Source organism: Acipenser ruthenus, chromosome 33 (assembly GCF_902713425.1).
Source record: "Acipenser ruthenus chromosome 33, fAciRut3.2 maternal haplotype, whole genome shotgun sequence".
Classification (NCBI taxonomy): Eukaryota; Metazoa; Chordata; class Actinopteri; order Acipenseriformes; family Acipenseridae; genus Acipenser; species Acipenser ruthenus.
In genome coordinates, this window is record NC_081221.1 from 4,293,175 (window position 1) to 4,359,092 (window position 65,918).

General features: G+C 36.5%; 2 protein-coding genes across 2 annotated transcripts; one reads left to right on the plus strand and one right to left on the minus strand.

Annotated features, from left to right (window-relative positions):
- The first annotated feature begins 12,824 nt into the window (after positions 1-12,824).
- LOC117433366 (homeobox protein Dlx3b-like) lies at positions 12,825-17,215 on the plus strand. Its single transcript, XM_034055547.3, has 3 exons — positions 12,825-13,332; positions 14,518-14,702; positions 15,912-17,215. The coding sequence occupies exons 1-3, from the start codon at positions 12,996-12,998 to the stop codon at positions 16,221-16,223; spliced, it is 834 nt and encodes a 277-aa protein (XP_033911438.1). The 5' UTR covers positions 12,825-12,995; the 3' UTR covers positions 16,224-17,215.
- Positions 17,216-46,283: 29,068 nt separating this feature from the next.
- LOC117433370 (homeobox protein Dlx4b-like) lies at positions 46,284-53,947 on the minus strand. The gene is made up of 3 exons (XM_034055551.3): positions 53,428-53,947; positions 49,189-49,382; positions 46,284-47,077 (listed from the first exon to the last, which is right to left on the minus strand). The coding sequence occupies exons 1-3, from the start codon at positions 53,744-53,746 to the stop codon at positions 46,826-46,828; spliced, it is 765 nt and encodes a 254-aa protein (XP_033911442.1). The 5' UTR covers positions 53,747-53,947; the 3' UTR covers positions 46,284-46,825.
- Between the last annotated feature and the right edge of the window lie 11,971 nt (positions 53,948-65,918).

Below are 65,918 nucleotides of genomic sequence, written 5' to 3' on the forward strand. Positions count from 1 at the left end.
AGTAGAGAAGCTGGAAGCTTTAATCAGTTCATACATCAGGAAATGGTTGGGAGTTCCACGCTGCCTCAGCAGAGTGGGACTTTATGGTAAAGGAATACTGCAGCTACCAGTCTCTGCTCTAACCGAGGAGTTTAAGTGCGCCAAGGTCAGACTGGAAATGACATTAGTAGAGTCACGCGATAAATGCGTAAGGGAGGCAGCACCTGTGTTGAAAACTGGAAGAAAGTGGGCGGCAAAGAAAGCTGTGGAAGATGCAAAGGCTGCCCTTCGAATTGGTGATATCATGGGGCAAGTTCAGCATGGAAGAGGGGGTCTTGGTTTCAGTTCAACTCCTCCTACATGGCACAAGGCGGCCCCAGCTCAAAGAAGGAAGCTGGTAGTCAACGAGGTGCAAAAGCAGGAGGAGAGGATGAGGTGTATAAAGGCCATTTCCCAGGCCAAACAGGGAGAATGGATGAGATGGGAGAATGTGGAACAACGCAAGATTGGCTGGCAAGACCTATGGTCAATGGAACAGAGCAGGATCAGTTTCCTCATCAGGTCAACATATGATGTTCTCCCATCACCACAGAACCTAAAACTATGGGTAGGAGAGGATCCCTCATGTCCTTTGTGTTCATCACCTGCAACATTAAGGCACATTTTGACAGGATGTAAGGTGGCTCTTAGCCAAGGACGGTTTACTTGGCGCCATGACCAGGTGCTGCGATGTTTGGCCTTAGCATTGGAAGACAAGCGTAACATGACCAATAAGTTGCCACCTGTTCCATCAAAACATTACACACAAAAGACAACATTCCTCCGCCCAGGAGAGCAACCACCAAGAAAAGGTGTTAAAACCAATCCTCGCCCAGGACAACTGGAAGCTGCTAGAGACTGGAATATGCTGGCAGATGTTGGTCAACGGCTTATTTTTCCACCTGAGATTGCCACCACTAACCTTCGACCAGATATTGTCTTGTGGTCTGGATCAGCACGCCTTGTTCACCTGGTAGAGTTAACAGTGCCATGGGAGGACGCTGTAGATGAGGCGTATGAGAGGAAGAAACTGCGGTATGCTCAACTAGCCACTGAAGCGGAACAGCGAGGATGGAGAGTTCGGGTTTACCCAGTGGAAGTGGGTTGTCGAGGATTTGTGGCACATTCTACAACCCGGTTTCTCAGAGACGTCGGATTCAGTGGCCAAGAGTTGCGTCGCACAGTGAAGAACTTATCTGAAGCAGCAGAGAGGAGCAGCAACTGGCTGTGGTTGAGACGGAAAGATTCTGGCTGGGGACAGGTAAGTAAGCTGGGCTGAGTTGAGTGGGGGACGGAGGGGGGTGATGCTGGGACGCCAGAATCACCGTCGAGCCCTCTTGAGGTGTCGTGGGCTAGTCGACGAAACACTGAGGATGGAAGGTGCCCACTTGAAAACCCCAGAGATGTACCCTACTTAGCTCAATCCAGACGGTTGTCATGCTGATGCGCTGGGGAGGCCGCACTTTGGTTGATCCCCGGAGCCAGCATCGCAGCCGTTGTGTGTGCTGATGCGCCAGGGAGGCAAAATAAGCTGATCCCTGGAGCCAGCATTACACTTCAGCCATTAACACCAGACAGAAGGATATCTACATCATCATATGGAAGGAAACGTAAATGGATGGAGACGCATATGGATCACATTAGTTTACTGTAAAGCTACGTCTTAGTTGGTGCTTATCTTGGCGAGAGCCGAGTTCAAATCAGCATGAAGTTTTAACATCTACTCTCGTGTAATGGAAATCAAAATGAAGTCAAGTGGACTAATGTTTGGGCTAACGCCTATAGCAGCATTTCCTCTTAATAGGGACACTCTGTCCAGCACAGAAACAGCAGGGCACCTTGGTACCCTAATAATCTGATCCCAGTAAACACAATAGATCCACTGAATGCATGCACTGGTGCTATGCAGAGGAATCCCTGGATTCCAGTCACTAACTAATGCTGTGCACACACAGACAGTACACAAACACCAATTAACACAGACACACAAGCACAGAACCTTAAAGTACAGCTGCATCATAAAGAATATTAGGTCTATTACCTGCCTAACATAAAATAAGCCTTGCTTTACCCAATAGTCCTGTAATGAGTTCTGTTCAGGAGCAGCTGAAATGGTTCTACCATTGGAAATATATTTTGACATACCCAATGGTATAAACTAATACACTCTACTGGTAATCCATTGCAGTACAACTGTAACACATACGTACCAATGTGTACCTCCCCTTTAAGGTTAAACTAGTAACCCCAGCATTTGTGATCTACTAAACATACCATGCTATCTGAAGAAGGCGGAAGCCAAAACAATAATCCGTTGCACATCTGACTGCGGTGGGACCAGAGTAAGGGCGGATATGTAAAAATGCGGATAAATTAATCCTGTTTTAAATACCATTTTACACAGCTGTAACAATTACTATATTCACACAATTATTGTTTTGAGATTCAGCTTTTATTAGGGTGCTCCCCTAAATCCCTTGTTTAGAAAGATACAGGGTATTAATGCTTGTGACAGAGTAGCCGTCTGCCATGTGGGTGTGTGCATTCGCTGCTGAGTGACAGGCAGGGGATTGAGACGGAGGTTGAAGTTGATACACCCCGCAGGCAAACAGGATTTATTTACATATCAACACACTGAACAGCTCACGTGACACTACCAGCAATGGTTGCACACGGAGCACATACAACACAGTGAACGAAAACTTTGGTAGGATCTACAATCTCTGAACTAATCTTCTTGTCCAAAATATCAAGACGTCAGGTTTAAAAAGGTACAAATAAATTTCACACACACACATATTTATAAATAACTGAAACTGCTAAAAAAAACATGTTAAATTAAAACTAAATGATTTTAGCACACAAAACAGATCATGGTGCTGCGTTAACACGTTATGATACTATACAATACCTTACATATACTGCACACACTTTACAGAAATAAATAATTTTTAAATGTGCATGGAAAACTGTGTAGCGTACGGGTGGCTACAAGTACCTACTACTTCTGTATTCTTTTGGCATGAGTGAAACTTTCTATTCTTTGCAAAAAGCAATTAAAGACTTAAAATTCAGAATATTGTAGTCCACATCTTGCATTTCAAACCAGTGGAGTCCAGCAGTATTTCTAAAAGATTCTTGCCCTTTTCCAACTGATCGATCGCAGTTTGTTTAAACTCTGTAGGACAGTATTGTATTAGTGTAGTGGTGGGGTGGCTATTAAAGACTCTGTTCTTTCTGTCCGCTTGTGCTATGATTGGTGTGTGAGTGTAAATTATAGTTTACAGACGCTACATGTGGAACATTGGCTAGAGAAGTAGTTTTGGGTCTCCCAACCTTCACAGCGCACAAAAATAATAAGCTTCTTGTCAATAATTACCCCAATGTACAAGCTATCATACCCTTGTGGGGTGTATAATAATATCCTGGATCCTTGCAGAGAGGTGCTGTCACCTGGGGATATAGAAAACCCTCATCATCCCTCTCCACCCCTGGAGCGACGGCCTCGTGGAGCACTTCAATAGGACCCTCTCGGTGCAGTTGGCCATCGCTACCAGTCAGCACCAATGAGACTGGGACCTCCAGCTGCCCCTAATCATGTTGGCCTACCGCACAGAGGTGCAGGAATTGACGAGCTGCACTCCTGTATTACTGCTCCTCCCGACACCGCACCGGAATACGCCCGATGCCTCCAAAACCAGATTGATGCTGTGCACCGGTTCGCCCGGGATCGTCTGCTGGCTGCCGGCATCCGACAAAAGAGAAATTATGACCTTTAGGAGAAGGGGCGACACTTCAGTCATTTTAACAGTCATTTTTTTTCAGTGGGTCAGTTTGCATAATGCAATTCCTAGCGTCAAACTTTCTTGATTATAATCAGGGACATATCATGCATATAAGACTGTACAGCATAACGGTGTCTGTATAGCAAGGTACTCCTGTACTAAAAGTGCTGGACGGGAGTAAGAGGTTAAGAAAACCTGCATTCACTCCCCAGTAACTCGCAGTATTAAAAGAAGACGTAACGCAGATCAGCTGTTGTGGAAATACAAGGTTCTGTGGCTGAAAAAATATGTCAGGAGATAGCTGATGGGGTTATTGCAGTTGGTGCTGTAAAAAGGGAGATGATAGAGTGCCAGAAGCGCTGGCAAGATGAACGTCAGATTGTAAACAAAACTGTGGGGTCTTCTCACTGTTCTGGATCATGTTCCAAGATATCTCCCTCCTCTTGTTGTACAGTCCACACAAGCACACCAAAGCTTGGCATTTTCTTAGAGCAATTAAAGGGTATATAAGGATATATTTATTTTATTGTGTTACGTGTTCCCATGTGTTTCTACAACTGTTTATGTAAGGGGTGTGTATTGTTTTATTTATTTATTTTTTATTTTTTTATTTTGACCACTTTTTTAAAACTTTTAAATTGCATTCCCTGCCTTAAGATGGTTTCCCATGTACCCGTATGGACCTCTCAGAACTACATTTCCCATAATCCTCCTTCTCACTGGTAAATCCATCCGTTATATATGTGAGCATATTTGTTTGGTGGAAGGAGTTTGGGGATCTGTGTTGGCTGTGTTGTCTGTGTTGTCTGTGTTGTCGGTGTTGTCTGTGTTGCCTGTGTTGTCTGTGTTGCCTGTGTTGTCTGTGTTGTCCAGTGAAGGTGAATGCCCAGCCTGACGGCAGTTTTTTTCCCCCCCACTGTTACCAGCAATAAGTAGTCTCAGAGACAGAAGCTGCAGTGAAGCGCTGTTGCACATTTATTAAACAAAAAAACACAAACTCCTCCCTCCACAAAAAACTGTTGTTAGGCTGGGCATTCACCAAACACTATTACTGGCACGATAGGGTGAAGTTTTATGCATGGGCCTGTGACTATAATGGCATCCCAGTGGTATTTATTTAAGCTTTTTGTCACAGTTCCTCCAGACAGCTCTGCAGAGCGACTGACAGGAGGAAGGAGAGATCCAGTCCATTTATTCCAATTCTTCTGAGAAATCCTCTCCAGTTACAGTAAAGAAAAAAATAAATCGATAGTCCCAGGTTTTCAGAAGTCATTTCCACTCAGCGCCATCACTTAATCACTGTTGAAAAGCTGCTAGGCTAATTCAAATGGCTCAATACTGCTCAAAAAAGCAAACACATGCTATGTATAGCACACACTTGTTTACATGTGCTGTCCATGACAAATATGATACATTTGCTGTACAACAGTCATCCTGGCTTCTGTGATATACAGAAGAGACTAGGGGGTGAACTATGCATCAACAACTGCTGCAGCGTCACAATAAGACCTTGGTTTTACATCTCATCCGAAGGACGGAGCACAGGGAGGTTAAGTGGCTTGCTCAGGGTCACACACAGTGAGTCAGTGGCTGGGATTGAACCTGGAAATTCCAGGAAGCCCCTTTCTTTAACCACTGGACCACCAAGCCTCCTGGAATTAGAGGCAACAATCACTGAGAAATGGTAACCCACCTCATTACCAACTCCTGTATATGATACATTGATGTGTTTCTACATGGGATGTTCTCATACAGTACTGTCAATTATTTAACTATACATACAGATCTTTCAGCCACAATGCAGTACACTCCAGAAATTAATTTCCAAAGGTGATTTCATTTCCTTAGTTAAAAAAGAAAGTCTGGAAGGCATGAATACATGTGCTTGGTTCCAACATGCTTTAGGGTTTGGTAACGATTTACGGAGTGCTGCAATTACAGTGGCCTAAGCAAGCAGAAGGATATCTGTAGGACTGTATGTGATAAGCGCCACCTTGTGGCTGAAGCAAGTAACTGCAGCCAACTTGTGTGTATAGGGAATTGTTCAGTAAAGTGGGCCCAAATTAATTTCACAGAAAGGTCCCAGAGATAAAAAGTGAGTGTGCCTCTAGAATACTGTATTTAAACAGCAAGTACTTTAAAAAATGAATATTCTTTGTAACCCCGGTTAGATTAGCCAAAGTGTCTTTAAGAAGAAAGAGCCAGAGCATTCTAGTGAAATGCTACTTTGCAATCAAGTTTTCTTTAATGTTGCTGGCAATACACTGTTGTACACTAGATGGTGCCAGTTCTTTCTAATACAAAGGCACTTTAGCTGCATTACACATATATATGGCAGGCAACTAGAACAGAACAGTATCTCCTGAATCCATAACAAACGATCTTTAACACAGACTTATCAAAACTGCAATAAGAATCACTACGAGTGATTGAAAATATAATTGTAAAAATTAAACAGTAAAACGTTTTTTAAACTATGCACAGTTGTTACACATTCAAAACCCAGACCCTTGCTACTATATATAACATCATCAATGTCTACTATATATAACATCATCAATGTCGTTTGTGTTAACTTCAACAAGATAAATTTAATTATGCTCTGGTCTTAAAGGCACTTATCACAGAGAAATAAGACTGAATTCTCATATCAAATTACTGTCTGAGCTTAATGCAGTAAGACTTCACCGGCAAGTTAATGAGCTTTGCTTTTTAATGTTACCACCACAGGCAATATTCAAATCATGTGCCGAAGGACAGCTAATGTTCCCTAACAACTGACTGATCTCATTTTCCATTTTTTTTTTTTTTTTTTTTTTTACTGGCCCCTTAACTGTTTATAATTTTTGCAATCAGGGATTTTTATTGCAATTACACCAACTTTTTTTTAATATATATAATTTTGTGTTCATGTGCTTTCACCTAAGATCACTTGAGTTGCCTGCCAAAGATGTACAGTATGCAAAAGTGTCTTCATAGAAGCAAGATCTGGCTCAAGTTTACCACTGGTTTTGCACTTTGGCTGATTTAAACTATAGAGAAACAGCTACCCCTTGTGTCTAAAAGGTACATTGGCAAGTACACACTGAAAATCCCTTTTGCATCGCTGATAAAAAAAAAAAAAAGCAATTTTCAAGAAACTTAGATGCTATAAACTTTAGCGAAGAATGACAAACTACAAAAGTTCTGAGTTGCATAGTAAAAAGTAGATTGTGCCCTTCAAGTTAGCCACCCGTCCGCTCCAGCTCATCCAGAACTCTGCTGCCCGCCTGGTGTTCTCTCTGCCTCGCTTCGCCCATGCTACTCCACTACTCCGCTCGCTCCACTGGCTCCCGATCACCGCTCGCATCCAGTTCAAGACTCTTGTACTAGCCTACAGATGCCTTGACCAGACTGCACCCAGCTACCTCCAGACCCTCATCTCTCCCTACACCCCCACTCGACCTCTCCGCTCCTCCTGCACTAGAAGACTAGCTCTACCTCCGCTACGCTCCCCTGCCTCCAGAGCCCGCTCCTTCTCCACCCTTGCTCTGCAGTAATGGAATGACCTTCCTACAGATGTCAGGACTGCCCAGTCCCTGACCACATTCCGGCGCCTCCTTAAGACTCACCTCTTCAAACAGCACCTGTAGAACTCCTCTGTTTGTATCCTGGGATACTATCACCCTTCATGTAAATGTGCTTTATTTTGCTCTTATCTGCCCCCTATTTTACTGCATTTAATCCTGTACTTCAGAATACTGTAATCTGCCAAGTGTTTAACCTGTAGTACTTTGTATTTAATCATATCCTGATGTAACTATCACTATTATCTGCTGTATTATTGAATTGTGGTTTGTCACACTTGTACTTTGCTTGAACAAAAGTTATTGTATTTCTTGCTCTTATTGTATTACTTGTATTGTAACACTTGAAATGTATTTGCTTACGATTGTAAGTCGCCCTGGATAAGGGCGTCTGCTAAGAAATAAATAATAATAATAATAATAATTACAAAATGAGCTGAAACTAATGGCACACAAATGAAAATGAGTTTATCACAGCCCCTACATATTATAACAGATCACATTTTTTAGAAGGTCCTAATAATTAGCAGAACTTATAATAAGCTACACAGTCTATGACATGTTTACAAGACAAACATTGCACACAGAGTTCCAACAATACTAAAAAGAAACCTATTACATGTACAAAAAAGAAACACACAAGTACAATTGTGCTAATCAGAACTATTATGGACCCTGTTAATGTTAAATGTTTCTATGATCTTATTGGTTTGATGACGAAATTGAGTTTACAGATGGAAAATGTGCCGTTACTGATTTGTTCAGCACAGAAACCAAGACCAGAGGACACCGTTAGAAACAGTGTGGAAACAGGCAAGGGTAGGAGACACTTCTTCACACAGAGAGTGGTGAGGGTATAGAATGGGTTACCTAGTCATGTTGATGATAAATAGCTGGTATCCTTACGTTTAACCCATTAAGTGCCATTGTCATCAATTGAGGACAGGGTACTTTGCAATTTTTTTGAGCATTTTTAACATGCTGTTTTAATTTTCTCTTTAGCTATATTGCTATGATAACTTACTTTACTTTTGTTAACCACAAAAGTTAAGCCTACATGTAACTATTAATTCTGCAAATACAGCCCTGCAGATGCTTTTATGGTGCCTCGATATAAAATAGGAAACTGAAGCCTATCAGTTTCTTGGTGTTTTCCTACCCACAGTGATGATAAAGCTCCATTTTCTATGCATTAAGATTCATAGCCGGCATGAAATTTCACTGGTCTGATTACAGACACGCCTAACTTGTCTGTCCTCAAAATAGGACGCAGCAGTTTGTAGCCAAAACAAAGGATTTAAACTTTTTTCTTTGAAGAAATATTGAATTAGAATGTATCAAATGACATAAATACAGCTCGCGTTCTGATTTTTTCAACGAAAAATGTATTTGGTACTTAATGGGTTCTGACTCTACAGAGGTCAAAGATAGCTGATGGTGGTTCACATTTTGACCGCAAGGTGTAGCTGTTTCTTACTTTTATTAAACCAGGTATATTTATAGTAGTGCCAGTGTCGTAAAACAAAGGGCAAGTAGCTTCAAACTTGTACTGTCCCCGGTCTTGCTCAAGAATTCCTGATCAGTCAACATGTCTCCAAATATTTCCATGCTTTCACCTGAGTTCAGGAGCTCCTTATTAGTTTTAGTTGCCTGTCAGACATATGCAACACAGGGTAAATCAACTAAAGTGTCTTTATAATAGTAAGAGCCAGCTTGGAAACAAGTTTCCTTTTGTTTTGCAAGCAATACACTGTTTTGCAGTAGACTGTGTACCTACTTTGCATAAATGCTGCAGGCAATTGATCTCGGTCAAAGCACCTTGAAACTGATATTTTTTTAATAGAAAATGTAATTTCCTCTAATATTGAAATTTAGAAATGCCAACAAACTAATACTGTCTGCAAACTTAATGTACCAAACTCTATTTATAAAGTCTCCAGTCCCTTTGGACTTCCTGCCCCAATAAAGTTTTCCTCATACCTGCATCCGCTTGTTGAACAAAATAATACATTTTACTTGCATCTAGTACATTGTGGCAGCAGTTTTTAGAGCACAGCCTAAAAACAATTTCATGATTTGGCAAGCTAGCAGAAAGATTTTCCACTGGCAGGACATACGGAGCTCAGCTATTCAAAGACACTCTAGTCTCTATATGGAAAGTGATACCTGGCAGTTGGAATCCCTATACAATATGCAAGAGCTGGAGATTCCATTGCTTTACATTAATTATTCAAAATCACCGCTAGGTGTTAGGCTTTGCATAAGTAAAGTAAATGCAATTTTTGATGTAACCAGTTCAGGGTAGATGAGAGGCTCAATGTGTGTAGCTGCATTAGGACAGAGATTTGCATATATCCAAGATAGATAGGGTAAGAGGCAGTCCCCCAGCCGACAGAGATAGACACACACACAAGAAAATTGAGATGCTGTAGACAAAAGAAGTCAGGCAGACGGAGCCTCATTCATCCTCAGGTTAATCCCCCAAGCCCCCCTCCCCGCCTCGAGGTTCTGCGCGCTGCCACTCGCACAGCACAAGCATATTTTTACTCTTTGATTACGTCTCAGTCAACATGTAATTTCAAACCCTGCAAAACCACCTGTCTCTCAAATATTTCCATCTGCCTATGTCTGTCTCTATACACAACCACATACCGCCCGCCATGCAACGGCTCAAAGGGCGGATTAATCTGCCATTCAAAAGATCAGAGGGGATTTTATTTGACATTCATTGATGTGGATTTTTGTTTTCTTAAATCTTAGAAAACTTGCCGCCTAGAGAAGGTAGGAATCTTTAAAATACTACCTATTCAATATTCTATTATTATTATTATTATTATTATTATTATTATTATTATTATTATTATTATTATTAATAATACTATTGTTATTATTCCAGTCAAAACATAGACTTATAAAACATCATGGTATCCAACTCTAATTCAACGACAGTAGGCTTATAGGCCTATTGATTGGTTGAATTAAAAGGTTATTTTTTTCAATTAAAAAAAACGCAAATAATAAAAGGGTGTTTTCGAGATCTGTGGACATCATTTTTTCTCTGCGGTAAGGGTCAAATATTTTGTAAATATATCTTATTTTGGATTGTAGTAAATGTCATATATCAGGGATTTTCAACCTTTTTTTGAAACTGTACACCTTCTGTCGAGAGGTTTCAGCTAAAATACCCTTTACAATTTCCGCTCGCTGAATGGTACCACCGCTTCAATAAAAGGCAGAATAAACTGACAAATTGCTGAGACAGAAAACCAAGCAGTAGGCTTCATTCTTAAAACTTAATGATATGTCTTTGGATGCACTGTAAATGTTTATCACGTTACTATTTATTTCCCACCACAGCATAATTGTGTGTCCCGTTTAAATGTTTACAGTATCAAAAACATTAACCTCAAGATAAAACTATAATTAATTACTCACAGTTTTTTGTATTTATTAAAGCCAGCATAAAATGATCCAAAGGGACTCTGTATAACTTTCTGACTCTTGTGTTTTCCTTCGATTTTCTTTTGCAAATAAGAGATATATCAAACACCGAAAACATATTCAACCAGCCGCTATTGCTGTTAATAAAATGCAGCGCCGGTAATAAACAAAACCGTTGTTTATGATGACTATTTATATTTACCGAAGCATTTATACTTCTAAAAAAATGCAGATACACTGATACGGCAAATTGAAAACAGCAGAGATCATGAGCAGCACAGAGCGCTCTCCTCAGTCGCCAGACACCTGCTTCACCTATATATCTGTTGAAATCCATGCAATCGAAATCGTGCATGCCTACAGGTTAGCGGTTCACTTTGAGCTGCTAAACAAATATTGCATAAGCATACACCGTGGTTTAGAGAATATGTAATTCAAGATCACTGTTTTCTCTTACTTTCACTTTATTTATGCAATTCTGAGTCGTCCTGCGCATCCCCTATGACCCTTAGAAGTACCCCCGGTTGAAAACCCGTCATATATGATCACGTAGCAATAAGACTAAAAGTGTTTCTATTTATTTCACCACCATGCGTCGCTGTTGTACTGCAATATATATCGCAGCTCATAAATCAGACTTTAAAACTCAATTTTAAATAGTACATACATTTTAAATACAAAACAAGAGTATATAATTTGCATTCCGTATTTGAATAATTTTCCGTTTTTGTGAGCCAAGCAAGATTCCAAAGCCTTTAAACAAAACATTGTGTGTCGTGTGCATCTCAAGTTTGAATCTACAGCACTTCCAGTGGCTTTTCAGAACTGTATCATCAGTAATATGACAAACTGCTGAAAGACAATAGTGTAAGAAACACACATACAGAAACTGACATATTAAAAATACTGGCTCTTCCCGGCTGAAAGTGTCAAATTAAATCCTGAATGAAGAATTTATCAAAGCGACACGATCACTGAACACAAATAGGTGTAATTAATTTTTTGCAATTATTCACTCACTTAACTAGTTAGCAGATAATGGTCATTTGAAAATCTCAATAATGCATATAGGCAAATTGTTTTAAATACACTTTTATTTCGTAATTGTGTTAAACAAAAATATTTGACAAACTGGCAATCTGAGACATTTTTTTCACAACCGCACTGCCCTTGTTGTTTCAATACACTGTACAACATCTAAAACACAGCTCAATGTGGCCCATTCTGGCATAATGTTCAACATTTTCGTGTCCCAATGACTTTTAAAAACTGTTGTTGGAAAAAAAAACCTATAGCTCAGGTTGTACCACGCCTAACTGCTGTAAAGCTAAAATACAGAAGGACCCCCCAAGGCAAGCTTTGAAATGATGTTCTTATCAATTCACCCCACTCCCCCCCCCCCCCCCCCCCCCCGTGAATTGGATTTTGCAGATAAGAAATGAAAATAAATGAACAGAAAAATAACAAAATATGCAGCGGTATTAAGGGTTCATATTGCTATTGATAGGAAGTTATTATATTTATTAATTATATAATATAATTATATATTATTATTATTATTAATAATAATAATAATAATAATAATAATAATAATAATAATAATAATAATAATAATAATAATATACTTCTTAAAAAAATCATGAGAAGTTTATTTTATTTTTTAAAATTTTATTTTAAATTATTATTAAAAAGGATTGCACTAGACGCTAAACTGGAAATCAGATGTAATGTTTCCACACACAGACTGTGGCTTAAACTTTTGACAAGTATTTTTTTTTAAAGTAAATGATTATTTATTTATTTTTATTTTTTACAGTCTCAACACTGTACTTAAAAAGTGAGGCACCAGGGAGTTTAGGGTGGAACGTCTTCGGGGGGGACGGGGGGGTGGGGAGGGGGGACACCACGACTTTGTTTAGCCTTCTGGGCAAAAAAACAAGAAAAAAAGATCTCTGGGAGCCAATAGGAATTGCGCATCCACCCAACTCTCCATAATTAAGGGTTTAACTAGGCTGGGCCCTGGTACAGAGCAACCAGTTTAGCTTGGAGATCTTGAGGTGAGGAGACACCCTGCGGATTTATGCACATGCTTGTTTAGACTTCAGCTACTAAAGAACATTTCGGTCGTTCTTACCACTCCAACTATATTTTGGACCTTTTATTTCTGGGGGGTTGGCGACGCAACATGAGCTTGACGACGTTTGACAAGAAGGTACCCAGCATTTTAACTGACTTGCCGGTTTCTATGAGCTGTGACCCCTCTTCCAAAGACTCTCCGACTCTCCCCGAGTCTTCCGCGACCGACATGGGCTACTACAATGGACAGACATCGCACAGCCAGCACGAGTACTACCAAAGCCAGTCTTACTCACAACCCCTGAATCCTTACACCTATCATCAGTTCAACCTCAACGGGATGGGTGCAGGGGCTTACCCCACAAAAACTGAATACCCATATCACAATTCATACAGACAGTATGGACAGTACAACAGAGACCAACAGACGCCACCACAAGACACAGGTAAGTGTAATCAGGACACACAAGGTTAAATTTAATTTAGGCGAAACCAAGCTTTTAAAAACACTATACAATTTTGCGTCGTTGGACAGGTTCTGACATTTACCTGGCGCGTTATAGGTGCATTTTTTTGGTTTGTTTTCTGTAGCTGCCCAGTATCCAAATTAATTTCTAGTGACGAAAGCCAGAAGTTCCGCAGCAGCCGTCTGTAAACTTAATCTTGACTCACCATAACATAAACTACGCAGAGCAAAAACGTTTCTGTGCCGTTAACTGCAATGTATTCATATTTTTACGAATTGAATACATAGGCTACATTACATTAAAAAACAACAAACAAACAAACAAAAAAAACATATTAAGATCAGTGGTCCAATATTTGACTGCATGTAAATATTATAGCAGATTTATGAACGGACTACACTGGTATACAATATGTAAATATATACAAAGCGGTTTATTATAAAAATAAGAGGAATACTGTTTAGGATTTTGTTTTTGTTTTGTTGCCAAACATCTTAAGAACCCATGACTTAATGTTGGGGTATGAATCACAATGTCTTAACCTGTCAGCAAGCGGGGTTAAATCATAATCCTAATCCTAACCCTAACCCTAACCCTAACCCTAACCCTAACCCTAACCCGCAAATCGAGAAATGGCACCCTGTATATAACGCAATCTAGTATGTAAAACCGAGCAATCTGACAATAAAACCCATATTCTGTAAAACGTGCGTGGAATAGTCAAAATACTGCTGTAAGTTATTGATTTGGCTGTGGATGGGTGGCACTGTGTTAACGCAGTATGCTAGAAGCACCAAAAAAAAAAAAAAAAAGCCTCCGGAATGAATAGAAAGTCTCATGCAATCATCAAGCAATACCAGCAGCCGTAAATTATAAAAGACCCCTAGGAAAAGTAACCAAACGCATTTAATACAATAACTACTTTGAAATGACTCATTGCGCTTAATAATTACATTTATCCCAGAGATAATTAATACATGAATTATCTTAAACCTTCAAAAAGTCAAGTTAAATAATAATACTGTAATGAAAAGTTATGCTGTAGGCTGTGTCAGATAGGGTTTTCACACAAAAATATATGCAAATGTAATGGTTCTAAACAAATTTCGATCTCTTTTTAAAGATATATATATATTTCCCCCACCCCCATTTTCTTTTTTTCAGTGAAAGAGGAGCCAGAGACTGAAGTCAGGATGGTCAATGGAAAACCCAAGAAAATACGCAAGCCCCGAACCATTTACTCCAGTTACCAGCTTGCTGCACTGCAACGGCGGTTCCAGAAAGCACAATACCTCGCTCTGCCTGAGAGAGCTGAGCTGGCTGCGCAGCTCGGACTGACCCAGACACAGGTAAACTATGTGGCAAATACACTTGTATAGAAAAAATCAACGCAGTCTAAAATAAAAATACAATAGTAGCCTACTAAATGCAACTACAGCTATAAGTAAATAAAATAGCCACGCCAACATAAACCTATTATTATAACAGTATAAAGAGGCCTATGCCATTGACGTTTACAAAAAGTAAATAATGAATGATAAATCAAACTATTTTTTTTTTACATATCGAAAAACAAAAAACCAAAACGCACAGGTTTCTAGGCCCACGCAAGCTACGTATTGCTGTAAGCAGGCTAATTGTTGCCACTATAGCAAGACACTGTAACAGTCTCCTTAAAAAAAAAAGAAATAAATTAAATATTATTAAATATATTTCAATACGTTGTGGTTTAGTTACTGAGTTTTAACAATGGCGTTCTTTTTCGACTATAACCACAGACTCATCTATATAATAGTTATAAATACATATACGGGGCAGCAGTGTGGAGTAGCGGTTAGGGCTCTGGGCTCTTGACCGGAGGGTCGTGGGTTCAATCCCCGGTGGGGACACTGCTGCTGTACCCTTGAGTAAGGTACTTTACCTAGATTGCTTTAGTAAAAACCCAACTGTATAAATGGGCAATTGTATATAAAAATAATGTAATTGTATGTAAAAATAATGTGATATCTTGTAACAATCGTAAGTCGCCCTGGATAAGGGCGTCTGCTAAGAAATTAATAATAATAATATACCAAATTTTTAGCTCAATAGAATTGGATTTTTTCTTATTAGGGGTAATTACAGGGCACATTGGAAAACGGCGGCAAGAATAAAATAAAGTCATTAAAGACGTGTGCCCAAAATTACTTTTCAGGACTAACTGCAATTTGGTAGGCAATGCGATCGTATTATTTAATTGGATGACGTGTTAAATTGATCTAATTGTATCTCCTGCAAAGTTGTAAGAGGATATCAGGTTTTACACGTATGAATAATAAAGTAATCAGATGAGTACAACGAAAAATAAAATGTAATCCTTTACAGGAATGATGGCTACTCATAAGCATTAATTATACACCCAAACAGTTCTAAAGGAATATAAATATATGTGTACTTTAATTCTCATTAATACAGTAGTTTGATGCAGCTTATACTATTTTAGAAATATTTAATAACACAAAAATACATACAAAAAATGAATTTACCTTATAAATCATGAAGTTTCGTTCATTTTTTAGGTAAAGATTTGGTTTCAGAACCGGAGATCCAAGTTTAAGAAGCTGTACAAGAACGGCGAAGTCCCACTGGATCACAGTCCCAATGCCAGCGACTCCATGGCGTGCAACTCCCCTTCTTCCCCCTCTGCTTGGGACAATGCCTCACACAACCCTACCAGTAGGGGGCAGCTCCAGCAACCTCCCCTCAGTTCATCTCCGACCTACCTGGAGGACTACAGCAATCACTGGTACCAGCAAGGGTCACATTTACAGCATCCGGGTTCTGTGCTTCACACTCCGGCTCCACAGCATACAGGAGGAGCGGTGTACTGAGAAAGACTATTTTTGATTTTTTAAAGACTTTTTTTTTTTTTTTTTAACAACCGCAGTAATAAGCTTACTTCATCAAAAAGATCCATAGTGCAAAATTAATAATAATAATAATAATAATAATAATAATAATAATAATAATAATAATAATAATAATAATAATAATAATAATAAATAAAAGCATGTAGATTATGCTCACACTAATCTTTGGTATTCGTTTATTTACTGCAAAAAGCAACAACATATGCTTGTTTTCCTGCTTATTAGTTTTGAAAAGAGTTTGTGGCAGGGAAAACTTTGTGAAGTTATTTTAAGCAAATGTTAAGTAATTTAAAAAAAGGTCACATTTTAAATATATTTAATGCAGTGTGTTCTACATTGTAAAATTAATTTTGTTTTAAATAAATGTAAATATTGTTCACTCTCCCTAAAACAACTCAAACCCCCATGTTGAATTATTTATACTGATTAAAATTAACTCTTTTTTTTTTTTTTTTAAGACAAAACTCAGCGTTTATGTAGGTTCACTCTTAATTTTGTCAAAGTTTGGTTGTATATTATTATTTAAAATACACTTGTGGAGTGGTGTTTTGAAATTATTGTTTATAGTTTACGTTTTTTGTTAGCTTGTTAAATAAAATACAACACCTACCATTCCCGTTTTATTTGAGAGCAGTAGAGGTAAAAATAAATAAATGTCATGAGATTTCACGGTAAAAATAAGAAGAAAAGAGCTAAAGTACATTTTTAAAGTCTCAGGTTATTATTTATAACATTTTGTACAAAAGTAAATGTTTAAAGCTGTACATAAAATGCCATTTTTTTGTATAAAAAATAAACCACTACGACCGTAATGTTTTTCACAATAGGAATTCTGATTGCATTATGGTGCCCAACGCCTTAAACGATTCTGTAATTATCTGTAATTGTTTTCATTGTTTTTATTCTAGTATGTGTGTCTGAACCAGGTAAATAAATGTGATTTAGAATGAAAACATACTTGTATCTGTTATTAATTAATAAATATTACACTTTATAGGAAACACTATACAACGCAATACAACTAAATATCTGTGGCTGAAAAGGGAAACTTGAAAAGGGACTGGCTGGTAAGAGCAGGTGTCGGTTTAGATTATTATTATTATTATTATTATTATTATTATTATTATTATTATTATTATTATTATCCATGTTTCTAGAATCACAGGAGAATCCTACAGTGATGTAATATAGTGATTGCTTGTTGCTACAGCAAAGACTGAGTTCCCAAGAACACACAAACACACAGAGTGAAATTATTAATTCTACAAGCCCCTGAACAGACTTGGTAATGAATTGGATCCATTTTTTATGGCACGGATGTAATGCAATTCCCTGGTCATATAAATTGCCTTTTTCACTTGTAGATTTCTTCCGATAGCCAATGAGAAGAAACAGACCTCATTAAAAGAGAATAAGAAACTTTTTTTAACAGCAACAGCTTAACCCTTCAGCTCCTAACAAATATATTTTTGACAAACCAAAAGAGTAAAATATGACAGCAGAGATAAACATATAAAAAAAGTATTGCGCATGATATATTAGTGTTGTATGTTAAAAAGGCGATGGGTAAATTCTTGGTGCTAAATAGGCAAGAGAATCCCCAGCTCATCCAAAGGGTCCAAGTTGTATCATTGTGGTTTGTGAAGCTACAACACCGAGCTCACCGTCAGCATCTGTTGGAGATTTGATGTTTTGTTGCATACCGTAACAGTCACTGGAGACAAATTGAACTCAGTATTTTTATTCAGTTCTTTTAGTTTTCCAGTTTTTACCCAACTGAGGAGTTGAAAATCAGTTATGTGGTAATTTCCTGTTGAATGTTATCACTATTAGTTTTTTCCCCCACAGAGCTATAACAGAGCTTAAATAGTATAATATTAATATTTTAGTAGCAGGAGCATGCCTGTGTTGCATAATGCAACATACTGGTAAGCAGTTCTGGTAAGGGGGTGTCCCTACCACCGAAACTATGTTTGAGCAATGTAAACAAACCAGACAATCAAGAAGGCTTGCTTCCCCTTGTATCTGATTTTACTCTTATAGGTAACCGTACTCATGTTTTTTGTATTTGCTTTTATTGGGAAGTCATTCTCATCCATTTATCATACTTACTACATGTTCTTACTGGACTTTACTCATCTAAGCACATTTTTACTAGAAGTTATAACTGCACTTAGTCAAACTTGCTCTTACTTATTCCTTACTGTATTCTTTATTTTGCTATTACTTAAATTTGATCTTATTGTACTTTCATAACTGCTCTTATCTCTAATGTAATATTTTATAATGTGATAACTTGTAATGTGATATTTTATAATGCAATACTTTGTACTGTGATATTTTGTAACAATTGTAAGTTGCCCTGGATAAGGGTGTCTGCTAATAAACAAACAAACAAACAAATAAATACATAATAATAATAATAATAATAATAATAATAATAATAATAATAATAATAATAATAATAATAATAATAATAATAATAATAATAATAATACGACTACGACTACTACTACTACTACTAATACCATACAGGAGTATTTTAAAAAAAGTAAACAATCCATTATGCTTTGGCTTTAGTGTTGTTTGCACCCTTTCTGTTTCCCTAAAATGACCCTATTTGTTGCCTTAATAAACTTGCAAGAAACAATTTGGCTCATTAGCAGCTTAATGATTAGGCTGAAGATAAAGTGAGGTATTTTTTTTATTTTTATTCTTTGGTTTTGCAAAATGTTTCTTCATCACAATCTACTATCAACAACCGTTTCTATACCGTTTTATTTTTAACATTGTAAAATGTAATGTATGGCAAAAAACAGATTCAAGCTATGCCAACTTGTGCTCACACTATTTTTCTTGAAGGCATTATATAATGGAGGTGAGGAAGGGTGACGGACATCTCTCCAGGGGGTGGGTGGGATATTATGGCATGGTCACGGCCACACCCATGGACCCTTGAACTGAATAAATAACATACTGATTCCGACCTCTTGGAGAGCTGGTAAGAACGGAACGAGATTTTCAAATTGTCTGCAAATTGAAGGAGACAACCAGTTTTAAACAGGAAAATGTTTCAGGGGAAGTTCTCTTAATTAAAATAAAATAATACTATAAAAGTAAGAACAGTCTGTTGTAGGGCAGGTAACCTGGCAAGAGCACAGCAAGCGGAAGCAAAGAACAGCATAGCAAAAGCATTGAAGAGCATAGACAATCATAATAAAGTGCAGAGAAAATTCTGCTAAACAACATGGCAAATGCATAGTGCAAACATTTACTTTGTACTGGAAAAAAAGTTGAAAATGCTTGACAATTGTGAAATCGCAAACCATCAAAAGCTAAGCTGTGTCTCCAGGCAAGGAGGGGGTTAAGGCCGCCAGCCTTCCTCCCTCCCCGACGCTCTCATTTGGTTTTAGGGCTGCGTGCAAAGGGGCTGTAGGAGGTGACAGGCAAGCAGACATAGTGGAGTCACTGGTTTTTATTAGTATTCTGCTGCCAGATAACAAGAAAGACAGGGAGAGAGGGAGAGGGAGGGAGCAGGGACTGTGCTGGGGTAGCTGTGTAGCCTGGGGTCACTACAAGCTTGCATATCAACAGGAGCATCAAAAAAAGGTTTCTGCCTTTCAAGAAGACTGTAATTTAACCCGTTTTACATCACCAGAAAAGGTACAGTATGTGTGCAGGGTTCTCAGTTATAGTTTCACATCCTATTTCAGGTTTCACCATCAACAAGTAGGACTGTGAATCCTTCACTGATTTCTCCCCCAACCAGCTTCAGTTTAACCCTAAAATATAACTCTTTGGTGTCGGCTGACAGCCTTTTTCCATGGTTTTGACTTCAATACGTCCTGCTTTCAGACCAGGCTGATAATCCTGTTGTGTTTGTTTTGCTTTAAACATTCCCTAAGGGTAGTTTTTCAACGATGGAGATTGCCTATGGCTACAACAGATTTTGGCAGCCACCCCCACAAAGCTGCACGAATGCACCTCAATAATCCTAACCTGACAAACCACACTGACCTGTCATTCAGCCCCAAACCCTGCGCTTATGGTGGTTTTGTAACGTTGATTATTTTGCTGTTCAACGAGGCTGAGGCTGAGCCCACCAAAACGGACCCTGGACTCTTGGGGCAAACTTGGTCATTAACCGACAGCACCACCAACCCCCTTACCAATGTTTGTAAGAGGCAATGGGTTTAAATTAATCAAGTGACACTCGCATATACTCACTATGGCAAACTTTTTAGACTGACCCTTGAGTGATTGTTATAAGCAGTTTGGATTGTACTGCTGTCCTTCAGATCATTAAAATAGGGCTATTTGTTAAGGTATTAAAACAACACAACGTCCCCAATGGTGCATGCTAGTTGCTTTTATTTTAGAAGCATGTCAAAAAGACAGCTGTCTATAAATGCAGTCTGCCCCATACCTTGCAGTATGTTTTGTTCTAATTCTTTACAGGACTGTAATATGCAATGTAGACCATAGATAGTGCAAGAATACCAATCAAGTGGATGGGTCTGGTTGTTAAAGTTTATGATACAGAGTTAAAGCAGAAGTGTAAATTGGGATTTGTAGTCAATCAGTTTAGAGATTGGTGTGGATTGACTCCTGTGGAAGAGATTCTATACCTGTTTTGAAATAATAATAATAATAATAATAATAATAATAATAATAATAATAATAATAATAATAATAAATAGATGTCTACAATTATTTATTTCAGCAATTATTTTGCAAAACTAATGCTCATTGAAAAGTATTCATACCCTTTGATGCTATGATAATATCGTCTACAAGGTGCTAGAAATTTCTATATGATAATTCTAGAAAAGTCTAGAAAATACTGGATTGTAGGTGAACATTCTTAGAGAGTATAAAAGGGTTAGGCATGGAATGATTGCTGTCATTACCAATAAGTCAATATGGGACCAAGTAAAGAGCTATCTCAAGACCCTAGACAGGCAATGATTTATTGTCATAAAGCTGGAGAAGGATACAAGAAGATTTCCAAGCATTTGAGTATCCCAATTTCAAGTATTGTTTCTATTATCAAGAAGTACAAGACTCATGGTACTGTCACAACGCTCCCTCGGTCTGGAAGAAAGAAGGTTCTTTCACCAAGTAGAAGAATTGTGAGGAAGGTTAATAACAATCCCAGATTGACTGCCAAAGATATTCAAAGTGAATTGGCTCCAAGTAGGACTGGGGTTTCCATTTCAACCATAGGCCGGGTATTGCATGGTGAAGGTCTCAATGGTCGCAGGCCAAGGAAAAAGCCACTCCTAGGAAAACGTCACAAGGACAATTGGTTAAAGTTTGTAAAATAGCATTTGAATGACGGATATGAGTTCTGGTCAAAGGTTTTGTGGAGTGATGAAACAGTCTTTACATTTGGAGAAAGTCTGGTAAGGCATACAAAGAAAAGAACACTATATTTACTGTCAAGCATGGAGGTGGTAATATCCTTCTATGGGGCTGTTTTTTTCCTCTAATGGCACAGGAAATTGAGTTCTAATACATGGTAAAATGGATTCCATAGCATACCAAAAGATGTTGGCCAATCATCTGAAACCCTCCACTACAAAACTTGGTTTAAAGCACAACTGGACGTTCCAACACAACAACGATCCAAAGCACACATCAAAATCTACTTCAGAATGGTTAAAGAAGAACAGAATCAAGGTTCTGGAATGGCCTAGATAAATTCAGGATCTAAATCTGATTGAGAATCTTTGGTATGAGTTGAAGAAGGCTGTGCACAAGAGAAATCCTTGGAATTTTAATGGACTGGAACAATTTTGCTTTGAAAAATTGTCAAAAATCACTAAATAATTATGCCAAAAGCTCATTGACAAATATCCTAATTGTTTAAAAGTTGCTAAAGGTTTATTATTGCTAAAGGTGCCTCAACTAGTTATTAATTTCTTGTTCCTTGTCAAGATATGAGTACTTTTGAATTAGCATTTTTGGAGTTTAGCAAAGAAATTGCTGAAATAAATGTAGACATCTATTTCTTATAACTTTTTTTCCTCACCCACAAAAGCAAAACTTTTGCTAGAAAAGATTTTTCCTATAATTATTTGTTTTTGAGAAATTTCTAGAAATTATAAATTTCCATTGGGGCGTGTAAACTTTTGACTACAATTGTGTGTGTGTATATATACAGTGCCTTGCATAAGTATTCACCCCCCTTGGACTTTTCCACATTTTGTAGTGTTACAACCTGGAATTAAAATTTATTTAATTGGGATTTTTACCATTTGATTTACACAACATACTTAACACTTTGAAGGTGCAAAATATTTTTTATTGTGACACAAAAGTTAATTAAACAAAAAAAAGACATTTGTTGGTTGCATAAGTATTCACCGCCCTGAGTCAATACTTGGTAGAAGCACCTTTTGCAGCAATTACAGCTGTGAGTCTTTTTGGGTAAGTCTCTTTGCACATCTGGATCCTGCAATTTTTGCCCATTCTTCTTGGCAAAATTGCCCAAGCTCTGTCAAGTTGGATGGGGACCGTTGGTGAACAGCAATTTTCAAGTCTTGCCACAGATTCTCAATCGGATTGAGGTCTGGGCTTTGACTGGGCCATTCTAAGACATTCAGGTTCTTTTTTTTAAACCACTCCAGTGTAGCTTTGGCTATGTGTTTAGGGTCATTGTCCTGCTGGAAGGTGTACCTCCGCCCAAGTCCCAGGTCTCTTGCAGACTGAAACAGGTTTTCCTCTAGAATGTCCCTGTATTTGGCTCCATCCATCTTGCACTCAGTCCTGACCAGTTTCCCAGTCCCTGCCGATGAAAAGCATCCCCATAACATGATGCTGCCACCACCATGCTTCACCGTGGGGATGGTGTTCTCAGGGTGATGAGCAGTGTTGGCTTTGCGCCACACATAGCGTTTTGCGCTAAGGCCAAAAAGTTCAATTTTGGTCTCATCAGACCAGAGAACCTTTTTCCACGTTTGCTGTGTCTCCCACATGCCTTTTGGCAAAATCCAAACGGGATTTGATATGGTTTTTTTTTAGCAATGGCTTTCTTCTCGCCACTCCTCCATAAAGCCCAGCTTTGTGGAGCGTCCGGGTTATAGTTGTCTAATGGACGGTTTCTCCCATCTCAGCTGTGGATCTCTCCAGCTCCTTCAGAGTTAGCATTGGCCTCTTGGTTGCTTCTCTGACTAATGCCCTCCTTACCTGGTCACTGAGTTTTGGTGGACGGCCTTCTCTAGGCAGAGTCGCAGTTGTGCCATATTCTTTCCATTTTTTAATAATGGATTTAACAGTGCTCCGGGGGATGTTCAAAGTTTGGGATATTTTTTTTATAACCCAACCCTGATTGGTGCTTCTCCAGAACTTTATCCCGGACTTGTTTTGATAGCTCCTTGATCTTCATGATGCGGTTTGTTTAGATATGCTCTCTAACAAACTGTGGGGCCTTCCAGAAACAGGTGTATTTAATCTGAGATCATGTGACACTTTAATTGCACACTGGTGGACTCCATTCAACTAATTATGTGACTTCTGAAGGCAATTGGTTGCACCAGAGCTTATTTAGGGGTGTCACAGCACAGGGGGTGAATAGTTATGCAATCAAGACTTTTCAGTTTTTTATTTGTAAATAATTTTGAAAAATATGTAGATTTTTTTACCCACTTCGACATTATGGACTATTTTGTATAGATCAGTGACAAAAATTCCTAATTAAATCCATTTTAATTCCAGGTTGTAACACTACAAAATGTGGAAAAGTCCAAGGGGGGTGAATACTTATGCAAGGCATTGTATATATGTGTATATATATATATATATATATATATATATATATATATATATATATATATATATATATATATATACACACACACTGAGTGTACAAAACATTAGGAACACCTTCCTAATATTGAGTTTCACCCCCTTTTGCCTTCAGAACAGCCTCAATTCGTCAGGGCATGGACTCTACAAGGTGTCGAAAGCGTTCCACAGGGATGCTGGCCCATGTTGACTCCAATGCTTCCCACAGTTGTGTCAAGTTGGCTGGTAGTGGATCTCTACTCCGAATAGCTCGTTCCATCTCATCCCACAGATGCTCAATTGGATTGAGATCTGGTGACTGGGCAGGCCACTGCAGTAAGCTGAATTCACTGTCATGTTCGTGGAACCATTCCTGGACAACCCTAGCCTTGTGGCATGGGGCATTATCCTGCTGAAAAAATCCATTAGCAGATGGATACACTGCTGCCATGAAGGGATGCACCTGATTGGCAATGATGTTCAGATATCCTGTGGCATTCAAACATTGCTCCACTTTTATCAAGAGGCCCAATGTGTGCCATGAAAACACACCCCACACCATCACACCAACACCACCAGCCTGCAATGTTGACACGCGGCATGATGGATGCATGTACTCATGTGGTTTTCTCCATACCCTAGTCCTCCCATCAGCGTGAAACAGCAGGAACCGGGATTCATCAGGCTAGGCAATGTTTTTCCAATCCTCCAGTGTCCAGTGTTTTTGTTCCTTAGCCCACTGCAACCGCAGTTTCTTGTGTTTTGCTCAAAGAAGTGGAACTCTGTTAGGTCGCCGGCTGCCATACCCCATTCGTGTCAAGGTATGACGAGTTGTGCATTCTTTTATGGGTCTTTTGGCACCAATGTTGTACTGGACTGTCAGTTGACTAACTGTAGCCCGTCTGTTGCTCTGCACAATTCGTGTCAGCCTCCTTTGGCCTTTTTCATCAATGAGCTGTTTTCGACCACTGGCCTGCCGTTGGCTGGATGTCCTTTGGGTGGTGGACCATCCTTGATACACACGGGAAACTGTTGAGTGTGAAAAACCCAGCAGCGTTGCAGTTCTTGACACACTCAAACCGGCGTGCCTGGCACCTACTACCATACCCTGTTCAAAGGCACTTAAATCTTTTGTCTTGCCCATTTACCTTCTGAATGGCACACATACACAATCCATGTCTCAATTGTGTCAAGGCTTAAAAATCCTTCTTTAACCTGTCTCCCCTTCATCTACACTGATTGAAGTGGATTTAACAGGTTACATCAATAAGGGATCATAGCTTTCACCTGGATTCACCTCGTCAGTCTATTTCATGGAAAGAGCAGGTGTTCCTAATGTTTTGTACACTCAGTGTATATATATATATATATATATATATATATATATATATATATATATATATATATATATATATATATATATATATACACATTACACCCCATTTATACATGTTTCAGTTTCAGTTTCATTTTTTTCTGTGATTCCTATTTTGTTCTCCATTTATAATTTAAAACAAAGTGAGAAACTGACAAAATCTGAATTGGTCTAATTTCTGCAATATTTGCACTTTTATTTAAGTGACATTTACCCAAATTATGCGATATCATCGATGTCATTCACAAAGGCAGGCAATTTGTCAGAAAGGCAATTAAGGAAAATTAAATTCTGGTTAAAGGATTACAAGGTCTAGTTTCCTTCAAAGAGTGTTTGATGGAGTTATTCATAAATTCTTATTTTGTATGTATACATTTTTTGCGTGGTTCTGAGGTGCTCTTCAAAATCACTGTGCTGGTGGCGTCTTTGAAGACGAGCACTGATTGGCCAGCTGGGTACTGTGTGGATGACTTGGATTTAGCAGGACAGAGAAGAATCAGATGTTTCCTTGCAGGATGACATCATTAACCACAGTGCTAAGAGCATGTGTGTGAGTTTTGTATTTGAAAGTTTATTCAGTTCTGACTGATATAGCACATCTGTCACAGAAACTCAAATAAAAGTAAAAAAGTAAAAGTTTGCAGTCTAAATATTAATGACAGAACACAGTACACTTTCATAAAAAATAAAATAAACATTAATCATTGCTGATTATGGGTATCCACAGTCATGATGTAACATTCAGATATTACCTTAGTAATTGTTGCTACCTTGTTCTAAACAAATATTATATTAAAAAGTACATTATATTTTGGCATCTTAAGGCAGGTGGTTGCTTTTTCATGGCATCTCTCTCATATACTTGTATTAAAACCATATTGTAGAAAAGTTTTAAAAGTTCTAAGAAACTAATGTGTTTCAGTTAATGCCATCATTAGCTGCCTATCTTGATTTTTAATTAACAAAAATGACAATCCTTTGTGAATAGGTAAGAGTATTTGAACAGTTATAAAACAAAAAAACCTAAAACCTTTCTATCATGACCACCTTAATTTGCTAAAACAACATTTATTATTGCAAAATTGTTAGGTACAGAAAGTCATCCTGGTAACTCTTTAAAATAATGGCCATAAATTAAATAGAAATTACGGGTGAATAATACAGGCATAACACCTGAATATCTTATGAACATCCCCTGAGTTTTGAAGTAATGCATTTAGAATTCAGCCCTGTGGATGTAATTACCATATTCATTGCATGTTTCTTTCTAACAAATAATGTTCATTATGTGTATAAGGTATGCATTCATGCATGAATTAACAGATTGTGAGAAGTATTAATTCATGCATTAATTATTTAAGAACTGTAGGTGTTATTCCTGTGGTATTCAGCAGAAATTCATTATTGATTTGCTGCTATTATTTTAAAGTGTTACCATCATCCTTATATGTAACATCTAAAAGTTATTAGCTCATCAATTCTCCCTGGTTGACAGCCGTATACTGGCTGTGCCTGTCACCTTACATTTAACAGAATTTGCTTTCATAAAGAATGTCATTCATGAAACAGAAAGCATGTTTGTTCTGTTTTTCAATACGCTGTCAAAACTCATAACTGGCTCACGTTAACATCTGTGAACAAATGTATTTATGTTGGCTGAATATTCAAGGTAGGAAATTCACATTCGTGGAACTAAGTCTGCTTGAGGCAGCCAATTGCTACAGACAGTTCAAGGAGAATAGAGCCTAGTGGTGACACACAATGTTCCTTTAGAACTCTTCATCACTGTCTGAAAATCACCTTTTATGTTTAAATTACTGTTTTTGCAATTATTCCCTCTATATATAAAGTGAATTTGGCTTGTTGGGCTTTTGGGTGCACCCAAACATTTCAGTGACCACAATATTGCCAATATAATACTTTTTTTATTATTATTATTATTAATTTCTTAGCAGATGCCCTTAACCAGGACGACTTACAATTGTTACAAGATACCACATTATTTTTACATACAATTACCCATTTATACAGTTGGGTTTTTACTGGAGCAATCTAGGTAAAGTACCTTGCTCAAGGGTACAGCAGCATTGTCCCCCCCCTGGGATTGAACCCACAACCCTCCGGTCAAGAGTCCAGAACCCTAACCACTACTCCACACTGCTGCCCTTTTACGGTGGTGTATAGAATTGAGCAATTTTTGGTGCATGAATGGTGATTCATATTCACTTTGATTTGAATGAGACGCTTACTTACGCTAATTCTATTCTGCATGTATAGTCACACTTGTTGTTGTGCAATGATGCCACAATCATTTGATCAAAAGTTTAAAAACAAATGCTACAGGGGATTTCATTGGCAGCAGGTTTTTAGAAATGAAAAACGAAAGCATATTGTCTTGCTCCAATCCTACAGTCATTTTTGCATTAGGGATATACATTTTTCTTGCATCAATTGCCCAGAACTTGGGTCATCGTCAAATGTTGTTTAATCACATAGCAGAACCTGAAGCAGCTGCTTTAATGAGTTGAGAGTTTCTAAATATAATAAAACACATGCCTACCCCCATTCCTGATCATAAAAGTAAATAATGCTTAATTGAGCAGAACTGTCAGTATATTGCATGTCATGTAACCTGTGATTTTTGTGGTGCAGTTTTTGAACCCTTCTCTTGACAGAAATCATTATAAATCATTATAAACGCGTGACACACAGGCCACTTATATACTGTACTGGAAACACTCATTTTAAAGCGTGCCTGCTATATACATAGCCTACATGAGCCCATTACCATTGCTACAGCAATGGTCATTAGATGCTCATTACTACATCATTAAATGCAGATCCCTTACAGTGGAAATAAATAACAAGGTTCTGGAATTAAATCATTAAGAAAACGCCACAATTCCACCCTAAACTCTAATCTTTAGCATCAATCCTGCACTGCATCCTCGTTGATTTAAAGACTTGATTAGGGGATGTCAGTTTCCTTGTGTATGGTTCCTTCAGAATACCTCTAAAGGCTCCCGAGTGGCGCATCTGGTGGAGTGCAGGATGCGCCCTATAGCCTGGACGTTACCGATTCCACTGCCGACCATGGACGAGAGCTCCCAGGGGGCGGCGCACAATTGGCTGAGCGCCGGGGGGGAGGGCTTAGGTTGGCCACGGTGTCCTCGGCTCACAGCGCACCTGCGAGCCCTGTAGACTGGCCGGGCACTTGCAGGCATGCCTGTAAGCTGCTCAGAGCTGCGTTGTCCTCCGACACTGTAGCTCTGGGTTGGCTGCATGGCGGGTCTGCAGAGTGAAAAGAAGCGGTGGGCTGACAGCACATGCTTTCGAGGACAGTGTTCGTCTTCGCCGCTCCCTAGTCAGTGCTGGGTGGTAGCGGTGAGCTGAGCCTAAAAACAATTGGACATTTCAAATTGGGAGAAAAAACGGGTTAAAATTAATTGGTGACTACTAAATAAAAAAATAAAAAAAGAATACCTCTAAAGAGACCATCATATGTGGGGCTTTATTTTATTTTAGATAAATGGCCTGGAAATTACATTTATGTTTGCACTCTTCCACATTGTTGCCCTATGCTGGTAAAACACCATAAAGGTTAAGAAAACAAAAGCTATATTACAAAACTGGAAAAATAAGACAAGTGTCTCAGTTACACACTGTCTTAATTTAAATAACTGAACATGCATCTCATGAGGGACTCACAGCAAGACTTTATGATAAAACCACATCATTTTATATTGTCTGGAATCCATTAGTGAGTATTGATGCCTGCAACTTGTTCAATATATTTATTCATTTATGAATCTATCTATCTATCTATCTATCTATCTATCCGTCAGTTTTTTTATGTGTTTACTTATTTATGTATTTCTTTGTTTATTTTCAATTATAATAATAATAATAATAATTATTATTATACTACAGCTTCTACAGTTGGGAGGATGGGGGGATGCGGTATCTTCTTCAGCTTTTTGTTTGTTTATTTGTAATATATATATATATATATATATATATATATATATATATATATATATATATATATAAAACAAACAAACAATCAAACAAACAAAACAAAAAAACACTTTACGACGTACACCTGTAAGATCCTGCCTCACAATGTCATGACTTCAAAGTGGGTATATTGATGGATTGTCCTGCTATCCTTAACCCTATTTCTTTTTTTCAGTATAATGTGGCATATTAATATAGCCTACTATAAATGATATCGTACTGTACATTTCAACCTGGGTGATAACAGTATAATCTTAGCAGGCTTCGTTAAGGGGCTATCTAAAGATTACCATCTCAAATTAGTTGGTGTATATAATTTGCAGAGCTAGCCATCTCAAAGACTTATAATATTACAACATGTTTTAAAGTAATTACTGTCTGTCATCAGCTTGTCGAGGATTTACCAACGATGCCAACATTTCAAAAGGAAACACACTTAATAGCTTTTGTTTTTTTTTTTTTTTTTTTTTTTATTTCTTAGCAGACGCCCTTATCCAGGGCGACTTACAACTGTTACAAGATATCACATTATTTTTACATACAATTACCCATTTATACAGTTTTTACTGGAGCAATCTAGGTAAAGTACCTTGCTCAAGGGTACAACAGCAGTGTCCCCGACCAGAGATTGAACCCACAACCCTCCGGTCAAGAGTCCAGAGCCCTAAAAAAATGTACAAAGTGCTTTTTGGACAAAATAAAGTAATTTCCAAAAAAAAAAAGTCTGATTGATTTTCAGAAGAAACTGGAATTACACAAAAGGAAAACAGAAGTGTCTTTCAGTCATGAAGACCTATGAATACACTGCAATTTATTTTCTGTTACTGGCCTTTGGTTTTGGTTAGTGTGTTCTCCAACACAAAAATGTCCAAAAATCAGATTTTTATGAGAAAAATATATAGAATAAATCATAAAATAATTATAAACAGTTATATTTAAAGTAGCGCATAGAGTATATAGCAGTAACACTGGAGCCCAAAATTCTGTAGTTTTCTCATCAGTTTTCTCACATTTTCTTCATCGTAGACTACAAATGCTTTGATAACTTATTTTTAAAAAGGTTTCAAAATATATAGCCTATTGTAAATAAGTATGTACACAAATAAGTCACACGAATAAACATACAGTTAAGCATAAATACGTTCATCTTCAATTACAATGAATAGCTGGAAAAGGATTGGATTATTTTAATAGACATAGAGGCAGCACTTTTCAGATTTAGGATGGGAAAATATGGTAAAAAGTGTTTAACTGACTGGCCACAGCTTTGGGCATTTTAGTTTGATTACAGAACAAGAACTGGCATATTTCAATCAATTAATATTGTAGGTAAATTAGTACTGCATATTTGCAAATATGCAAATAACTATACATCAGCCTCCTAGTGGAAAACTGTAGCCCCCCCACAGTAAAGTATACTTCCAAAAGAATGCTACAATTTCGGCATATTCGATGTGATGATCAAATCTAATCGTGAGGTTGTTAATGTGTGTAATCTTCTGTCTGATTTAATAACTGATGAACCTTCATTGCACCACAGCAAATGTCATACAGAGTTATGGGGGAAACCACAAACACAAAATAGTTTAGTCCATAAGGACTAGTATCTGCATGTTAAGCTCATTATTAAGCACAATCTGTCAAGCTGTTTTCCTCCATTGTAAAATGTCTGCACTTTTTATATATATAGGGAAAATGGATTACAGATATTACCCTGCATGGATTGTTCAGCAACCTACACTCATCAGCTTAAATTACTTTTAAAATATATTATTTACCATGATCATTGCATTTAGAACAAAAGTCTTAGGAACACCTGAGAAAGACTTGTTTGTCATTTACTTGAATATGCATGCATGCTTTGTAAGAACCTGTCAGAGCGATTTTTCAAAACTAAATGACGGTACCAAGAACATCAACATAGATTATTATTTGACAACCTCTTGGATTGGCAATAAAAGAATGGGCACGGTGATTTATTTCTATGTTGAGAGCAGTCAATAAGTCACCCATGGAAGGGGAAACACTACAGGATTAATAGAGAAGGTGTTAAATTGTGTTTTGTGCCAACCGAGCATCATACTTCTTTCAAAGTCCTTGAGAGTTTCTGTTTTGCAATCCCTTTGTGAGTGAAACTAACACACAACAGGGAGAAAGGTGAAAGCACTGCACAAAAGTGGGTCCTACACATGAGTGTTTGTAATGGGTCTTTCTCCATATTTTATATATCTATATGTTTGTTTAAATGCTGTAAGACGTCAGGAAGGAAGTGCATACTATATAAAGAGCAAGCAACTTCAAATGTCACTGCAATTGTTTTCTCCCTAGCAATCAGTATATATTATATAGGAGTAACCTGGTAGGGTTGAAAAGTCACATTAATTGAATAGAATGAGGGAGTCTGTTCAGAGCAAGCTCAAATCCAGGTGAAAATAGAAGCAACAGAACCCCAAACCATTGACTGAAAATACATTCAAATAGTAAGGGAAACGTAAAAAGAAAAAAACATGAAATTACATCATTTTTTTTTTTTTTTTTTGTAATGCTTTTAGAAATAAACAGACCACTTAATATCCTGCTGAATCATGACATCGTACACCATGGAAAGAAGAAGGATATGCAGCTTGAATTCCACCTCTGGGTTTGTTAGAAAAGGAACACAGTGCACTTGAAGGAACAAAACAATAATAATCCTAAACCAAGCACAGTGGATCGAATTACCTTTCCTTTTACATCCCCCTCACAAATTCTATTCACGTTATCAAGCTAAACCAGTTAGATGACTGGAATGGAAGTATAAAATATTTTACAAGCAAATGTTCTCACCTGAACTGCCCCCGATTTTAGAAGCTGGTGGCAAACTTTAAACAAAACAGGGTGGCCTCCATTCCCAGACTCATTTTCATTTTCACTGGAAACTGTTGCTCCTTTTACCAAAAATAAAATTAAAATTACAAAACAGCCCCAGCAAAAAAATTGCATATTAACATATTTTTTATTATAATGTATTTATTTTTAAACATCAGTTTAGGTGACGATTGAGTCACCAGAACTGTGAGTGGAAGCAGTGGCCAGACTGTAACCACTGCCATTGTCCTTAATTTTTCATGAACATTTAAAGAAGGAAAAAAAAGAAAAAGGGACAAAAAGCACTTTATCACAATATATATTTTCTAATGATCAGGGAGAGTCCTAAGAACTCCAGTTGCTGTCTTCACATATCACGCTGTATCCAGGCACCAAGCTTGACCTCTCCTTTCTGTAATGTTTTAAAAACAGTGAGCGGGGTGCCTTTAAGAGCTTGACTATACTGTACTTCACTGCTAATAAAAACCAAACAAGCAAACACTGTGCCTGTGAGAGTGTGCAGAGTGTGAGGAGAGAGCTGGCTATAGGCTTCTGTGCAACATTCTCCAAGCCTTTTGGTAATGAATTAGCATGATGTTGGTACAACAAAGTGAAATCACATGTTTGTTTGTTTTTTAAACAAGGCCATGTTCATAATGACAAAATACTTAGGGACCCTAGTATAGCTGGTGACTGCAGATTAGTCCCTCTCCCAGCCAAAGCAATACAAAAGAAAATTAGCTTTAATGCTTTCTTCAATAAATCTCCATCAGCGATACTGTACCTCAATTCATCTGGCTCTATTGGCCTCACCTGCTCAAACATATATATATATATATATATATATATATATATATATATATATATATATATATATATATATATATATATATAGGTTATAATATCACATTCTGGAATGAGGAAATTAAAGCCTGGGTGATTACTTAGCAGTTCACAGCCATGTGAATTTAATATCTTGTTAAAGGAAAACGGGGAAAGAGCTCAATGCTAGAGCAACAGAACTCAGAACAGAACAGGTTCATTTAGAATAAAAAAAGGTAAGCAATAAAACCTTAAAGTGGCCTCAAAATATATTACCTTTAATGCTGATGCACTCAATCATCCAGTTTAAAACCTCTTGGTATGGAAAGGAAAACTGGGGAAAAAAGACTAGAAAAATAGATAAGAAGGAAAAGAAAGGGTAGAAAGCCTCATTCCAATAGTTCTAGAACTGCATAACAAAAGCTACTGAAGGACTGCTAACAAGATAAAGTGATGTGAAACATGAGTCGGGAGTTCATTTGGAGTCCTGAGTGCTCCTGCCAGAGTGGAAGTTACTTTGTTTTTGTAAATGAAAACCTGATTTCGCTTTCATGCTGCCATTTTAATTGCCATATAAAACTGATACCCCATGGATTTGGCCTTCTACTAATTAATTCAGTTTCCGAGGAGATCTCTTGTAGTCTGGAGAAAAAAAAATGGAAAACAGAAGCATCAGGCTGCCAAGGGCTGTTTTTGCCTTGAAAACATACCAGTCATCACATACTGGACAGTTAGACTCCAGATCACAAACTTGAATCTTGCTATAAGTCTGACCTCAATGCTTAATGGTTATAAGGTAATATGGCCATGGCTGTCCTATAGTCAATCAGTAGTCTTTTAGTTATGGCTCCAGACTAGAGCGTCATAAAGAGGTAACACTTTATAAAAGGAAAAGTAACATTTTCCACTGGTCCCCCTTTTTTTACTGTTGAAGATTTTTTTATTTTTTTTGGAATGTGGAGGGTTTATTCCAAATAACATTCAGCCCTGTTCTGGTGACTTGCTTACTACATGCATTTAATGTTTAGAGTTGTGTGCATATTAATTGATGCCACCGTCTTCCCCATCAGTCAACCTGACCTGAGGCAGACCAATCAGGAGTCGTCTTTTGGGACACATGGTCTTTAAAAGGGTACTTTTGTACTATCAACAATATTTCATTTCTATGATATAGCCTATCTAATTCTCTAATTCCCTTATTCCCTTATTTTGCAGCTTTTAGTTAGTAAATAGAAAACATCTCTATAAAACCTTTCACAGAAGGGACAAAACGCTCCTAATTTCTTTTTTTTTTATCAACCTCACTTGAGAAAAACAGATTTTAGGAGTCTTTTCAGAAGCAGCCGCAGTGGTTGAAAGGGGATATTTTACACCATCAGTTCTGTTCAGGGTTGGTCCTGAACTTCTGAACTTCTGGTCGCAAATTATTCATTGGAAAATAAAAGTGTGAAATAGAAAATCAGCAGGAGGTCAAACAAAAGGCAAAATGGCAGAGGGGAAAGAAAGACACAGAGCAGCTGTCAGTGAGAACTTTTCAAGTACTAGTAGGGGAATCAGTCATTGATAGAGAAGTGGGTGAACACAGACTGTGTCCCAGTAGACAGCTGTAATGAAGGGACGGCAGTATCTGGACAAATACTGAACTTATTCAGACTGGATGGTTGCCAAGTGAGTGCATTAACCATTGGACGAAAATAAACTGCAGTAATCGTCAGGCCTACACTATCAAATTTGCTTCAACAAACACCTCTATAAACAAGTAATGTTAAGTTTTTATGATATATATCCCTCTTGTAATTGGCAAGCATAAATTGCATCACTGTATTAAGACTGAAGTATATGTTTAAACAGAAACTACTTAATTTGGCACATTTTCTTACCACTGCTGTAATAGCAGCTATGACCAAGTATGAATCTGCACACCCTCTGTAGTATTGTACACAATGGTCTGCATAACAAAATCTAAAATTAATGCAAACCACTCCTGAATATCTTTCAATATAACTGAATACTTGTTATAGGCAGTATGTTACAAATCTGAATTTAAAAAAGTAGGTTTAGGCTTATTCCCAGTTACACACCAGACAAATAATTTGTCATGCAATCTTCCCTGAAAGAATGCCAGAATCACAGCTGGTGACATGCTCGGATTGGTCTTCAGTTGAGGCCAGTGATCCTGAACTTTCAAACTGCAATCCAGGGTTTTGCAACCATGGATTGGCCTGTTCCCAGTGTAGAAATAATAGGAAAGCTACATAAATGGAAAGCATTAGAACCATTAGTATAGTTATCAACTCACTCATGTTAATAACAATCATAATCATAATCATAATAATTATCACTGTATAATGCTCAGGACAGCTGGGGCTTCTTGTAATAGCACACCGTCTATGTATTATTTCCTATCCTACAATTAAAATTGATCAAACAGCTCTGTTAAGGAGAGCTCACTCAATAGCACAGGCGGAAGCTTCTTTCTCTCGTTTTCACTTGCACACTCTCTAGAGTTTCCAACCCTTTTTTCCAGTAATTACCCTGTTTGGAAGGCTATAAACTGCCTGTCCAAATTGGACTCCTATTATTATAATCTTAAGATGTAAAATTACTTATAATTTGCCGTGATGACTTGCCTCTCCGTTCAATAACATTTTTTTTCTCGGCCACAAGTAAACACGGCCAGTAATCACTGCTAACTGAGCTGGGGGGGGGGGGGGGAAAGGTATATAAAGGAGGTTTGGAGTTGCCAAATTAATCCACTTTCAATCTTGCATAGTCGCATTTGCTTTAGAGAACGAAGGACCGCTCTGTTATTCATTTAGAACATCAAGATCGTCAAGAAGGGTAAGTCCATTTTTATTCGAGCCAGTCCGTAAAGGATGCATAAACATTATATTTCTCAACTAGGATCTCCTTTTGGACTGTTGACTGCCCAGCCCCAAGCAAATAGCAAAAAACAAGTTTTTACAGAATAAAGCAGGTATCAGGACTGGCTTATTCTTGAAGGGGTTAAGGAAAATGCCAATTAAGAATTGTTAGAGGTAGAATTAAGCTAGTTAGTTTTGAAAAGTAAGTAGGGAGGATGATTCTTGTTTTTACAAGCTTGGCTACCACTTATTGTAGAAACCCAAGGAAAACCCCATTACTTTTCATTGCCCAATGGACACTTAAATGGTGAGGTAATTTTAGACTATTCTGTCTAGTTGGCATACTGGAAAAACCTGGAATGGGATTTTTTTTTTTTTTTTTTTTTTTTTTTTGCTATGGTTTTAATCCAGACTTTGATAAAAGGGGAAAAATGTGTGCTTTTTTTCCACCACAACACTGACAACAAGCCACCTACAGGACACTAAACACATTACAGCTTCACGGAAAACACCAATATATTTATCAGGGTCTGAAGATGGCAAGTCTAGTCAGAGCAACTGTAATCTAGAATGAAAGACACAATTTAAGGAACAGATCCAGAAGGTCAGTGTAGGTGTAGCTGGAAGCAACTGTTGATGACTGCCATTTTGACATCTAAACAATTGTCCATCCTTATGCATAACACTGGATACAGGTAGAAAGCAACATTGAAAACAAAGCTATGAATTTTCACCATTTTATTATGGACATCACTTCTAATAAAGTGGCCACACCTAGCATTAAAAATTAAAAAAATTTAAAATGTCAGACATTAACTGCTCCTGATTGGCTGAGATGACACACATCTCTTTAAAAATGCAACTAAGGGAGGTGTTGATTGAAACACCTCAAGTTAGACCCACCCAGTACTTACAATATGATCCAGATGCCTTTTCTCTCTTAGCTAACAGCTAAAAGTATGCCCACTGGAAAAATAACATTTCTCCTTTTATAACAAACAGGGTTTAATACAACTGAAATGTTCCAAACATAACATTAAATAGACCTGCAAAATGTGACATAAATCAACATATGTGACCAATTTAGGATGATACTTTTGAAGGTGATGAAAACAGTTGATGCTACATTTTTAAAATAATTCTATATGTATTAGTTATCTTGGAACTATAGCACAAAGAGCTGGTTCAATTTAACATATGACATCCTATAAAACAATTATTGATAAAAAACCTTCATCCTGCGTTACAATCCCACATGGTGCATAGAATTATAATGCATATTTATTAAGCTAAATCTCTTACCATATGCTACTGAAATGTTGCTGTTAATACATTACATTAGGATTGGACATAGGACTTTATATAGATTCGCGTTGCATATTGAGCAATAAAACACACCTTGAAAATAGCTTATGGTGTCCAACAATACCTTAATCACATTGTGTTAACCTTACATACAACACTGCATTAGGCCGGGCCTGCACAAGTTATAAATACCCCCAGCGAAAAAACACACCATTTACAACCATTTACAATATATTCAAATTCGTAGTTATTGGGGCATCTTTAAAGAAAATTCACGTTACATTCCATGAAAGTAAAGCTTACCTGTTTTTTTATATAAGAAAAACTAAATAAACTAAGCAATGGCACCTCAGAAATACTATAAATGTGTTTTAAAAAAGAATCATTAAATTAACATATTCGATTATTGTGCAACGCACGCCTGTTTTTCCCCCGTTCTTGATTTGTTGCTAACAAATCACACAGTCATTAACCTTGTCACTAATGACTGGTTACCACATGTTAATCATCCAGTCAAGTTATTGAATGACAAGTTGAGCTGACAGCGAAATGCTGCAGCTGTAACAGTATACAATAACGTAATATAATAAACACATTCAAGTATAATATTAACATTAATGAAACACCCTTTAGGAAACCAATAAATTACACTAACATTATTATTATTATTATTATTATTATTATTATTATTATTATTAATAATAATAATAATAATAATAATAATAATAATAATAATAATAAAAATAATAATAATAATAATAATAATAATAATAATAATAATAATAATAATAAATACAGTCTGTGTTTATATTAAAATGTACTGTATTAAAATGTACTGTTTTAATGTAAGTTATTTGGCATAACGGTAATACTGTAGGCTATGAAATACAATATGACAAAAAAGCTACAGCATTCTACAGAAAGGCTTGTGTAGTTTCGCTGTTAGATAGATATAGAATGCCAATACGCTATAGACATGTTACATGTTTTGTTAGTATTTTGTTTCATGGTAAGAGCAACATGTGTAGGCTACAGCAAAACATGACATTGATCAAAAAGTTCAATTAATCTTTGTTTTGTAACAATTTGTAATGCCCTTCGGCTACAAAATGTCTCGTACCCAGTGTAGTATAACGCCGTTTCTTAAACTGTATTTCACATGACGGTAATCAAAGCATATTGTTTCAGATTCCTATTCAAATAACGAGAGTCTATTTTCTAAAAAATAATAACACGTGGGGTCATTAATCGTTCTTTGGTGTGACAAGATTTAAAGGCTCGAATGTACCCTAGTTATCACACAGAATGTCTGTGTTTAAATAATGTAAATAGCCCGTTCACTGTTTTAAACCGTTTAAACACTGCAATGTGACATTCAATTTGTGTTGCCATATATCTATTTAGGACAACTGCAAGTTTAGTAACCAACAAGCTGCCTTTGAGTGAAGAGGAAAAATGGGTAAGACTTAGAAAATTAGAACAAGATGTTTTATTTTGTTTATATTAACAAACATATTTGTACCTGCCCCCTATAATCCAAATCACGTTATAGTCCTGTAACATTTAAACTAATTGTGTCGCCTTTTTGTATTCAAAACCTTATGAATGCAGATTCATATGTTTTACATCAAGGGCCCGTTAGAGATCACATTCATCAAAAATTGAAGTTTTTGTAGGATTTACCCAAAGAATGTATTGATTCACAGATTGTTCTCGTTTTAAACAGCACCTGCTATTTTATGTACAATACATTAATATATATATATATATATATATATATATATATATATATATATATATATATATATATATATATATATATATATATATATCGTTAAAAATCATACATTCGTTTTGTTCCCTTGATCGATTAGACTAAGATTTAATTCCCATATTGATTATCTGGATTATCTTTTGTTATGCATTTTTCACGTCATTTTCCTTTTATTTCTCTTCTTTGCAGTTCCCACCTGCAAGTAATTTCAGATAATGACAACCCCCCTCCATATTCAGCAATAGATGCTCCTGTCTTCCCCTTTCTTCTATTTAGATTTTCTTTTTCTTTTTACATATTAAGCGGGACGTCTTGTAGGCTGTAAATTGCGTGTAATTATCCTGCTGGAATGAAAGCTTTATTTAGCAAGCTGTGTCCCAAATTGATTTAATTGGGGGCGCTCATTTTGTAAAAGCATTCAAGATTCTTAAAATAGCACCCCTTTTGCTTGTCCAGATGTTAAGGGGGTAGAAATGTGACCCCTCCATTTATCTGTGTTTCAGATTATCCCCCTGCACCTGATACTTAGAAAAAATACTGACAAGTCGACCCATATACAAGTGAAGCTCTAAACTGGTTATTTGTACAATATTTTGAAGGAACAGAAAAATGCATTGGTTAACGGTATTAAAGACGTTATATTTAGACGTGTAATTTAATATAACTTGCATTAAGGGGAACCATATCGTCGTTTTTATTAGCTATATTGCCTGAGCTGGTCATAACTCCTATTACAAACTGGACATTAATGTATATATTTTTCACGTAGGCCCTAATTGTTTACAGTACCTAATCCTATTGCAGTAGGATTATTATTTTTTTTTTAAACGTCCAAAAATCAACCAAATATCTGCAGGCAGAAATGCATGCTAGTCTACTAAAGATAAATACTAGTTGTCAGAAAGTGAGGTCCAAAAGAAAATTCTGGCTAATGGAAACTGTAGTTTCCAACGTGTTGTAAACAAGGAACCCGACTTTCTAAATGTAACACATTTCTCGTTGGTGACAAGTTAATTGAAGCTGGGGGTTTTAAATGTTTGAGTTCTTGAATTGTTTCTGATGCAGCGTAGAAGCCTACCATGATGCGTTCAGAATGTATTATCTTTCAAAACCACAAAATACAGGTTATCAAACTCTTTCCACAAATAATTGAGATAATGCGTATGGCTCCAATTACATAACCAATAAACACTTAAATAAGTTTTTTTTCTTTTTCTGGTTAACAGAGAAACGTTCAGATCAGTTCTAAATAATGATTATAACAAAAAAAGCTGAACAAAACACACACAGAGACAGCATCTCACTCTTTAAAAAGTAGCCTTTTTAACGGATGTTTTTAGAGGATGTAATAAATTGTTGTGCCAATGCATCCAAACACAGACAGACACGTGTTTCATGGAAATAGGGCTTGAATAATCGAGCTGTCTGTCTATCTGGTAGACAACTAAAAATGGAATACACTAATAGCCTATGTACCAAATACTAGATAACATGTAAGATGTATCTAACTGAAGCATGTGTGTGTGTGTGTGTAACAATTTTTTTTTTTTTTTTTGGTTCCTGGGTAGTAAGTATTATTTCCTAATTGCTTATGCCTCAAAAGTATATTGTGACCAGGACAGTGATATTTTGAAATTTACCTATTTTCCAGAACATTCCAGATAGATTCAGTGCTGAGTAAACTTGGAGTAACTTCTAGAACTTTCTAGAACTTTCCAGTAATATAAATAGTAGTATAAATACAGGGGCCTTAAGCCCACCAGTTCAGTTTAGTTCCAGCTGCCTAAGTGGATACATATCTGCATTTTTCTGAGATGGCATCAAGGTCATAGGAGACTTCACATTCCTGATGGGTCTCCAAGGCGGTTTTACCAAGTTTCCCTGCTATCTTTGCCTTTGGGACAGCAGGGACACCAAGGCGCACTACCACAGGCGGGACTGGCCACAGCGGACCGAGTTCTCTGTGGGGAGGAACAACGTCAAGTGGGAGCCACTGGTGGACCCCCGGAAGGTGCTGATGCCACCACTGCACATCAAATTGGGCCTTATGAAACAATTTGTCAGAGCTCTAGATAAGGAGTCGGCAGCGTTCAAGTACCTTCAAGACTTCTTCCCTAAGCTGTCTGAGGCAAAGGTCAAAGCCGGTGTCTTTGTCGGACCACAGATAAAGAAGATCCTGGAGTGCAATGAATTCCCCAAGAAGCTCACTAGTAAGGAGAAAGCGGCTTGGAACAGCTTTGTTGCAGTGGTTTGGGGCTTCCTGGGCAATCACAAGGCCGAAAACTATGTGGAGCTGGTTGAGACTCTGGTGAAGAACTACGGCACAATGGGCTGTAGGATGTCCCTCAAAGTCCATATCCTTGATGCTCATCTTGATAAATTCAAGGAGAACATGGGAGCGTACTCGGAGGAGCAAGGCGAGCGCTTCCACCAGGATATACTGGACGTTGAACGCCGCTACCAAGGACAGTATAACGAGAACATGATGGGAGACTACATTTGGGGGCTGATTCGTGAAAGTGATTTACAGTATAATCGTAAATCTCGAAAAACTACTCACTTCTAAATCTTTTGTAGTCATTTTTGTATTACTTTAGTATAAATACATGTTAATTTGTATTCATATGTTGTTTTTTTCTGACTTTATGTGAACAAAAAGGCACAAATTCACCCGTTTTCTCATTGGAAATAGGTACATTTAAAAATATCACTGTCCTGGTCACAAAAGCAAAGTTTGTGGGGAATAACAGCCATTTTCTATACTTTTGAGGCATAAGCAATTAGGAAATAACACTTACTACCCAGGAACAAAAATTGTGTTACATAGTGTAATCTAACATACCTGTACATTGTTGTGTATGAAATACGTTACAGCTTACTGCACGCAAAATCGTCGATAATGTGTCCTTGTTTTCTTGTTGATCGTCTGGGTTTTGACTCGCTTCATTAAGAAAATACCCTTTTCTCCAGAGCAGAGAAATGAAAATTTGTTTTAAAAGAAACAAGAAAGTTTTATAAGGTTACTTTAATCAATGGTTTCGTGTATTGAGCAACTCAGGAGACTGAACGTACTGTTTATCTATAATATCAGAGGTGTTAAATGTGCTATTTTATTTTACCACATAGCCTAATTAGTTTAGTCTTGTTTACAATATGTGTTGCAAGCTGCAGCAGAACTCAATGGCAGCTCTCGAGAACACAGCGGGGCTAGTGCACAGAAATATCGCGCGTGCACGTCCAGCGAGCTTTGAAAAAACTGCATCTGCACAAGCATGCAATCATGTGGGGATACAGAATTGTATAGGATGCAGACATCTACCATATGTAACACTTGAACTTACTTGTATGCCAAAACATTGGCGAGTTCTCTGCTCTTGAGAAAAGGACATTTTCTTTAATGACCCGAGTCAAAACCCGCTCGGTTTTGAGTGCAGTAAACTGTAACGTATTTGACTACACAACCATGTAAAGGCATGTTTGTTTTTTTTACTATTTATTTTCGTGGACTATTGTGGAGCTACCGTTAGTGAACAGAAGTTTGAGCACCCTTCGATATATTTCCCTTGTCAACTTCATATGGTGTTCCTTGTTTGTTTGAACTGCTGCCTTTTTATTCATTAAATCAGGAAAAGTTGTTGTCGAGCTCCGATACAGGATTTAACGCAGGCTTCAGTTTTTTCCGGTTTTATTCTGAAATGTATTTAGCACATGCCCTACAGTTTAATTTTCTATCAGATTCATTCAGTTGTTAATAATAACTCCAAACTGAGAATTCTACCATATGTTTGTATGTATGTATGTGTGTGTGGCTGTTTGTTCAGGGGTAGGGTGTCCGCACGTGTATGCTTCCCTAGGGCCCAGTGATGGGTTAATCCGGCCTTGTCCACTATTATATGCTCCGTTACCAAAAAGTGCTGCTAATTTAGCCAATCTTAAAAGGTAGCTGTTCTTCTGAGGCGGCTTCTGATAACGAATTCCTTTGGCTTTGAAGATATTGTGTAAGGATAGTGTATTAATTGTTAACACACAATAAGTGGGTTCAAAAGGCTACATTGGGAGAGCACACGGTGTGAGGAAGTGTACAGAGCAATAGGGACAGTGCAGCTGTTTTATCTTACTTACAAGTCTCACGTTTCTCTCTTATTCTCACTTCCTGTATCCCCTACATAAAGATCAAACACCAATCAATATATTGGAACCCTAACTGTTGAAATCCAAACGTGTATTAATTAAAACCTCAAATTTAAAGATGAAGACACACATTCCAAACATAGTGTAACCAATACAAATGACTTATTTTCAGTCTTACAATTTTTTTTTTTTAATAAAAAAATCTATATCGGGTTGCATCTATTAATTTTGTAACTACTATTTTAAACAGATTCAATGCTGGTCCATTTTTATTCAGCAGGAATGGTTGTGTTTCTCCCCGCACTTTCAGAACTCATAAAAAAGAACGGTTTGAACCTACCAACGACAACGATGTCAAGGTCCTGATTTTTGAAACCGTGTGATCTGTTGTCTTATTGGCTCTCTCCTTAAAAACAGTGCATTCTCTATTTCCCGGTGTGTCTGTAGGCCTGTGCGAGAAAGTAACAGTCCTTAGAGACGTTGAGAACCAGCAAGGCAGTGTGCTGTTCGATATGAAGCATAAATATATTTGGGTATGAGTGAATATCATCTGTATACATTACATTTTTCAGCAGAAAGACATTTTAAGGGCAAAATCTATTTTCCCTGCCGGGGATGAAAATTGAAAGTGAAAAGCTAGGGATGAAAAAGCAGAGCCCTGGATATTGTAGTCGTATATCGCCCTTTATCTGATCAGCTTGCTTTTATTGTGTGTCGAGGACGAGGGTGGCCTATTCAACCCACATTGTTCTGTAATATTATTCTATTCACTCACATTGAGCATTGCAATGTAATTATACGTTTTAAATGGAATATAACACATTTGGAATTTACCCAAATTGATTAAAACCATTATACAATCTCGTGGTAGTCTATATACAAAACCATTATACAATCTCGTGGTAGTCTATATACAAAACCATTACACAATCTCGTGTTACAAACTGTAACCGTCGTGTTTAAAGACTTCTAGTTTTCAAAGAACGATTCATAAATTCTTTTTTTTTCAAACAGTCAACTATATTCAAATGACACTCTATATTTATAAAAGAAAACATGTAGCCACCAGTTATACAAAGGTCAAACGGATGAATAAATGAAAATATGAGGAAACAAACATCCAAACACGATGTTTCCGAGGAGGGGAGTTTGCATTGCAAAACGTCTACCTTCTTTTGTGAAAGGACTTTGTTAATGTTGCGAAACAAGAAATAAACAACTTGGAGTTAATGTACGTTTTCTTATCACGAAGCCTATAGTTTTTGTGTTTATTTTGGAGGGGGCTATGTAAAGGGGTCTTGTGTAAAGTAAGGGACAATAGGAAACCTTCCAGTAGACCGAGAAATTAAGTAATACATTTAAAGACACATCTTTTTCAGTGTCTTTCTAATGATCATAGTTTACATCTCTATGGAAAATATACTAAGTCGGTTTTAACAAAGCTGTATTAATGAAACACTATTCATTCTTTCTTTCTTTCTTTCTTTCTTTCTTTCTTTCTTTCTTTCTCTCTTTCTTTCTTTCTTTCTTGTTCCAGTCGAATTTCTTCTTTTAAGAAGCTGTCAGCTTGTTTGACGTCCTTATACTTATATCTCAACATATTAATTGCGACAATTTTGCTCTTTAATCAGTATGATCTACATTTTAACGTTTACTTTTACATTTACTTGTATTATTATTGCAAAATGCACAAGAGCATTTTCTAATAGGTAATACACATTGGCGGGATACAGCTTGCTCGTAGGAATAATGAGCTATTTTATTATGGTACGGACGGTTTATTATGGTACGGTTATACAGTATTCACCTGTAAAAATCTGCATTGCCTTTGCACTTGCATGCTCGATTACGACAACAGTTTGTCCAAAAAAACAAGATTTGTATTAGAGATATGACCCACTTTCTGTAATCGAACACGCTATTAATTTAACTAATAATTCAAATAACCAATCACAGAGTTCTGAGGGAAAACCACATTTTCTAAATGTCTATTTTATTATTTGTGTAAACAGAACTGTTGTTAAAACATCATGTAAACAGGACAGGGGAGACGAAAAAAGTGAGGGATGATTAAACTTTAAAAAAAAAAAACTATATGCAAAACTGATAGTAGAGTTCGCGCATATTTTTTATTAATACAGTTATTTGGTTTCAACTTCACAGCAAGAAAGATGTCGTTAAAAGTTGTGTCCCGCTGAAATTATAGCTGAGTTATTTCTGCCAGTGAGCAATTTATGTTATTAAGAATGAAAAGTATTTCCATCTTTACATCTTTTGCGAGACAGCGTGTCCGAAGAAAAAAAAAATAATGCGACTTGACAGCCGTAAGTCTGTGTGGTAAAACCGACTAGACATTCTGAAATCATGAACACATTTTTGGACTGCTCGCAAGAGCAGCGATCTTATGGCAAACACTGAGTGGGATTGTTGGCTTGTATATTGTAATGTCCTGGCAAACAAAATCACCCATTAAAGAACACGTCAAAGGACAGGATTTTAATGTCGGCTATATTTTTCTCACTTTTTAATGAGCACCTTTTTATAGAGCTCGTAATTGATCAAATGAGCTTGCTCATTTTAAATTTGCAAAAGTATTTCTGGTTATTATTTTTATTTATGTATTTATTTATTTATTATTTTAATGTCCTACATGATGATAATTGCAACAACTAAATAAATAGAGGTTATGCGTATTAACAAAATGTATATCCATCTAAATATTATTATATCAAAACACATTTTGTTCCATAAAGGTCTATGCATTATTTAGTTGACTTGTACATTGATAGCAACTATAGGAACGATGCAGAAGTCTATACAGTAGGTATTTTTTAGAACTATTCATTTACTATTCATCGACAGCCATTTGATTTATGCTTTGCAGACACATGCAAAGTTTAAACGAGCTCCTTTTAAATGTAACCACATTGAACCCTGCTCATACATATGATAATGGAAATTGAATAATAATAATAATAATAATAATAATAATAATAATAATAATAATAATAATAATAATAATAATAATAATACCATGACAGTTGAAGTATCTGATAGATTCACACTCTGTACAATCCAAACAAAGCCAGCCCCTGCTATTTCGATTACAAACTGTTTATTTTAAACCTCAATGAAGTCACTTTATCTTTTGTGTGAGTTAAAGGATTATAGCAATATCAAACTTCAAGACATGCTGCTTTTAAACTGCACACACAAAAGCTCTCTATAAAGACCAATAAAACATTTGCATTTTATTTCAACTAACCTTAACAATGTTTAATTAATAGCATACAAACCCAGGAAAGGCAAAACTTGAATGGGGAGTATTTTTTTTCTTTCCTTTTTTTCTCCTGATCAAAAAGTTATGTATTCCAATCTTGGGATTTATTAAAAAATATAGCAATAACAATAATTATAACAATGAAAAAAAAAACATGACAAAAATGTTTATAAAGTTTTAAAATAACAAAAATCAAGTCTTATTTTTTTGCAAGGCCACTTCATTCTTAAAACTAAAATAAAACAAGATTAAAATATATTTTTTAAAGGTAAGCAAAACATAACACGTAGTGTCCCGTAAGGCCTTGTGAAGTCTGAAGTTTCTATTTTTAAAAATTATTTTTGAATGAAATGGTCTACATCACATCATTTGAGCCCTTGGCATATTGTCCTGATGGTGCGTTGGGTACCAGTGTCCAAAATTGTTCATGTAGCTACTGGCGGGCATTGGCGCACCTTTGTTGGCCAAGGAGACGTCCCAGAGCTGGGGGATGTTGGGAGAACATGGCGAGATGGATGAGGTGGTGTGGAGATGCTCTCCTTCTGGTCCACTTGGGCCATGCTTCATGATCTTCTTGTACTTGGAACGTTTGTTTTGAAACCAAATCTTAACCTTCAACAACAGAAAAAGGCATTAATTTTCATATAGTATAAACTGTCATAATCTGCGTAATAGTCTTCCATCAGTGAGACCATAATTAGTCACCAATTATTTGTCAATATTCATTTTTGATATTTTATACTAATATGATCCATGTGAATGTTAAGATACGCCTTTTGGCGACTGCAAATCTCTACTTTAAAATTGTATGAAAAAAATGAATTGGAACAATAAATAAAAGATATTTGCTTATGATAATATGGGATATAATCACCCCTATAACAATTTTTCCAAAATGTATTTACTTTGATATTTAAAAGCATAATTTCATCAGCATTTGTCTGCACATTATACTCAAAGTCTACCGCATATGCCAACAATGAATGTTGGTTTGGACAGAAGCAACATTGCATTTACCGCTGGCAAGAGTTCAGCTTGAAAAGATGACAAATACAACTAACAGTAAAATACTTTAATCCACAAACCCTACTGTACTATGGCAACTGTATTCAACAGTACACACAATACAGTTGCCATCGGTGTCTGGGTGGTTGTGACTTTCATATTTCAATTCATGGTTTGGAAAAGGGTTTTATAGAAAACTCTATTGAAAAATATGCCAGTGATTTAAATGCAGGTTGCAAAACCTATAGTCTACTTTATATTTTCATATGTATGTATTTGTTTAAAGAAAAAAATATCTTGCTAACGCAGTATACTATAGGATTTACTAACGATCCCAATTTAACTTTAGCATCACTTGTTTCTTACCAGTTTTAAAACATTAATGTTTTTCCATTCAGACAGGTTTATACTACCATTGGCGAATGATACAACTGTCTCAGGCCTACTACTAACCCCAGTGCACGCCACTTCACTCCCAACATTAGCATAACGCGTGTACTTCACACTCCCATAGGAGCTAATACAGTGGCCAGTTCCAGGTTAATTCACGTAATTCATGTTCTGCATTTGTTGTAGTTACGTAGGTTTGATGCTGCGTATTTAAGAACACTTAATTATTTACCAGGTAATTTTTTAAAGAGACTATGTGCATATAGACATAAACGTATGTAAACGTATTTTATTAATTACTAGAATCTCCAAAAAAAAAAAAAAAAAAAAAAAAAAAAAAACAACCTAACATTACGAACATACTGTGACTCAAAATCCATGTGTCTTATTTAAATACAAAGATAAGCAATCTAGAAAATCGGGACGCTCACATGAAACCTTCAAGAAAGCATTGCCTTTATCGTTTAGGGTAACTATTGTTTACCAGCTCCTGTGATAAACACTACTCAAAAGTATATGGAGTCACATTCCTTTTATACTGCAGCATTCCAAAAAAGTATCATACGATGCGTACAGTGAAACGTGTTGCCTATTCTAAACAGTCATAATGTGTGCTGTAAGTGTTAAACTTTTACAGACCTTAAACAGGATAGATCAATATGTTCCCTTTCTAAAATATTTGTCTTTGTTCACAGTGACAGTGATTTTTTTTATGTTTTGATGATATTGGTCGGTATGCTACTTCATTGATTTGTAGGTTACCTATAAAGTACAGGCAACCACCCATTTTATGATCTACGTTTAACACAATTTCCTTTTGTGGCACGTCTGGTTATAAGCCGTCATATCATGTAACACAATTATGGCATTTGTATTTTCAACTACGTTTATTGTGTGGACATGTCGGTGGTTTTAATTGTTATTTTGTCATGGTGGGACATTTACTATTATTATTATTATTATTATTATTATTTATTTATTTATTTCTTAGCAGACGCCCTTTTCCAGGGCGACTTACAATTGTTACAAGATATCACATTATTTTTACATACAATTACCCATTTATATAGTTGGGTTTTTACTGGAGCAACCTAGGTAAAGTACCTTGCTCAAGGGTACAGCAGCAGCGTCCGCCACCTGGGATTGAACCCACGACCCTCCGGTCAAGAGTCCAGAGCCCTAACCACTACTCCACACTGCTGCCCATTTACCAATTGATTGGCAAATAAATATGAGAACGCTTAGTTTTAAAGTTGCTGTGTGTGGGTGCTTACAGACCACTGCCTACTGCGCACCATTTTGTTAGAATGAATATAGATTGTACTGACCTGGGTCTGGGTAAGTCCCAATTTAGCCGCCAGATCAGCCCTCTCTGGCAATGCCAGGTATTGGGTTTGCTGAAATCTCTGGTTCAAAGCCTGAAGTTGTAAACTGGAGTAGATCGTTCGAGGTTTACGGATCTTCTTTCCCTTGCCATTCAGTCTGATCTCGCCATTCTCGATCACCGTCGACTTCTCGAGATCTCCAGGGAATAAAAAAAAAGCACATTAACAAATATCATTTTGACATAGGCCTACATACATCGTGTTTCACTGTGAAGCACTGTAACAAAGATGCGATTTTTCTTCATAAATGAAACCTGCTGAATAACGTTACGTTGGATAAAGGTGTCTGCCAAATAAATAAACAATACTACTAATACTAATACTAATATTAATACTACGACTACTACTACTACTACTACTACTACTACTACTAATAATAATAATAATAAATTACATATCGCTTTAAAGTGTGCCATATAAGCAACGAAACATTAAAAAAATGGAAAGAATTTGAGCTTTTGAAATCTAACATGAAATATGTACTACTATTATAGCTTCCGGTATCATTTTGAAGTGTGCACGCGTGTTTAAATACTATTTACCACCTTGGTTATTTCCTTTTTGACAGCCATTTGATTTATTGCTATAGGCCAATATATGGACACGTGTAGTCTTTAAAATTACACCATTGAGTAAATATTTATAGGTATCACCAACTCCCCACAAAAACCTTAGAAAAAAGCCCACACATTATGATAACTGCATAATAGAAAAAAAGCTATCTGCTATTCCGTGTTACTGTCTGAGAAACCAGCAACTTGAGGTTGTTTAAGAACCCGTGAATGATGAACAGGTACTTTCTCCATTAAAAATAGGACTAGAGAAACAGAAAAATATTATTATTATTATTATTATTATTATTATTATTATTATTATTATTATTATTATTATTATTATTATAGCCCATATTGATAAGAATCCTCTGCTTTGATCAGTTTCATATTCGCACTGCTAAGTCAGCAAGTCTTCACTGTAAAACAGAGTGTTTAACTTTAAGACACTTATTTGTAACACTTTTCAAGCACGTCACTGCGTTTATAATTCTAAATGTGTTTAGGACTTTAACACCTTGTGTTGTTTATTTTGTAAACTCTTGGACGTGTTTATGATTTGTAACACTTTTTAAACATTTGTACGTGTTTATAACAGGGCTGGTGTTTAAAATATAAACATTAAACTTAGCAAAAACGGCACGGATTAAACACATAACGTTTAACAATTATTTAGAGTTCCAAATGACTAAACACCAGTGTTACACCTAATGACGTATTAACACTGCTGTTCAGGAATATAACGTTTATTTTTTGCTATACACACGCTCCATTTACATATTAATTAAACGCGTCACACGCTCTTTGGTTTTACAATGTAAAAAATTAATTAATCAAAACAGATTTAAATTGTAAATGGTAAATTAAATTACCAAAGGTCGTCTGAGGTCAATCTGTTTTCGTTTCTGTGACAGTTCAATTACATAATCTGCAAACACCTTCAAATGTTATTTTTATTTGCAAATCTTATTTCCATCGGTTGTCTAAATCAGTTTTCTTAATTTGTACCACTGAAAAACACGATATATTTTTTATATTCCTATTTTTAAAATGTTTGTATTTATTTTTGTATTGTTTGTATGGAATACATGTTCCCTTTAAAACTCAATAAACTAAATTTCCTGATATATAGTTTTCTTTATACTACACGCACTGACTGTATGTAAACAGCCTTTATATTGCATTATTCACTATCAAAAACGCTATTAATGCCAACGCTAATAATGTCATTGACACGAATTTGTTATTATCAATGATTTTATGATTGTTTTGGTGCATTAAAAAAATAGACGAAAAGATCATTTAGATTTCCATTTAATAATATGATCACAAATGTACACGTGCATGGATATATGTATATATGTATGCTTGTATGTGCATGCATGTGTGACCTATATGCCAGTGTGAGGTGTATCTACGCGATCGAGTGTGTATGTTTCATTACAACTCAGGCACAATATGGGGCGTCTGTAATAAAGCACTCTTGTTGTTTTAACGTCTGGCAACAGTAAATGATACAACGGATCCTTTCTTTACGAAGCGATGGGATTAAACTATTATAGGCTATACACAGCAAGCAGGGTATGGTACTAAAGCAAAGCGACTAGAGAAATGCTTCGGAGATATAATCGAATTCATAACATATGTATATAATGTATAATATAAATACACAACACTGTAAAGTAGGACAATAATATGGTTTGACCAGCAAATATGCCCACCTGTATTTGCCTTTCAGCAGACTTCATTTTCACTACAAACAGCACATTAAACAATAGCACATCATTTATTGATTTAGCGTGATATAAAACCTCCAGCGCAGGTACAGTATGCATAATAAAAAAGAAAACGTCTGCAATGTTATTAGTTTTCATACTGTATAGGGTCATATTGATACATTCATGGGATTAAAGCAAATAAAGAACTCGAACAGTACCCAAACGACATGCACACATGAGCATCAGCGAATTCATGACATATCAGTTTAAAGATGTCCTCCCTTGTAAAGCTTTAACAGATATGATGCTCACACATGTTTATCAGTTGGACAGCTACGGCCAAACGTTTTGTATCGCCCTATAGAATTATTAACGAATTTTGCTTCATAAAGTCGAATGCAATCTGCACGGTACTTTAACATTGAATTACATACCACTTTATAGTTTTCATTGGTGTTTTAATATTACTATGTACGGAGAATGAATAGGCCTATGTCTCATTTTGGTAAATTTAGTAGGAAAAGATGATAATTTGTTGAACTTCTCGTCTAAAATCATAACTGTTAACTTCAGAATGGTTTCATATAGCGTAAATATGAATGCATGGTTTTATAAAAAAAAAAAAGGCTTGTTGTGCTGCAACCAAAGTATATGATGTGTTGCTACGTGCGGTTCCGTTTATCCCCTCATTAAAATATGACAATTAGGCCTATAGTTTAATGCGTTGTTGGTGTGGATTGTAGCGGGCTAAATCACATGAACAAGCTGGAGATACAAAATCAGTCGAGAAAACAGACTCTATGCAATTTATTTTATAAGCGGTTGAATAATTGAGAGCTGAAGATTACAACAATGTAAATTAATTTGCAAAACGGCAAACACATAGGCTACATTCCAACTGGAGTAATCACGTTCCTATCATTTTCCTAAGTGTTTCATTTACGCAATGACGTTACAAACTGCATGGAAATACATATAAAGTGAAAACAAGACAGATGTTTTGTGGTAAGATGCCTGAATAAAGGTAAGGTTATGGAGGAATTTGGTTTCATGTAACTTTAATTCCGATTTCTTTAGGACCGTTGAATGATTAACTTTTAAACCCTGAAAAAACTGTAATTACAAACTTAACCGAAACTAATCTTCCCACGGTTGATTAAAGGGGAATGTCGCCTTCAAGAAACATCTTTGCTTATTGTGATTACGTTTTTAAAACTCAGATGCACTGCAGAGACATTTTGGAGTCATTCTGAGCCTATATAATCTCACAATTCAAGACCAAATGTTGTCATTCCTCGTGTACATTTGCCTAATAAATGATGGAATTGCAAATGATATGTTTATGCATACAGATTCATAATAAAAATGCTGATGGCGAATTGCAGATATGAGATGTTTGTTAACAACGAGCTCCTGCATTGACGTAATCTAATTCTAAAAATGACCATGAAATCGTGACCAACGCTGAATAATAGGCCTGTCTACAGCGTAAATTCTTCTAGTTGCTTTAGAAAAATGGAAAACAGAGTAAAGCACATTTAGTTAAAAATAAACACAAGAATACAGCATGCGCGTATTACTTAAACATATAGTATACATATAGACGCATATAAGACTGCATACCATAATCACACTCAAAATATAAGGGCGTTGTACATTGAAAATATTAAATGTATAAAACCAACGTACTGTTTCTTATACAGCTCCTTAGAAAATATTACTTTGGGGTTTTAACCAGTTCTGGAAGAAACCCTAATGTAAACATATTAAGAATAAATAAATACATTACATTACATGAAATAACTAAATAATAATAATAATAATAATAATAATAATAATAATAATAATAATAATAATAATAATAATAATAATTTAAAAGGATATCAAATACTTTATTATTCTGAAAAACCTACCTGGGTCGTCTATCCTTGTGTGTGTTAAAGTGCTGCTGTGGCTGTTGTGCTGGTAGGAGAGGTAAGCGCTCGGGTGGTGACTGTTCACCGCGCCGGGGTAGGGGTAAGCCAGCGAGCGGCTGTAAGAGGTTGCGCTGGGAGGGAAGGAACCTTCGTGCTGCGTGTGCCCGCTCGAGTGCAAGCCATGCACGGGGTAGTGGTTGTGAGACAGCCCCGAGGAATGCTGCTGGTGGGACGAGAGTCCGTGTCCGAACTCCAAAAAGGCCGATTTAGACGGGTCTGAGGCGATCAAGCTATCAGCCATAGAACTCATAGTCATCACTGAGCAAGCAGTCCATATAAAAACAGAGACCTTGTAAAAGTTGCATGCAAATGCTAACGACAGTAAACCTGCACCAGATCCATTAGCAATGTAAACGAACCTGGTATCGTTACGTATATTTCCAGTAGTCTGGACTCCCCACTTAAAGTTAGAATTCCCTCACAAATCAAGGAAAAACTCCAGAATTTCCTTGAACGCTTCATACATATGGATATGAAGTGTCACAACCCCACTTGGCTTGTTGCATCGAGGCCGCTGATTGGCTGAGGCCGTTTACTATGTCACACAACCCCGAGGGCAACCTTAATTAAGATAGTAAGCATACGTTAATGAAAGCTGCCTTTCAGCCACGTCAGGTATAGGCTTCAAGTGATCGGGCAATTTTAACAAACAAGGTTTTACATGGAGCCCTTGTGTAAATCTTGTCTTTCTTTTGGTTTACATTGAAACATATCAGTAAACCGGCTGCCTTTGTGTAAAATGCAAAGAAGAACACATGATACGTTGTAGAGTATTTTGGTATAAATATTGTTTGAAAGCTCTCAGACAGAAAAAAAATACTTCTTGTAGGAATAGAATCTTTTTTTGTCTCTTAAGACGTATAGGAGGTTGACATGGTTTCCAAAAACAATATTGTCCAAACCTTGAAGTGCAGGCTGATGTTTATTTCAGCTCTTCGCTATCATATCCATGTCACTGTTTCACACAGTGAGTGGTTTAAAAAAAACAGACATTTACTAAACTTGTTTGTGTGCGTGCGTGTCCAACGGCGTAACTGGACAGTGTGTGTTAAATATGTCATTTAAAAACAAAAAGGATATATCTATCTATCTATCTATCTATCTATCTATCTATCTATCTATCTATCTATATATATATATATATATATATATATATATATATATATATATATATATATATATATATATATATATATACGTTTGTCATACAAAACAAACATCTAATTACTCCAGTGTGCTAAAGTGGTACAGTTTTGTGACATTATCCTATCATTTTGTTCTGTGTTTTCTCCATCCCTTTTCTTTGTTACAACCTGGGCATTATCACAGCATTGTGATTTCAATGAAAGAATACTAAATTGATTTTATTGTCCTTTTTTAATTGTACAAATGTGTAGTTTGAACATCCGGCCCTTTGTGCTACATTTAACACAAATTGTGTGTTTCTTACTAATCTTAATCATTACTGCGTTAATCAAATATTAAGTTATATGGTAAGAAAACAGATAAACAAACCAAATAAATAAATAAACAGATAAATAAATTAACTATGACATATAAAAGCTTTCAGACTGTGTAACTTGTCATAAAAGTCCAATTTCTGCTCACGATTGCAATTGAAGACATGTGATTTAGTGTAATTTGAGACCTAAACAGGCAACCGTTTGAACCAAACATTATTCATCAACTTGGAATGTACTACCCAATGCGAACAGCCCACCGGAATGTTTGTAAATACATACCGTATAAAGAAAAGAAAAAAACAAAACAAAGGATTTTTAAACACGTATAAACCTCTCTGGTGTCCTTATAACACATAATGTCAATAAACACAGTTTAAATATGAGGAAATCCAAAGGGCAGTCTAATATACAAAACGTGGGATGTTATTCACAGACGAACCACAGGATTTGGACCCGTTTCAAATGATCTTCACATAGATCTTTTTATGAATAATAACACATTTCTACGTGTATGCACTTTGATATACAAGGTCCAAGTGTATTACTGAATGACATCGATATATTAAAATGGTTTAGAATGAAAAGTTCAGTAATTAAGCATTGGGAGATAGATAGATAGATAGATAGATAGATAGATAGATAGATAGATAGATAGATAGATAGATAGATAGATGCTCTCTTTGTAGATACATGACAGTTTATTTGGATTTATATGAGTATAGCACTTAATGGAACCAACTGCAGACGTCTTTGCTTTGTGTAAATGCAATGGAAATAGCAGATTTTTTTAAATACGTGTGATCTGAGGAGTTTAACACTCATTGCCCCTTAATTATAGCACTTTCTAACTGCCTCAGATATTTTCCCCCAATGCAATACAAATACATTCCTCATGTGATGCCCACATCAACTATAAATGCCTTTTAGTTGGTGCTGAAGACGTTGCGCATTGTGGTCACCGGATTGCTGTATAGTTTACGAAATGCATTCCATAATTCGGGATTTGATGCGCACAACAGCACAGAGAATTTACGAAGATGGTAACGTATCGTGATGTTCACCATTAGTAAATTGTAAATGGTTTTTTTTTTTATGCCATATGCTTTCATTAAGCAAGATCTATTAGTCTGTCTACTGAACATGAATTTACAATATAGACTTTGTTGTTGTGTGGGTATTATGTTTATTAGAGTGCAATAAGTTAGGATGGGTAAATATAAAAAAAAAAAACAGAATACGCAAGGTTATCCCAAGTCTTACTATTAGTAATAATATAGACAGATACTATATTATCGGGGTCTACAGTCATTCTTTTTCTTTTTTCTTTTTTTTTTAATATATAACTTATTGCAATATATATATATATATATATATATATATATATATATATATATATATATATATATATATATATATATATATAGTTAGAAATGCCATTAACGGCTGGTTGTATAACTGCTTATATATGATGAATTGATTTGTGTATTAAATAAGTGCAAAGACATTCGCATGGACGTTTACAAAAATCTCTTTGTTATGAGTCTTTTAGAGCAGAACTTTGATAGTTTATTAATGACAAAGTTTGCTGTAGGCACTATGTCAAAAGGTGATTCTCGTCCTGAAATGAAGTGAATATGTAATTAGCTTATTGCATGTTAAAACATTAAAGCAAGTCTCAAACTCGTGCAGACATAACAGACGCACAGGAGAAATCCATGTAACGTATTCATACAATCAATTAAGATTAATAATAACAATAATAATACAAATAAAAAATAAATGCAAACAGATTATATGAAAACAAAATTGATAATATTTTATACGAAAAATAATCAGTATGTGACGTTTCTACGTTTCTTAAAAGCAGCATTTAGAAATAAAAATGGGACAGTACGTGTTTTAAACATTCAAAACTAAATTTACATGTAGCAGGTGAATAATAATAATAATAATAATAATAATAATAATAATAATAATAATAATAATAATACCAGATAATTAGAAAGGATTGGCCTGGATTACTTTATAAATACGTCCAGTAGTTATGCACACACTTCTTTGATTCCTTTAACATGTGGCACGGCGTGATGATTGTGACCTAATAATAATAATAATAATAATAATAATAATAATAATAATAATAATAATAATGACTGAATTTAATTAAACAAAAATGGAACACGTGTCTGAACACATTCAAAAGGCCTTTTTACCACCGTCTCATTATTTACAGTAGGACATGGGCCAGATTTAATAAAAAACAACAACTAATATATAGGATGTCATTAACTCTATTCCAACCTTGCCAAAGCATTTCGTCTGCTAAATTATTCACACCCAAGTTAAATTTCACTAAATCCCTTTGATTAACGAACGCCATTACATTACGCCAGCATATTATTCGATATTCTATCTTCCTAGCGGTTACTCAAATGTTGTTCTGTATTTTATTCTGATTGTTTTAATTATAAGTGCTTAGTGCCCTGCACTGCAATAATTGTCGCTGGAAAGCTCAATAGATTGGCAGTGAATGGCAGCTGGGTACTGAATTGCTCTGGGAATCGAAAGCTTGACAACACAAAGCTAGACGTTACTTTCAATTTATAATAATAATTATTATTATTTGTTTATTTAGCAGACGCCTTTATCCAAGGCGACTTACAGAGACTAGGGTGTGTGAACTATACATCAGCTGCAGAGTCACTTAAAATTACGTCTCACCCGAAAGACGGAGCACAAGGAGGTTAAGTGACTTGCTCAGGGTCACACAATGAGTCAGTGGCTGAGGTGGGATTCGAACCGGGGACCTCCTGGTTACAAGACCTTTTCTTTAACCACTGGACCACACAGCCTCCCTTATTATTATTATTATTATTATTATTATTATTATTATTATTATTATTATTATTATTATTATTATTATTATTATTATTATTATTATTATTATTATTACTACATTACTACTACGACTACATCTACTACTACTACTCTTTTTTTTTTTTTTTAAATTGTATTGCTGTAATGTTTCTAACTGTCTATGTACTGTTGTCTGTTGTATTAATGCTGCCTCTTGGCCAGGTCGGCATTTTAAATGAGAACTTGTTCTCAATGCCTTTACCTGGTTAAATAAAGGTTTGAATTGAATAATAATAATAAATACTAATAACGAGACTTAACAATTGTATTAGGCTATAGTGATGTATTAATGCTCGGTTATTGTAGGCTACTTTGATGACCATAAGAAGTACGGTAATAGGTAATAAACTAATGCAAATGTTTCAACACATGTCAGTATGTGTATTGGTTGGTTAAATGTTGATTGATGATGCTTTAACTGCACATAAACACTGATTCTGTGATATGGCAAATGGTTACGGTTTTTGTTGAGGTCGGTGCCTGCTCAGTCTATAGTTCCTCAACCAAAGCCAAGCGTTCCCATGCATATTATAAAGGGAAACAAAGAAAAGGCCCGGGTCGATTTACGAGCCCCCGTTGCGTCACAACCTAACAAAGAATAAGCATGTCTATCAGAAGGTAAGGTACAGGTGTCTTTCTGCCGCTAACACCTGCAATTGTGAGTGGAGGAGCTGACAGCTGGAGAAATACAGTAGTTCCCTGGCTTCATGGAATACCTGCTGAAGAAACAAGGACAGCTCTCCCTCCTTTGTTCCCAGTGCCTTTATTAACAGTCTAGTTGGACACGCGAAAAGGAAACACAATCTTCATATTTGTCCCCTTTGCAGAAGACAATCAAAAGTGCACAATAATGGGAGGAACATGGGTGTTTAAAAAACTATTTACTGTTTTAATGTGTTTTCATAACTTTCTTTAGGGTTATGATCTTATTTACACAGAATAATACCATACGCGTAAGAATAGATGTATTGGAAAACGATTTCACAATTTAGAACAGGCCTATTATGTGTTAATGGCATTTAACGTTCGTTTGAACTACTGTAGCCCATACACCGACTCGCTTATAATGGGAAATAATCAATAGAGGTCTATCTACTATTGACTAATTTCAATAGGCATATATACGATTATCTGTTTGCTGGTTTTTTTATTTATTATAAATCAATAAGAACGCTTATCAGTTGTTGGATGCCTCTGGGCTATACGTTTGTGTGTGAAGGGTTGAATAACTGCTTTATTACTGATGGATTGTTTTCATAATTATACTTTTCCATCATTGATGCAAAACTACACAAGCGTGGGGGTTGAACACATTTCATAGGCACCCGATCGGACTGTAATCAACGCATTGAATCGGCGTTAACACACATCAGACCCATTGGAATGGTCTGTGTGGACCCCCCATGAGTAACACATGGGGTCCGTTAGGTGATCACCAACGCATTGAAAGGTGATGATAGGGTTGCCTAGTCTCATGAGAGAAACGTTAACAGATTGACGTTTCTGCATTTCTCCTTTCTGGTGGAAAAAACGTTACGTGGGTAACGTTTTCACTTTCAACCACAGGGCTTCGCGGCAGCTTTTGTCGAAATTCTTTTTTTATATTTATTTTCTGTGAACATTAGTTTATGGATAATAGTGTTAGCTTTTAAACCAATTAAATTGTTACAAAACAATTACTATTATTTAGTCCATTCGTTTTAATTCCGTACAATGTCTTGTTGTAGTGCTAAAATATACACTGCCTTTTTTCTTTTTATATTTACGGGAAACCTCGCTTAATATAATTTTAGGAAATGACATGTCAGCACTGTACTTGCATCCAGAGCGCGTCTGCCGATGAAAATAAAAATACGGCTAAAAACAAAACAGTATTCGGTTCAACAGAGACAGTCAGTGGTTTAAAAACAAATACGTTAAATGCTCCGTGTCTGTGGAGTTTGAATTTTGAATGTGCCGCTCCAGCTTGCTCTGCGACCCTCAGCCAATAGGCAGGGACGGGACGTTGAAGAGAATTGTGGGATATGTCGTTTTAAAACTTTGAACTATACCTTTGCTTCTATGACTCGCTCCCACATATCCCACAATTCTTTACAACGTCCCGTCCCTGCCTATTGGCTGAGTGTCGCAGAGCAAGCTGGGGCGGCACATTCAAAATTCAAAGTACACTCGTTTTTCCACTAGAAAGGAGAAGTGCAGAAACGTCAATCTGTTAACGTTTCTCTCATGAGACTGGGCAACCCTATCATCACAATGCGTTGGTGATCACCTAACGGACCCCATGTCTTACTCATGGGGGTCCACACAGACCATTCCAATTGGTCTGATGTGTGTTGGTAACGCCGATTACAGTCCGATCGGGTGTCATAGGACACATGTTCCATTGCTTCGCAACATTAATAAAGGATTCGAGACATGGAACTCGATAAATCACTTACGATGTAAAAACAACAACAAAGAAGAGCGGCTGATTACTAGATTTGTAAAATGTACAATAACATTTATAATAAATATCAGTTGAAAATGTTTTGGTCTTCACTCCATTTGGTAACATTTGTGAAAATGTTGCACAGGAACTCAAAGTCTTGAACGCCTGCCCTATGTCATTAGGGCTTGCAAATATAAAACTGATTTTGTTCACTGTTTAGTTACATATTTTGTAAAATACAATACATAATAATAATAATAATAATAATAATAATAATAATAATAATAATAATAATAATAATAATAAAGACAGTATCGGTCTTATCAGTCTTAACTATGCAAAATCTTTAAAACAGAATGGTGCTTTATCAAGTTTCCAGACAAAGAACTATAGATCCATACCAGTTATGGATCCCACGGAGTATACTGAGCTATAATCTATGATCTGTAAAGAACTGCTTAACCAATCCAGGACAATGGCATTTGAACACAATCTGTATCTGTCGGGTAAAAAGTCTCCCACGGGAGAATGAGTGTTGTTTAGATGTTTTTTTGTATTGCTTTTGCCTGGAAGCACGTTGCTAATTGCCCTTAAACCTCACCATATGGAGCGGGTCCTGTTCATTGTACGGAGCCCCTACGCCTGCTGGGAGTATTCCTTTCCCCGCTGTGACGATGATTTGTAAACTGCTTAAAAATTACAATATATATAGCAGCTCGAAATTTTGAGAAGAAACAGGGCTTCCAGATAAAGGTGATTAAAGGGTTAATTATGTCAACAGGTGTATACCTGGGAAAGTGGAGCTCCTTTTAATGAACATCATTTAATAGGAAATCAACTGGGTTAATGCCGCACATTGAGCGGTTGATATATATATATATATATATATATATATATATATATATATATATATATATATATATATTAGCTTTCAATAAATTAAGTCAAACAGCATACAAAAATTGAATACAATTACTTTAGATTTTCTAATTGAACCAAAACAAACACATGCATTTATTTAAGCACCGGAATCGAATACTTCAACAACAAAATAACCCCAAATCTCTGTTGTGTCAACAGGGAATTAAAACCAAGTAGTACTTTCTCTTGTGTTACTTTTACTTAGATCTGTTTTCCTGTGAAACACACCTTTACCACACTCCTGTAAGTGTGCATATATCATTTGATTATTATTATTTATAGTCATTTAGCAGACGCTTTTATGCAAAGCGATTTCCAGAACTAGGGAAAGAACAACTGCTGCTGCAGTCACTTATAATCGGACCTCGGTTTACGTCTTTTTCGAAGGACAGAGCACAAGGAGGTTAAATGACTTGCTCAGGGTCACACACTGTGAGTCAGTGGCTGGGATTGAACTGGGAACCTCCTGGTAGCAAATCCTTTTCTTTAACCACTAGACTATGTTAAAAAAATATCTGTGGAATGAGATTTGAGTCAATTGACTACTTACGTGTGCTCCAAAACTGTTTTTATTTCTTTAAAATAAATAATGGGATTGCCAACTCCACTTTTTTGACGATGATACAAATATTGTCTAAGATCGTTGTTTCATGTCTACTAATAGTGTTAAGAAGTGTGGCTTTGGTTTCAAAGACATTCTTATTATTTTTGGTTATTTTTGGTTATTTAAAATTAATTCTGGGTTATATTTTCAAAAGATATTACATTTCATATATTCTACTATTGATACTACTAGCAGTAGTAATAATAGACATAATAAACTGTAATACCTAACCAAATATTTTCGTTGAACAAAATGCTTGGATAGTTTGCACAAGATATAAAACAAAAATAATAGAAGAAAAAACCAACATAATCTGAGCAACGGTTTGTTTTAAATAAACAGACAAAACCAAATGCCTACTGAAAGGTTTTAACTGGCCAATTTGAGCCCAATTAATTTCACAAGAATACTACCAATAGGCCTAGACACCCATTGTGTCTGCCCAGTGTCTAACTCCGTGTAACCTATATAATCCAACATTTAAATGTAACTTTATAACCTGTCAAGCGGCAACTTTGTAATTGACAATGTGCCGCCAATGTACTGACAGCGGCTCGGATTATTTGCCAAGAATATATATATATATATATATATATATATATATATATATATATATATATATATATATATATATATCTATATATATATCTATATATATATATATATATATATATATCTATATATATATATATCTATATATATATATATATATATATATATATAGATATATATATATATATATATATATATACACTACAGAAGGTGACACTGTCAGATGTTTTATGAGACAAGTATTAACATAAATCTTTTTTCCCGATTAGCACTAATCTTGGACATTAATTTAGGCTCAGTAGAGCACTGGTAATTGGGGTCTGTGAAACCAGCCATTTAAATTCCAATTTCTAGCATTAGACAAACAAACAAACAAATAAATAAACAAACATAAACATGCGCATAATCACGTGGTTAGCAATTTAATTTCTGCACAGTATTTTTAACAATGTGCAATTTGAAAATTAAAAACGTTTTATCATTATACAATCTCAGAATTCTTACAAGACTTGATTAATTTGTTTATAAATACTGAACACTGTTAGTGTATTAAAAACAGTAATGGCAAAAGTGGCATTGTAACCTCCCGCCCCTCAAATAACGTCACGTCCGATTGCAATTGATACATATTAATAATAAATTGTATTTATGCCGATTGTGCTTTATTCAACTAGAAGCAAAACAATGCATTCTATGGACAAGCCTGCATCCATTGTAACGAGTCATTTGAATGAAATTCCTAGGCACATTGTCGGCTCATTGTAACTTTTCCAGGTGCTAGCAGATGTTGGGCCTTATTTAGCAAATATGTGCGCACGAAAACGTGATTTATAAGTCGGGTCTCATGCGTGGGCTAACACAAATCAAATAGCGAATCGTGTGCCCAGCCAATCAAAGCACAGTAGGGGAATAAGGTTACAACCAATAAGGCTTCAACATTCCCTTTAAGAAGACCTGTGCGTCTGCGATAGCGAACAGAGGGTATTTTGAAACCAAAAAAAAAATAAAAGAAGGAAGAAAACACAAGCGCTCAAGCAAGGCTACATTTTTTTTTTGCAGTCCGGGGGTGGGGGGGGGATGGGGTGGGGGGTGGGGGGGGGGGTGGGGGGGGGGGCAGTGAATAAAATAAAAACAAAAATAACCTCTAAGCAAAATTAGGTACAATACTGTAATAACAAAGTCTGCATTTTTTTTATTGGTCTGCATGGGTACCTGCGAACCCCTGTCTAAAAGGCTTTGTCTGACCTGCCTGGCACTTACAGCATCTGCAACCTCCAACACTGGTGCTTCAAGTTCAGCATCTGCTTCCCTCAGACCCTGTAATCTTTCCTCTGTAAATTCAACATCCATTACGGAGAGCTATGTTGTGTAAAACACAAGAAGCCAGCATGATATTGCTAACCTTCTGAGGAGTGTACTGTAGTGTTCCGCCACAGACATCCAAACATCGGAATCACAGTTTGAGAATTCCAAATGTTGGCTCAATTACAGTACGAGCACATTTAAAGGTACGATTATACCTTCGGCAGGGGTCGTGGGGTTGAGCAGCGGTCTTAGTAGCCACCGCTTCAGTGGATACCCGTTGTCCCCTATCAACCAGCCTCTCAGACTGTCATCCCGCTGAAACGCAGCTGCCACCTGAAAATTAGCAAGGATAAACAAGTCCTGAGCAGAGCAACGATAGTTTGCATACACATTTGTGATGTAGTTGTTGGCATCACAGATGACACACTGCTTGCACGTTGACAGAATAGGTCCCCTTACGATTTGCAGAAGTGCCTATTCTGTGTTGGTGCGCGTACTTTAGTGCTACAGGCAAACAATGTGCTCTCCGCACGTCTCCTTCCAGATGTCAGTGATTGTTTGTTTGTAGAGGCGAAATTGCTGCATACATTGTGTGTCAGACAGGCTCACAAAAGACAGATGACTTCTAAATATTTGGGGACGTCTCCTCCTCCATTCTTTGTCTGGCCATGTAGAAATTATTATTATTATTATTATTATTATTATTATTATTATTATTATTATTAATAATAATAATTTCTTAGCAGACACCCTTATCCAAGGCGACTTACAATTGTTACAAAATCACAGTACAAAGTATGACATTACAAAATATCACATTATCCAGTGTGCACTCCACATTTCTTTCATTTCTCTTTTTTCCAAAAGCATGACCAGCTTCCGTTTTTAATCTTCTTCCTCTTTGTACCGTCACACAGCATAGTATCTTAAACAGCGCCATCTACTGTAACTGTTATTTTATCATTCTCAATACCACATATCCCTTTTTCTTAGTTACTTCTACTCAAATATAGCAGTTTGGAATATCAGTAGTAAATCTATTAACTTTCAATTTAGTGTCAAGCCTATCAGCATATTGCTTTTGTAAAATGTTAAAGCAGATACCAAACATCATAACACTTTAACACTGTAATATAAACAAAGTGGACAGTCAAGCCTGACTGTTACATTTCCCCATTCCCCTTTTTCTTTTAACCGTAACAAAGTCACATAACAAAATCCCTAGACCATACAGGGCTTTGCAATGACTAACTCCATGGCGCACAGGTATGGCAACATGAAGCGGGGAAGTTCCAGTTACAGGGTTTTGCACAGCGTAATCATCAAGTCCTGGCATACTTTCAGGGACATCTTCATTGGAATTTTTAAATCCAGGTGCAAGATGTGTAGCATTCCACACTTTCCCATCAGAGAGCTTGTAAGTAGCTGGACCTTTCTGTTCAACAATCTGGAAAGGTTGACTGAACTTGGAATGTCCTTTCTTTTGTAGTCCGGGTTTCTGAACACACACAAAAGAGCCACATTGAAGTTTAGGTAGCTTCGCTCCCCGATGCTTATCTGTGTATTGTTTGGACTTCTCGTTTCTGCTGAACTAAGCGTCTAACATTCTGTTGTCCTGCACTAGGTTTAGCTACCTGGAGACCGTTAACATTTAACTTAGTGTGCAATGCCCTTCCATGTAGAAGTTCTGCTGGAGACTGTTGTGTCGTGGCATGTTTAGTAGCTCGGTAGTGTTGTAAGAAGTCAGTTACGAATGACTTCTAGGGCTTCCCTTCGAGATCTGCGGTACACAGACACTCCTTCAATACTCTGTTGAAGCATTCTACCTCCCCATTGGCTTGTGGGTAGTAGACAGAGGACCGGCAATGCTTGATGTTTCTTTCTGCCAGGAAGGTTTCAAACTCAACCGAAACAAACTGGGATCCATTATCAGAGATAAGTTCTTGAGGGTTGCCCTCCCGACTGAACACTGTAGTCAAGAATCGGATTACTGTGGCTGAAGTCACCTGAGGAGTAAAGGCTACTTCTGACCATTTACTGAAGTAGTCAACCATAGTAATAGCGTAACGACAGTCCATAGGTGCTTTCTCAATTGGTCTGACAATATCAACAGCAAGTTTCTCCCACGCAGCATCAGGGAACGGTACAGGCTGCAATGGTAGTACATGGGTCACAGCAGTTTTGTCATGGAGCTGGTAGGTAATGCAAGATTTTATAGCCACTTCCACTTTTAAGTCCA

Excerpts from the sequence above, each read along its gene's own strand:
- LOC117433366 (XM_034055547.3), top strand. The coding sequence starts at position 12,996 with ATGAGCTTGACGACGTTTGACAAGAAGGTACCCAGCATTTTAACTGAC. Across the intron at positions 13,333-14,517 it reads GACGCCACCACAAGACACAG|TGAAAGAGGAGCCAGAGACT; the intron begins GTAAGTGTAATC and ends TCTTTTTTTCAG. Across the intron at positions 14,703-15,911 it reads TCGGACTGACCCAGACACAG|GTAAAGATTTGGTTTCAGAA; the intron begins GTAAACTATGTG and ends TTCATTTTTTAG.
- LOC117433370 (XM_034055551.3), bottom strand. The coding sequence starts at position 53,746 with ATGACTATGAGTTCTATGGCTGATAGCTTGATCGCCTCAGACCCGTCT. Across the intron at positions 49,383-53,427 it reads CACAAGGATAGACGACCCAG|ATCTCGAGAAGTCGACGGTG; the intron begins GTAGGTTTTTCA and ends TATTCCCTGGAG. Across the intron at positions 47,078-49,188 it reads TGGGACTTACCCAGACCCAG|GTTAAGATTTGGTTTCAAAA; the intron begins GTCAGTACAATC and ends CTGTTGTTGAAG.